At 32.3% G+C, this 72,089-nt stretch overlaps 3 protein-coding genes across 4 annotated transcripts; 2 read left to right on the forward strand and 1 right to left on the reverse strand.

Annotated features, from left to right (window-relative positions):
• Positions 1 to 530: 530 nt before the first annotated feature.
• On the reverse strand, positions 531 to 15,955 carry LOC134707001 (protein SLC31A2-like). Its single transcript, XM_063566427.1, has 5 exons — positions 15,798 to 15,955; positions 10,785 to 10,854; positions 6,800 to 6,998; positions 3,415 to 3,530; positions 531 to 2,782 (listed from the first exon to the last, which is right to left on the reverse strand). The coding sequence occupies exons 1-5, from the start codon at positions 15,813 to 15,815 to the stop codon at positions 2,637 to 2,639; spliced, it is 549 nt and encodes a 182-aa protein (XP_063422497.1). The 5' UTR covers positions 15,816 to 15,955; the 3' UTR covers positions 531 to 2,636.
• A 69-nt stretch (positions 15,956 to 16,024) lies between these two features.
• On the forward strand, positions 16,025 to 49,151 carry LOC134707000 (abnormal spindle-like microcephaly-associated protein homolog). Its single transcript, XM_063566425.1, has 23 exons — positions 16,025 to 16,735; positions 19,703 to 23,192; positions 23,693 to 23,779; positions 24,276 to 24,422; positions 24,972 to 25,208; positions 26,026 to 26,093; positions 26,637 to 26,778; positions 27,282 to 27,412; positions 29,834 to 30,009; positions 30,574 to 30,716; positions 31,546 to 31,631; positions 32,690 to 32,908; positions 33,359 to 33,548; positions 34,154 to 34,227; positions 34,520 to 34,720; positions 34,937 to 35,131; positions 35,638 to 40,248; positions 40,807 to 40,956; positions 42,891 to 43,082; positions 43,574 to 43,766; positions 44,481 to 44,635; positions 46,002 to 46,151; positions 46,707 to 49,151. Exons 1-23 carry the CDS (start codon positions 16,163 to 16,165, stop codon positions 46,974 to 46,976), a joined length of 11,880 nt encoding a protein of 3,959 aa, XP_063422495.1. The 5' UTR covers positions 16,025 to 16,162; the 3' UTR covers positions 46,977 to 49,151.
• Positions 49,152 to 67,141: 17,990 nt separating this feature from the next.
• LOC134705049 (loricrin-like) lies at positions 67,142 to 71,744 on the forward strand. 2 transcript variants are annotated; one of them, XM_063563821.1, is made up of 7 exons: positions 67,142 to 67,325; positions 68,210 to 68,428; positions 68,819 to 68,937; positions 69,275 to 69,366; positions 69,833 to 70,087; positions 70,142 to 70,849; positions 71,385 to 71,744. In XM_063563821.1, the coding sequence occupies exons 1-7, from the start codon at positions 67,185 to 67,187 to the stop codon at positions 71,507 to 71,509; spliced, it is 1,659 nt and encodes a 552-aa protein (XP_063419891.1). In that variant the 5' UTR covers positions 67,142 to 67,184; the 3' UTR covers positions 71,510 to 71,744. The 2 variants fall into 2 exon arrangements, with proteins under 2 accessions (XP_063419891.1, XP_063419890.1); XM_063563820.1 differs by having other exon boundaries at positions 69,833 to 70,849.
• Positions 71,745 to 72,089: the final 345 nt, after the last annotated feature.

A 72,089-nucleotide genomic window follows, 5' to 3' on the forward strand; every position in this document is an offset into this window, starting at 1 on the left:
ACGAGTTCATAGTAATGCTTTTGAATTTAAAAGGCGCTCTGGATAATTTTAAAGGTTGATGGAGATGGTTTTAATTTGTAAACAATTGGTTGGTTGTCTCAAATATCTGATAACATACTAGGTCTAGATGGATCATTCGATGATATGGCTACATTCTAGTACGCGTTTTTTCATCTTTGTGCAAATGAAAAATGAACTGTTTTCAAAGCAATTAACCTATTTGAAACACATTTCCATCTCGAGATTTCTATCTGGCAGTATGAACTTTCTCTTTATTTTTTGTTTAAAAGGACAATTCTATAAAATAGTTTTTTTAATGAGTTGATATGATTTATTAAAAGTAAATTATAGCTATCTTTTCATTTTGGCTTACTTTCTCAATGACATATGTTTAATTTCTCATTTTATTTATAGTGAATGCTAACTATTTGAATTCACGTTTTTTTTTTATATCTAAATTGCCATTCTTCCTATAAAAAATTAGCCAGCCATTGAACAGTTGCTCAGTTGCTGGAAATTAGAATCTAATCACCACATTGACAGCACCCTCTTCCTTTTCAATTTAATGGAGCATATATATTGTTGAAAATGTCATTTCTAAGATTAATCTAGAAAACAGGTTATTTACAATGTAGAATTGACCATGTTAGCTAACTGTCAGAGCAATATACACCACATATGGCTTAAACTCATATAGCTCATTAAGGCAAAGTCAACACTAAATTTTAATAAAAGATAAAGTGTTAGTTTATTTTTATAAAGAGCTTATCTTCAAACTTAGCAATAAATAAATTAAGTAAAATATACATCAACATTAATCTTATACACTTGAATGATACATAAAAAGCAATGCAAAGTTGTCAATACCACATCATTCTTATTTACAGTCATTTGCATTAAAATTATTATTTAAACATTTTGATTAAAAAAAGCAAATAAATTGTCTTTTACTTACCGTCATGACCGTGACATGTATCAAAATTCTAACCAGTGAAAGCTAATAGAAAGTGGCATAACTCTAAAATTGAACTATCAAAATCAACCTTTGACAACCTGCATTTAATTGTTAATGGTATTGTGTAAATGTTCTGATCATGCACACATTAATAAATTCAGAGACATAAAAATGATAATCTTCATATATGAGAGAGCATAACTGTTAATAACAGCTAAAGAAACAATCCTTGTTATTGTGGAAAACTTCCAACTAACCCAACACCAAAAAAAAAATTAATACAAAAAAAATGATTATAACTGAAATGTTTTGCGCTCGATTGGATTGTTACTGATACAAGTAATCAACCAATAAATGCATTTCAATATCTTATAATCTGATTCAAAGTTAAATATAGAGGGTTTGAATACTACTTTCATTTCTTTTTCTTTAAGAAAATGACCACAAAAAAACAAGTGTTAAAATATGGGAGTATTTCTTCATACATGGGTGGCACACAACTAAAATATGTGCATAAATAATGTTCACAATTATGAGTATTTGAATCATTTGTTTAAAAACTATTGAAGTTAATTACACAAAACAAATTACCTCACATGAAACTTAATGTAAAATTTCAGGAGGATTGTGATAGGCTGACAGGCAGAGAGTATTGTAAGTAATCTTGGTGTAATAATTGAGGGGTGTGTGGAACTTAACATGGGTGTAAAACTTTGTATACCCATAAATTCGCCAAGATAACAGTTAAACAGATTCCTTTATTCATTTTCAAACTGGGGCGTTAAATAGAACTTGTTCTTCCAATCCATATTTTAACACAAAGGGTATAAAGCATAAAAGGAGTAGGTCCGGTAAGGGCCGATTTTGGCCTCAAATTTCAGGTTCATCTGACGAAAGATTTTGACCCTTTTTAAAACATTTTAGTGTCTATTTCATTTGAATCAATTAGTTTATGTAAAACATTTTAACTGATTTAGTCATTAAAAACGATCCGATTCAAGCTTAAATAAGAAAAATCTACCAAATATGCCAAAAAATGTCACTTTTCAGATGTTTTTTGTTAAAAACGAAAGTGGCTGCATCTGTGCTCATCCTCAACCTTTATATATGTTATGTATTATCATAAAATACAACTTTCATTTCAATATTAAGGATAAAAACCAATGCGGCCACTTTCATTTTACACGAAAACTGTCTAAAATTTATCTAAAATGCTAGAATTGTGAAGATTTTAGTAATTTAGCATGACTTAATGGTGCTAGTACCCCATATATATGCATTGTATTGTCAAAAACAGCCCATTTTTATGTAACAGAAGCATTCTACTGTCCAATAAATAACTGAAAGTTTACATTTTAACAATTTTGTAAAACTGCTATATTTTGGGACCAAAAAGGGGTCTTACTGGACCTACCCCTTTGCCAAAACCTATATGCCTTTTTCACCCTTCATAGAGAGGCCTGATTATTTGTGCTTTCTATTGAATGCATTTTAATTCATCCTCTGGGGTTAATAGTTATGGCATGGTGAGGGGTTAATTGTATCAAGATATTTTACTAATCAGATTGCATGATTTTTATCTCATTAGAAATATAGCAGTATGTCCCCTCCTTTAGAATGGAGGGAAAATATATGATCAAGTGACTAGATTACAATAAAAGCAAAAAGATAGACAAGATCACTACATTATAACATCAGATTCTGGTGTCTCTGTTAAAGTGTTTATTTGTACTGAACTATTGCTCCTAACAGCTGGTGCTATTGTTGGATACTTTAAATGAAGTCTGTTCTTCATGGCACCAAACAGAAAATGTCCTAATCCAGCTCCTGAAAAAAAAATATATTTGTAATGTTGTATTTGAATGATAAAATGTTGGCTGTTTTTGTAACATTCCCCCCCCCCCTTGCAATAGTCTTATCATTTTTGGAGCTATTCTGCAGTTTTGTTCTTTAATGTATAGATGTATTAATGATTAGAAATCAAGTCAAATATTGGACTAGTTTATGATTGTTTAAAGAGACATTTGTGACAGACAACTTTCATATTTATATCTGAACATATTTTGTCCAGACAGCTTTGATACATTGTACTTCTATCCATACATTATATTTTCTAGTCAACTTTGAAACTTATATCCATATATATTATTGTCCATACAATTTTGACATTTTGTCCATACATTCTTTTGTTATTATAATACAACTTTAATACTTCTATCCACATATTTTATTGTCTATACAACTTTAATACTTCTATCCCTAATTTCTTTTGTCCATACAACTTTGATATTTCTATATCCATACCTTCTTTTGTCCATACAACTTTGATACTTCTACCCCTATATTATCTTGTCCATACAACATTGAAACTTCTATCATACATTATATTATAAAACAGCTACTTACTAGACAAAACAGATACAGCTTTTCATACATTATAGAACATGAAATGCACTTACCAGATAACACAGATACTCCAATCCATACATTATAGGACATAACAGCTAACATAATGAGAAATCCCAGGATAACATTAATAATATGTGTAATGAATGCTAAACAGTGGTACTTCAATCTGAAAATTAAAACAGAAGGGATCAATTTGTTAGAAACACCTTCAGTACAATGGTTTCATATTTTTTAATTAAGGGCTGCGCTTTAGCGCATGATACCCCCGTTGCTCTTTTAACTGTTACATTAATATATTCACCAAAGTTTCACCAAAGTTGCATAAAATCCTCCTTTTTTAAGTATAAAAATTCATTACTTAAGAACATGTAAAATCTAAAATTTATAAAAATGGAAAGGGAGCTTATGTCAATATATATAAACAATTTATCAAAGTTGCATAAAATTTTGTGAAAGTGTTAGTTATTGTCCCAAAATTGGAAAATCCCCCCTTTTTTAAGCATAAAAATTCATAACACGGAAATGTAAAATCTGAAATTTATAAAAATTGAAAGGGAGCTTACATCAACAGATATAAACAATTCACCAAAGTTTCATGGACATTGGTGAAAGTATTGTCCGAAGTGTTAAAAATCCCCCTTTTTTTATGAATAAAGCCCCATTAATCCAAAACTTAAAATCTGAAATTTGTAAAAATTGAAAGGGAGCTTACATCAATAGATATAAACAATTCACCAAAGTTTCATGGACATTGATGAAAGCCTTTTTGAGTTATTGTCCGAAGTGTTAAAAATCCCCCCTTTTTTATGAATAAAGCCCCAAAAATCCAAAACTTAAAATCTGAAATTTATAAAAATTGAAAGGGAGCTTACATCAATAGATATAAACAATTCACCAAAGTTTCATGGACATTGGTGAAAGCCTTTTTGAGTTATTGTCCAAAGTGTTGAAAATCCCCCCTTTTTTATGAATATAAAGCCCCATAAATCCAAAACTTAAAATCTGAAATTAAAAAAATCCGAAAGGGAGCTTACGTCAATAGATATAAACAATTCACTTAAGTTTCATGGAAATTGGTGAAAGTGTTGTAGTATTAATGTCCGAAGTGTGGACCACAGAGGGACGGACGTCTGAAAGACGGGTGTATAAAAATCATAATCAATAGGGGGAAAAAATGAAAAGGAGGTTTATGAGGCATACATTTGTATTCCAGTTGTCTATGACACAGTGCCACAACGCTAAAACGGCCTGGGGAGAACACTGTATGTGACATATTTCAGATGTCTATGTGATCTATCCAATATTTATAATATGTATAGTATCTAAAGTAAATTGAACTTAACAAAATTAGTTGGCAAATTTCATAAAGTGTATATGTATTTGGTGTTTTGATTTAAGGTTAATCTATATAAAAGCTGAGTTCAGAGACATAAAGCTACTTCTTTCTCCACAAACGTTATCTCTTATCATGAAGAAATGAAAATATGCTACTGTGATCATATAAGCTAAGTTCATGTTCTTTTATTATAGTATCATCCAAATTGGATACCCATAACAATCTCTCACAGTATAAAATAAGATAGAATAATTTTATTCATACACAATTTGCAAGTAAAAAATTTCTTAGAAGCTGAGACTACTATAACACATAGTGTGTTATAGTAGTCTCAGTTCGAAGTAATAAAAAAAAAATATTTCAACAGACTCATCTTATTATGTCTATATACCACTAGGAAGATCGACATTAGAAAACAATTTCCCAGAAAAAAAAACTCTTTTTGACCTTTATATAATTGTGTTCTCTAAGATCTTTAACCAATAATTTAAAGCAATTTTGTCACCTAATACCTCTTTGGAACATCAATTTCAAGAATAAATTATATACTTAAACTCTTCTGTCTGAAAAAATTGTATCATTCACTTGTAAACCTTGACAGTTTTCTCTACAAATTTCCAATTTGATGAGAAAATGCAAAAGTCAGTCAACATAACACAAAAACCAATATAACATATTAGATCTTCAGTGGAAGAAAGGATTTCTTATGGGATGCTACAATAAACGATTTGACCTGCCATTGAAATGAATAAAAGTAATCTTGTCAAAGATTTCATCAAAATTTCATAGAAATAATACATCTATTAAGAAAAAAAATATTAATGCTTATTAAAATATTGAACAGATGAATACAATTTTTGAATGATCAGTTTTACAATTGTTGCTCATGCACACACCAACTTTTTAGCAGTACATGTTAAATACTTTACTTTCTCAAAATAAAATTGAGAAAACGAATGAAATGAAAAGACAAAAATAACAAGAAAGTGTAAATCAATGACAATTTGATGTTGATTATTTTCTATTTTTTGGACATTTATCTTCATTTAAAAGGCTTAAACAAGAAATCACGACTAAATTAGAAATTTCTGGAGTTTATTGAATTTTATAATACCAGATGGAATAAACTACACAATAGATTAGGTTTAAATGTTTAATTTCCTAACAAAACTGGTGACAGTTGAACAGGTTTAGTTAAATTTTATTGAATACTGGAAACATAATCTTCTACGTCTTGACCTTTTTAACTGTTGCACAGTCATTTGGGTATAAAATCATAGTTAACTTCCTATTTTTGGACAATATTACATTAATTACATATCATACAAAAATAGCTAGATCTATGATGCAAAAATGGTTAATAGATATAGGAAGATGTGGTGTGAGTGCCAATGAGACAACTCTCCATCCAAATAACAATTTAAAAAGTAAACCATTATAGGTTAAAGTACGGCCTTCAACACAGAGCCTTGGCTCACACCAAACAACAAGCTATAAAGGGCCCCAAAATTTCTAGTGTAAAACCATTCAAACGGGAAAACCAACGGTCTAATCTATATAAACAAAACGAGAAATGAGAAACACGTATATATATTACATAAACAAACTACTGTACATCAGATTCGTTGAAAAAATAAAGTTTTTTTTTTACTTGTATGTGTTGACCAAAAAGTTCTTGGTTTATCCCCTTTAAGTACTTGTGATCACAAAGTTTTTTAGATACTGCAAAGCCATGAAATTTCATGGCTGACATAGATGATGCATGTTTGACAAAAAAGTCTGAAAATCTTAAACCTAATTAGACTGTATCTTAATGTAAAGTTCAAAATAACAAAAAGTTCTTTTCATAGTATAATTTGGTCAACCCACAAAAAAAATTCAAGATTTTAATTTGAGATAATGTCTTGATCATATTAAAGCTTCTGTCCAAGTTTCATAACACATTTTTTTAACCACAAAGGAAACCAAAATGAAGATAACGCTGAGGCCAATGGAATGAACATGTAGGATCAATATGCCTTGCTTCCACATACAAATGTTGCAGGTCAACCAAAATTTGATGTTGAAATACAAAATATTCTTATCTGTCTAATACCTACCTCCTTTTTCTGATGCTTTCTATAGAAGATGGAATGGAAAGTGAAGAAAAAAGAGGAGCTTTATCCTGACTGTGTCCATCTGTTTGACCATATGTAAGAGGATGTTGTCTAACTCGACTTTCTAGATACAGAAACAGTACTCTTAATCCTTCGAAACATAATGTCGCTAGCCCTACTATAATACAGACATAAAACAAATCTGAAAAAATACAAGAGTTATTTAATCATGTTTAATATTTAAAAGTAAATGAAAAAAAAATCTTTATGTATGAAGGGGAATGTGTCAAAGAGTCAAAGAGACATTACAACCTGACCAGAAGTCAGAAACAACTAAAGTCCACCAAAGGGTCTTCAACACGGAGAGAACATCACGTCACTGGAGGACGGCTTCAGCTTATATTATCTTGACCAATATGGAACTTTAACAACCAAATCTACATACAGTCAAAATTGCTTGATAGTGTTGAAACCTTCAATTTATACAGATGTTTGTGTTTTTGTAAGATGTATTTCTATTTGTATCTGCCTGATAAATTCAGCCTTATTCAACTGATTTTGATAGTTAGTTCTTATGTTGTACTGTTACACAACTGTCCAAGATAAGGGGAGAGTTAGCACCTATAAACTGGTGTTTAACCCTGCCACATTCTGTATGTGACTGTCCCAAGTCGGGAACCTGTAAATAAGCGGTTGTCGTTTTGTTGATGTGTTACATAATTGTTTTTCATTCATTATTTTTAACATAAATTAGTTTTTAGTGTACATGTTAAACAGTATTTATGACTGAAAAATTACAACAATAAAGCACCATAATGTTACATGAAATTTAAATATAAATATGTCTCTAAGACATAAATTAGGCCATTAGTTTTCTAGTTTGAATTGTTTTCCAGTTGCCATTTCAGGGTCTTTTATAGCTGACTATGCAGTATGGGCTTTGCCCATTGTTGAAGACTGAACAGTGACCAATAGTTGATAATTTCTGTGTCAATTGGTCTACTGTGGAGAGTTGTCTCATTGGCAATCGTACCACATCTTAATTTTATAATGTTTATATTGTCTTTGAACTTCCATTGACAGATTCAAAGATTTCTCTTCTTTTCGCATCTTTGTAATGCTGCCTTGTTTCAGCAGTAGAGAGAACAAGGTAGATAATCAATATCTAGAGAATTCATGGTTTTACAATGTGTAAGACTTATTCATGTCTAGTTGAGCATAAAATGTTTTGTTTGTGCATGGGTTCTAATAAGGGGTACTTTAAGTGGTCAAAAGAAGTATAGGGTTTACTATAGAACCATAAAGGAAAATTTTTAATGTCATGTTTAAAGGGTTATAACTTGAGAACAGTAAGAGAAAGAGACAAAGTTCCTGTAGGCTTGGGAGCAGACTTTGGCAAAGCTATGAGATCAAATATCCATACAAATTCAAGTTTTTCTCAATCCATGATGAGGGAGCTACCATTTGATTTTTATGGGGGGGGGGGCTAGGATGAAAAATTTTGTCCTGCTTTTTTTTTTAGCTGTAATCTCTGTCCTGCCTTTTTATCTTTTTATTTTTCACTCTGTTCGGTCCTGCCTTTTTTTTTTAGTTTAATCTGACTTTTTTTTTACCTAAATCGTCGTCCTGACTAATTTTTTTTGCAAGTGTCTCATCCTGCCTTTTTTTTTAACTCAAAACTCCTGTCCTGCCTATTTTTTTCAAATTTCATCCTAGCCCCCCCATAAAAATCAAATGGTAGCTCCCTAATCAGTATCCACGAAAATAAATAAATCCACATGCAATACTGAATGGTTTAACAGTCAACTGTAATCAGGTTTACACTTATTATAACTTACTGGAAGTGGTACATGTATCTCTGAAAGGATTTCTTCCCTACATAAAGTTTTCATAGATTATGTTGCAAAGCTGCCAAGAAAATATTCAACTTAAAGTTTTACACCCATATTCTATAATAAAAATTATGGAAGGTTGATTCATTATAAGTATCATCTGTTATTTTTTAGTTAGACAAACCAATAGATATAGGAAGATGTGGTGTGAGTGCCAATGAGACAACTCTCCATCCAAATAACAATTTAAAAAGTAAACCATTATAGGTTAAAGTACGGCCTTCAACACAGAGCCTTGGCTCACACCGAACAACAAGCTATAAAGGGCCCCAAAATTACTAGTGTAAAACCATTCAAACGGGAAAACCAACAGTCTAATCTATAAAAACAAAATGAGAAACGAGAAACACGTATATATTACATAAACAAACGACAACTACTGTACATCAGATTCCTGACTTAGGACAGGTGCAAACATTTGCAGCGGGATTAAACGTTTTAATGGATCCAAACCTTCTCCCTTTTTCCTGAAACAATAGCATAACATCACAACATAGAAAAACATACAATAAAATATCAATTGGCAGACTTAACTCAATCAAAAAACGTATGATTACAAGTTTGGTTCAAATAACTGGTTGTCTTTTAGGTGCAGAAGAAAACATTTTTCAACAGAAGCTAATTTACCTAAGTGAAGGAAATATATTGCACACTCAATTCATTACTGTAAGGTCGACTAACATTATTTAAAAACAAATGATGGTCCTTCAACAAACATGACAAACAAAATTTGAAAGTAAAAGGATTGGATGCATCAATATACAAATGTAAATGTGCAACAATTGGAGACAGTCGCACAGTACTTATTTAATACCAAATATTAAATATACATTTGTTTGCTTTTAAACAACAATATTCCTCAAAGTATATAGGAGACAAGATAAAATTAGTTACACAGTTGTGCTAGTGTCCTGATACAATATATACTGGGTCAGTAAATTCCATATTGGGTCTGTGCTTCTAACCCAATATGGGAGTTACTTATGCCATATATATTGTATTAGATACTATAAACACACTGTGTAAGTATTATATATATACCACGCTATTTACAAGTTAACATATTATTTAAACGACAAATCTGCAGGATGAGTTCGTTTAAACATGTTAATGAGTAAGGCGAGGTGTATGTTTTGAAACATCATTCAAAAGTGGCCTGGTGATTTTTTATCCAATAAAAAAACAGTGGGAGTGTCGTTTTAGCACGCTGCTTCGAACATGCACGAGAAAACCGATCCAGTTGGGAATATGGCACATAAGATATGACAAAAAGTTATCTTTCTAAATTGAGCGACTCAGGTTCCTCTACGGCACATACCATTTGATATTTTGGGGGGCTGTGAATTTTTAGAACAAATTACCGGTATTCTGGCTCTGATTTGACTTTAAAAAAAAGATTTAAAAAAAAGATTTCACCAAAAAAATTGTATTGCAACAAAATTTAATTGCATTTAAAAATAAAAATATTCTTGCTCAGGTATAAACATCCCCCCTCCCTGTAAGAGGTGTTGACATTATTAAGTCAGTGACAGAAAGGAGAAGTCCTATTTGTAAAACAAACGAAATCCTTGTCCTCGTGCATTTACTAAACTGTCAATCACATAGAGACGTAACAAAGTGGCGGAGTTTAAATCATGGTTTAACATTAGAAAATATCAGGTAAAACCACAGTCCAAGCTCCATCAATGGACAAGAAGTTGCAAGGACAAAGTATGTCATGATTCTTTTTAATGGAATAACATATAAATCTTTATATTAAACCATGGCTTTTAAAACTGAACTATTAGTAAAACAGATTATCATGTAAAAACTTCAAAGGAAAAATGCCATATTATGTTACAAATAATAAGACACTGATCACTACAAAAGTAATGATGCCAATTTATCTCTTTTACTTCAGGAAACTTCAGAAAAAACTGATGCAGCATAATGTTAAGATTATCTAAAAATAAACAAATAAATCTAAATCCCAACATTCCGAAATTCAAACAAAAAATCCCTGATTCCGAAAGGGTCAAATCCTGAAACCCCAAGCTTAAACCGCCAGATCCCAAAGTCCTGATTAAGGTTCTTATCCCCTCTTTAATACTACTTACCATTTTTGGTCTTCACTGATATACTTTTAAATAAGAAATGCTCAATGGAGAGTTTTGTAGAGAAATATTCCTACAAAAGAAAAGGACACTTGTACTTGTAATGTAATTGTAGCATTATTATAAATGTAATGCAAAAAACAGAAGCGGAATTCGAAGATTCTTAGATATTATCTAAAAAATAAATGAAAGTTTAATAAAAACGAAAACACAAGGGTTAAAACATATAACATTGTTTTCATTATTATTTGACAACAGAATTACTGGATTTTTTTTCATTTTTAATATCACTTCTCTTTCAATATTGTGAGAAAAAAGTATACTTCTTTTGATATAGTTCTGAACATTAGACCCAAAAAAAGGTATGTGTGTTTACTGTACCCTGTAGTAACTACCTTAAGGTTCATGTGGACCCTATGGCTAAAATGGCCGTATTTTCATCTCATAATTTTCTCTGAGTACAGGCAAACCTATGCATCTGGAAAAGTTTTAAGGCATAGCATGCCCGGTAGATAAATAGAATTCAAATGCATTGTTTGATGTAGAAAATTCATAACTTAACTGGATTTTGCTGTACACTTTTTTCGTCTCTGCAGAAGATGATAAAATTAACAAACAGTTGAGTTTACCTTGATATGGTCCACTCAGGTACACAGTTTAATTAACCAATTATTGTCAGGTATCTATTCTCCTTCTAATGCCCATGTCAATTAAAAATGCTCACTTTAATTTTTACCTGTGGGGAAGTTCTCAAACCTGTTTCCCAACTTAGTTTATTTTGGCACCTTCTGGAGGAATGAAAAAAAGTGCGCTGCAAAATCCTGGTAAGTTTTTATTTTTCTAAAACATAAAACATACATGAAATTCATTTATCTAGGGCATGCTATGCCTAATTTTTTTTTACAGATGTGCAGGTTTGTCTGTACTCAAGAGTAAATTTTTAGGTGAAAATACGTCCATTTTAGACATAGGGTCCACATGAACCTTAAAGTTTTGTTTGCCCTTTTTGATTTTAAAGTCACAATGTTGCTCCCATAGACTCAATGTAATAAAAAAAAATCCCTACCTACCTAAATGTACCCTGTTTTTTTCAGCAATTGACAGTAAACACATGTTCTAATTTGATTTTGTTTGGCCTTAAAGTAACTGGAATCACAGATTGAAAGATTTGTGTAAAAAGTTTCAAATAAAATTCCCTGGTATGGTGGCATACAAAAACAATGAAATATCACATTTGCATTTAGTTTAGAAGGATTATTGCAATAGTTCTTTTTTCAATTGATTTTTGAAGTAAATTCTTTGGAAACTTCAATTTTAGAAAATGCACTGGTTTTTTATTTTGTTTTTTTATGACTTAAATATGGAAGGAAAGACAAATCTTCCAATTAAATTTTGACTTAATAATTTCCAGAAAGAGGTATTGAAAATGTACCATTTCAACAACAACAAAAATTAAGACTAGTACATGAAGGTGTTCATTCTTCATTGGGAAAAATATTTTCCTTACAAATACCTTATAATTTCAAATAGCTGTATGATTGGAAATAAAAATTGGAATAACAGCATTTGAAAGAGTTTGGTAGTATATAGGCATATCAATACAAATGGTATTCAATTACTTTAACATGCATAAGATACTTATAAAATACTTTCATAATTCTTATCAATGGCCTTATTTTGATATCTTACTGTTTCACATTAATTTATAAATAGCAATATGTTATAAATTTATATATATACAAAAGACCTTTAAGCATGTGTATGTCCAAATTAATTAGCTGTACAACCACTCTTCTTAAATTTAGGGCAAATACATGTAACATGTCAAAAGTAGCAGAAGAATATCAAATCTGTATATTTCTTATAGTCATTGGAACATGTACAAAAATGTATAAAGGCACAAGGTACATGTATGTTCAACCTGACAGAATTGTGTTTACATGATTTAGTATCAGTGAGGATTATTTCAAACCATTTATATTGGTATTCAAACTTGCACAACTCTGTAGTTTATAGCCTTATATAGTTTATAAGATATCTCATATAGTTTATAAGATATCTTATATAGTTTATAAGATATCTTATATAGTTTATAAGATATCTTATAAAGTTTATAAGATATCTTATAAAGTTTATAAGATATCTCATATAATTTATCAGATATCTTAAATAATTGTCTTTATAAGATATCTCATAAACTATATAAGATATCTTATAAACTATATGAGATATCTTATAAACTATATAAGATATCTTATAAATTATATAAGATATCTTATATAAAAATTGTTTATAAGATATAAGATATACTTTATAAGATATCTTATAAAGTATATAAGATATCTTATATGATATATAAGATATCTCATAAAAATGAAATTATATAAGATGTCTTATATATTATAGGAGATATCTTATTTAGTTTATAAGATATCTCCTAAAGTTTATAAGATATCTTATAAAGTTTATAAGATATCTTATAAACTATATAAGATATCTTATATAAGATATATTATATAAAAATTGTTTATAAGATATCTCATATACTTTATAAGATATCTTATAAAGTATATAAGATATCTTATATAATATATAAGATATCTCATATAATATATAAGATATCTCATAAAAATGAAATTATATAAGATGTCTTATATATTATAGAAGATATCTTATTTAGTTTATAAGATATCTCCTAAATTATATAAGATATCTTATATAAAAGTTGTTTATAAGATATCTCATGTACTTTATAAGATATCTTATAAACTTTAGAAGATATCTTATAAATATATAAGATATCTTATAAAATATATAAGATATCTTATAAACCAGGGGCGGATCCAGGATTTTGGAAAGGGGGGGGCGAAGAATTTAAATTTCGCCGAGCGGAGCGAGGGGAAAAAATTTTGGGACCCTTTTTGGGCTAAAAAACATAAAATAAGTGCTTGGGGCATGTATATTTTATAGTTGCTGTAAAGTGTAAGGATTGGACATTTTCTATGCTGTATTCTCCCTATTAATTGTCTATCATAAAATGATAGTATTAATCCAAAGCTATGTACTGATATATTTGATGTAGGACTTGTCAGTAAAAAATAGACATGGAAATTCGACTCAATTTACAATACGACCGACACGAGTTAAAAAAGACAAACAAGCAGTTTTTATATCCAAATGTTTGATTGACATGTTTCACCCAACATAACATAGAGAACCGAAGTGAGGGGTTCCAAATCCACAAAAGATAACAAAAGTGTCTGAAATGACAACGAAGTTAGAATGACGGTCCACAAATGGAGACATAAAGGTCACACCCAGTAGGCAGCTTACAGTCTGGTATTGAAAAAGTATGCAATATATATCAGTCCCGTGAAACAGACATTCCAGTAAGACATGCAAACCCCGGCCACAAAAAAACTACGTCCGTTTTTATTGATCATGTTCATTTCATGCTTAATAATTTTGTTGGAAATTTTCGTTTTTAATAGCAAAAAAGTGGATAAGACTATTGTTTTCAATACAGATACGGCCAGAATTTTTGTTTTAGGCAAGAATCAGAGTCAATTTTTTCTCTCTCAAATATCTCAGAATGCCTCCTCAAATCAAATGGTTTCGTACCTGAGACTTGAAATTTTTATAGAGCTTATACTAAAATTGAGAATGGAAATTGGGAATGTGTCAAAGAGACAACAACCCGACCATAGAAAAAACAACAGCAGAAGGTCACGAACAGGTCTTCAATGTAGCGAGAAATTCCCACACCCGGAGGCGTCCTTCCGTGGCCACTTAACAAATATCTACTAGTTCAGTGATAATGAACGCTATTGTATTTCCAAATTGTACACAAGAAACTAAAAATAAAATAATACAAGAGTAACAGAGGCCAGAGGCTCCTGACTTGGAACAGGCGCAAAAATGCGGCGGGCTGACTGGGGATCATTATTCAACTTTTTTATTTATTGGGGCATTTGGGGTTAAACATGTTTTCGTAGGTAAATAATTTTGTGGAACTTTTTTTTCATGAAAGTGTAATAGTCTATATAGAGTATTTAATATTACTTTCTGTTTGGTAGAATAGTGAAATAGAAGTCAATACGTTCTTGCTCAATCCTATGTCGCTTTGATGATTTCCTGATTGTCATGACATCCTCAGCCTAAATTAAGCAATGTGTATCACTGTAATTTGAATTTCAAAATGACCGTGTGCCGTTTTTTCAACGCACTGGTCAACTCCACCATAGCAAATCACATGACTTTGACAATCAGTAAATACCAGCGAAAAATATATTGATAAGTAAAGAATTGTCGTATAAAAATTAAATACTCAGGAAATGGCAAAGTTCACGAAGTCTAGTCTGTCTGATTAATAATTTAAAAAAAAAAAAGTCAGCGCAAAGGGGGGGTGTACGCCCTCTACGCCACCCTCTGAATCCGCCACTGTAAACTATATAAGATGTCTTATAAACTTTAGGAGATATCTTATAAACTTTAGGAGATATCTTATAAACTTTAGGAGATATCTTATATAATATATGAGATATCTTATAAAAATGAAATTATATAAGATATCTTATATATTAAAGGAGATATCTTATATATTATATAAGATATCTTATATATTATAGGAGATATATCTTGAAATTCGAATAAATAGTAAAACAGCTTGCCATATATATGATGCTGATTAAATTTGTACTTTGATTTCAAAACCTTTACAAGCATCCAAGAAGTATGAATGAGGATGACTGCTTCACTATAGATGCTGTCAAGGATCAGTCCATACACAATATTAAACAGAACCCTACTGACTGTGTACTGGGACCTGATCCTGTTTTTGACCAATTGTCCCACAATGATTTTTTATGAGTAATTTTTTTATTAATTTGCGGATGACAGGACACCAAAAACAACCAACTGGCACTAAAAATAAAAGCTCACAGTCAGTTGCTGGTTTTTTGGCTAACATTTAACATTGAATGCAAGGATTTATAACTAATTTCAATGGCCACTCACTGGCATCATATGCATCATTTTGTCGTTTGAAATTATTTTCCTATCAGGAAAATCTTATTCTCTACTCATTGTCATTTTATATAACTTATTAGGACTGAAATTAAACATTCTTCCTTTGTTTTGTCAACATTGGCGTCTCCATTTTGAAGATCATGTGACTAGCGAAGGTAGTTTTGAAAGGGTAAATATGATTGGTTGATTTTAAGCAATTCACTTTTCATTGGTTAATTTTTTGAAAGATACGAAATTCAATTTTAGGAATGGAAGGAAATCGTACACAGGGCCATGGGACCATGTGCAAATATGCTAACATATAAATCAAACAATGACAATACCTTCTCCTAAGACATAAGTATAATATTTCCATGGCGGACGTTAATCAAATCGAGTGTTCACCCCAAATTCACGCAATTTGGGATTCTTTAGACCAGGTAAATGGAGAAAGAGTTGCAACATCAACTCCAAATAGTTCCACCGTTGCTGTTGGGACACGCCCACCTCGCAGAAAAAGTAGAAGATCTTGGTTTGACAAGCCTTCCTCAAAGTATGAAATCGCAGTTGAAAAGAAAAGACGATCTAAGGGTCGCAAAAGTGAAGTAGAAGATGAAATCTTGATGCTGACACATTTCACAAATCCTCCAAAAATCAGTTTTGGAACTCTCAAACCAGGACAAAATAAAAGCAGAACTTTAATGATTAAGAACCCACATGACTATGACCAAACTGTTAAGGTTGAAAAGTTTCCACACAAGAAACACTTTTCAGTTCAAACTGTTGAATTTACTATTCTTGCAAAGGAAACATTTCCATTTGAAATAACATGGGAACCAGAAGATGAAGGCAACTTCAGAGAAATGATTTTATTTGTGGTAGACAACTCATACAGACTTCAAGGATTTGTCTTTGGCACTGTGGAAGCACCAAAGAAGAAAGTCATAGTATGTATTTTTCAGTAACATATAACAATAAAAGAGGGGCGAAATATACCTGAGGCCAGTGAGGTGGGTCTCATTGGGGTCTAAGCGTGACGTGGGATTGCCGATTTTTTTGTAAGCGTGACACGTGAAAGTCAAATTACTTTGTCGTGAAAACGGAAAATGAGGTCTTGTAGGACCCGGGAAATAGCAAAAAAAATGAGAATTGCTTACATATACATGTATAGTGTAAGAGGGATACGGGAATCTGACTAAACAGTAAGCCGGATCATGATCAGAACCACCTTATTGAGACCCCCACTGAGGGATATTCAACTCGTTATCATAAATCAAAAATAAACTCTGATAACGCCATGGCTAAAAAAAATGACAAAGAGACAAACAATAGTACACAAAGCACAATCGGAAAACTAAAGACTAAGCAACATGAACTCCACCTAAAACTTGGGGTGATCTCATGCTCCGGAAGGGTAAGAAGTTCTGGCACACATGTCATGTTAGTACAAACCTAGTACAAACCCTGTAACAAACCTTATATATGGGTACATGTACAATGTAGGTCTTATTCGTGAAAACAAGGATTGTAGTTACAACATAAGGGACATATTATCCTCTGTTAGTCCAAGAGTACTCTGCTTGTCTGACAAAACAGCCTTTGGATGTTAGAGTAACGTAAATATATATCCCAAGCATAATAATTGTCAACAAAAACTAGGTACAGGTTAATGGCTATAGACAAATGACTTTAAAAATAGGCTTCCTCCACCAATAAAAACTGACTGTTACGAAATAACCCAAAAGTACTGCTGAAAAGTTGCATTAAAAATCAAAAAATCAAATCAATTCATACATTGTACATGTATTCAAACTTGAAAAAAAAACTTACCATGTGTAAAGATTGTTGCAAAAAGTTTTAAACCAAAACACACATGTAGAATCCCAAACACAACATAGAAAACTAAACACTGATCAATACAAAGTGAAACCCCACAAAAACAGAAGATGTCTTTTTGTGCTACATGTAAATAAGGGTAAGCAGACCCCTCTCTGCTATGGCACTTATTGTGTTGCTCATGCATGTACATGTACCTATTTATGATGAGTTTAATTTAGAAGATCAAATTCAAGGAAAAAGGACAGGGTTGTGGTTTCAACAAATGGAACATACATGTATCCATTATAAGTCTGTACCATAGTCACAAGTCTGGTGCCCCAGACTAGTAAAATTTTATTTGGACTAGCACATATTTTCAAAAATTTGTTTAGGTACATAATAAAAACGGCTTAATATTGGTCTTCAGACTAGTAGTTGGAAAATTTTTGTTGCAGACTGCATCATTCCAATCCATATTGAACAATCAAACAATTTGTGATAGCATCTGTCAAGTATCAGCTGCTCTATACAATTTTAAGCCTTTTTGTGAGAGTTCACAGTAGCGTCATTCTACATGTACATGTATATACAGCCTCATATATTTTATCATACTGAGTGCCAATGAAAACACAACACTTTTGTTTTTCAAAAAAATCTTATAATTTTTATTTTATTTATATTAAAACTTTGTATAGTTGGTTTAAAATTACTTTTAAGACCATTGACGACAACTTTATGGTTGAGTGATTTTTGGAACAAATGCGAAGTAAGGGTTATTTTGAACGGACATAATCCGAGTTCACCGCTTTTCAACATACGCATCTCTTTCACGATTTTGTCATTTAAAGCTTGGCTAATGTCATGAATTTTCCCGCCCTTATTGTAAGGAAACTGCAATAAACATCTGAGTAAATGCCAGGACTTTCTGACAACTAGCGACCTGCAGTTTTGAGCATGATCCAATGACGCCTTTCAAAGCATACAATTACGAGAAGACTGAAGTTGTAGCATCTACAATAATCCAAATCATCCAAAAATTCAACCAAAATGGATCATTTAATGTTAAGCGACATCCAGGGGTACAAAAAGCAAGAAACGTTCAGCCAGACCGATACGTTTGGTTTTAAACATATTCGATATTGACTCTGATGGGTGTACAAAGGTCACGAGAGTTCAATGGTGGTCACAGTAGATCCTTTGGAGCAATTTTAGTAAAGCACCATTTGCGCAGAAATTGTTAAAGAGCACCATAGTCTTTCCTCAGTGACATCTAAATGGACGTAAGGCGTAAATATTGAATTCTGTAAACCAAAAATCATTCAATGTTACCCAAACCCGTCAGTAATGGTTACATTGGCATTTGGCACCAATCTTGGCCAAAAGTCATGTGTTTCGCCCGATTTTGGTCCGATCGAGCAAATTTTGCATCAGATTGGACATGGTTTAGACGACGAAAAACACCACCAATATCATAAAGTCAGCTTGAGTTTGATATGCGGGACAAGTGGAACAACATTCCTCGAGATCACATTAAACGTCCGGGATGATCAATTCCACGGCGCTGTCGAGATTGCGCTGCACAACGGGGTTGTAACATGTTTTGTTAGGACTGTGAGTTGATGATTCGACATTGGATGTTTCGTTTACCTATAGCGTCTGAAAGATGACAATGAAACATTTTTGTTTGATATCGATCTTTTGTTAGAATTGTTAATTTTCAAGAACAATTTATTTCGAAAGATTATCATTTCTAATATAAATTTTATTTTGGAAAAACCAAGTGTTGCGTTTTCATTGGCACTCAGTATATATATGTTTGACTTTTGGTAATATTTTTTAAACATTCTGTTTTAATCTTAACTATCGAAATTGTCGAAAGATTGAAAAATCATATATGACAATGTGACAAAATTTTAAGTTGCAATAAGTGATCCTTTGATAAATTTTGTAATTAAAATGCAGACTGGGTGGGGAAAAAAATTTGTTGACAGGTAAGTTTTTCCAATATCATTATGCAGCTGATTACCTGATAATTAGAATACAATGGAATATGACATGTGAAATAACATGTATTATATGTATTTTGTTTCTTTCAGAAAAGAAAAGGTCTCCTTGGTTCAAAAGTACAGAAGCCATTTTCTATTCTTCATACACAGAGCTTAGCAAACATTAAGAAGTCATATAGTCCACAAAAAGGGGAAAAAAAGAGAAGTGAACAAGTTCAGCAAAAATCCAACATTGAAAATGAACCTCCAAGGGAGATAAATCTACCAGATGAAGCTGTTGAAATTGGTCAACAAGGTCAAGTAAAAGATGTTAAAAGTGAGAGGCGCAAAAGTCATCGGAGGTCAAGTACATATGTGAAAATGCCAGATTTAGGGGTGTCACCAATAGGATTACCACCCGGAACAGGGAAAAAAACTAATAGTAATGATATTTTACACAGTACTGTTCGATCTGATATCGAGAGTCAAAGTTCTCCACTAGATGGCTTAGGTGTTGAGGAACTGAGATTTAATAGCCTTACACCTCAAACTCCTGAAAACCAGAAGTTTGGTAACATTCATACTGAAACACAAGGTTTTATATCACCAAATAGCTTTTTGCAAGATTCTTTATGTCAAAATACAGACAATTCAGTTTGCAAACAACAAAAAGATAGTATCTCAGAAAATGGAGAAAATCAGAAAGCACATGACATGAAGAATGCAAATCAAAATCCAAAAACTTTTTTAAGTCCAGACACCTTTTTAAAAGATTTGAATAATACTTTAGATGGTGATAAAAAGGTCCAGTATACTGCCAACAATATTCCAAGTCCTGATGCAGTTTTGAATAAATCCATCCCTCATAACATATTAGTGAGACAGCTTGATTCAGTGAAGACAAAACTACAGAAGAATCAAGTATTGAAAGAGAGGAAAAGTGCAACCAATTGTATTTCAAGAAAATCTTTAAAAACTGCAAAACCTGAAAATGTAAGACGTGAAACTTTTACAAAATCGTCATCTGGCTTAGGTAGCCAACAGCAAAGAAATTTCAACAATACAAACAGTTGTCAGAGAGAATCATTTATGAAAACAGAAAAGAAATCCAACCCTTTTGTTAAAGTTCCAAGTACATGTACCTCTAGTCCACGACGAACAACATTTATAGTAAAAGGTGGGAAAAAAACTATAAACAGTAAAAGGAGAATTGCAAAACCAACAGCAAAAATAGACAAAATGTCAAAACAAAATGGTCACCTCCATATTGAAAAGGATATTATTACCACTGAAACAATAGTTCAGGATGAAGTAGAAACTGTCTCAACTACAAAAATCACAGAAGTTGTTGATACATATACATGTACTATAATTGATGGTAAACAAGTAATTCATTCACCTGAGAGATCAACTTCATTGAAGGAACATCACACAACTACAAAAACTGAAGTCTCAAAAACAGTAGATTCCAGTACAGTTGTAAAAAACAGAACATTACCTACGCCAGAACGATCATTATGTGGAAAACAGTTGTTTTCACCACATACTGGACACAGTGTCTATAGTAACAGTTCTATCAATGGTGATGTTTCAATAGGTTCTCCACGTCGTCTGCCAGACAGTCCCTTAGCAGCTGTAGTCAGTAAAAGATCCACTATGACTGTGACCAAGGAAAAACCCTCAGAGGCTCTCATAGAGCAGACAGAAAGAAGATTGTCAACATGTCTCTTTGGACAGGATGATGAAAAAGATGGGTTAGGAAATATGGATGAGGATTCTTTAGAAAAGAAAAGCATTAGAAAATATGAAATTTCTGACATTGAGGAAGGGAATGAAAACTTGTCATCCCCTTTATTGAGTAAAATATCTTTTAAACAAAATACCAATATTGATACACCATTGCCGGAAACAAGATTAGCTAAACAGAATCACAATCTTTCACTCGATACACCAATGAGGGAAGCAGGTTTTACTGAACAGAAGTACAAAGTTGAACTCGATACACCAATGCGGGAAACAGAATTGACTAATCAAGATTTCAATATTGAACTTGATACACCGATGCGGGAAGCAGGATTGACTAAACAGAAGTTTGATTTTGAACTAGATACACCAATGCGGGAAGCAGGATTGACTAACCAAAATTACAATGTTGAACTGGATACACCAATGCGAGAAGCAGGATTGATTAAAAAGGATCATGTTGAACTGGATACACCAATGAGGGAGGCAGCATTGACTAACCAGAATAAAATTTCTGAAATAGATACACCAATGCGTGAAGCAGGATTCACAAAGGAAGATAGCAAAAATTTTATTGATGATTTAGGAAGCTATCATACCCAGGACACACAACTGACAAATATACCATGTTCATCATATGGAAAAGGGATCAAAGATGATCATGATGATATGCGTTCCCCATTTAAACCTAAAGAATCTTCCGAGATGGAAACATCAATGAAAACTTTTGAGTCTTTTGACTTGAAACCAGAAAATGTTATTGAAGCTGTACCTATAAACAATTTTGATATTTGTGAAAAAAGCTCACTAGAGCAGTGTGGGGAAGATTTAGCTGAAAGTAAGAGGAAAATGGAAAAAACAGAGACCACTGTTAAGCGAAGATCATTTTGGGAAAAACCGTGTGATCTCAGTACCTTTGAGAATTTGGACACTCCAATGAGGGAAGTATATAACAATATGGATATAGAAGAGAGGAAAAAACATAGGCGGTCATTTTGGGAAAAAACAGATGAATCAAAGTTGACCCCTGTAACCTTAAAAGGTATAAATAATTCAGGAAATGTAAGTGATCATGATGAATTAACAAGTCCAATGCATGAAAATGTTCTTAAAAACACATCTTCCTTTGATCCAGATCTGGTGGATTCTGTTGAGAAGAATTGCAGTTTTCCTACAACGCCATACCATTTATTGCCAAAGACACCAAATCCTGATAATTCCAGACGATCAACTCATGTTGTGGAAAAGCCCAAAATTTTCAAATTGGATGAAGTTCAGAAGAAAAAATTGTTTGCTGATGAGTCAGATGTTAGCATAGATCAAGTCGAGATAAATATCTGTTGTGATGAAAATATTGTCACTAGCAGCACTATTGTTCCTTTGGAAAATCAGAATAAGGAACTCAAAGAAGAACAGAAAAGGGAAGATAAATATAATGAAAGTATGACAAAAGAAACGGCAATATTTCAAAACAAATTGTTAAACAACTTAGATAATCCTCAAGACATAAACAATTCCATGCAATTGAAAGACTCCTGTATCAATTCATCTGTAAATGAAAATGAGAAAAAAAATCCTAATGGCCTGTTCTTTATCTCTTGTTCTTCAACAAAAGCTGTTGATAAACAAGTAAAATCTACTGTGACAAAATCCATAACAAGGAAGCAGCCAAACAGACCTGTTACCACCACTGTTCAGAAGAAAGTAAGTCCAAAGAGACCACTGAGTCAAGCAAGAATGTCTGAGAATAAAAGACGTAAAACTAATGAGACTACTGAGCAAAATGATGAGATCAGAAACAACAAGAAGACAGACAAACCTAAGCAAAGTACTGTCAATAGACAACCATCACAAAAAGGTGGGTATAGATATCTAAATAATAACAGGAAAACAGGAAAGACAAGAGAAAATTAGGCATAACAATGTATTAAAATAGAAATCCATAGTATATGGTAATGTTTATCTTGGAACACAAAAACAAAACTAGTCAAAGCACTGTCAAACAATAAAGAAGCAGGATTAAGAAAATTATTGAAACATGTCTGTGGAGTCACCAAATAGATTATGTACAGTATGATAAAAAAAAAAATTGATGAAGATTTAAAACATTATGACATTAACACCAGCAAAAAAAGTAATTGCCATTTAATTAGATTTTTCCAGTACGCTTAAGTATTACATGACTAATCTTTACTGTTGATTCAAATGCTTTTCCATAATAATTTGTTTTACTTTGAATGTACATGTACATTTAATTTATATAATTGGTTGTGTAATTATAAATGCATATGCTTCATTATTTATTCAAATAGATTTTTAATTTACCGAACTCAAATATGAATTAATGCGTTTTTCTAGGAAGTTCAGCTGTCCAGGGTAGAGTCAAAGCTCCTGCTAAGGGTGTAGCTCAGTCAAAGTTACTATTACTGAAGAAAACTAAAACAGGTTTGTTGCAAGTAAACCATTACATGCATTAAAACTGAATATTTTGAATTCAGAATTTAATGTGAAGCTTACGAACTAGGCCCGTACGCTAAAATTCAGGCTCAGATATTTGTCCATCTAGTATCAGGAATGGTATTTGTATCACACCAACATGATCTGGTCTGATAGGCATGTATATTCAAGCCATGTGATCAGATCCATTTTTACCAAAATTTGAAATAGAGCAAATTTGCACTTTCTTAAAAAAATATCCTACATAGAACGCTTGGTCATGCAGTAAAGAGATCAGCAGTCCTTGATTTAATTTGCAGTTAGAGGTCTTATCTTTGAATGGCATAAAGTCTGTATATAATTGTTAATGCCTCATATTAAGTTTGATGCAAAAAGTTTGAGCTTGATCAAATATAAAATTTCAACATACAATTCAGACATTATTAGTACACATGGATGATGCTGAAGTTTTTATGTCTATTACTTTTTTGTTTCCATTTTGCAGCTTTGCCAAAACACCCAATGCCCTTTGCTGCTAAGAATATGTACTATGATGAAAGATGGATGCAAAAACAAGAAAGAGGTTTTGTTCATTGGCTGAACTTTGTACTGACTCCACCAGATGAATATCAACAGACTACAAAAGTCAGAGGTAATTTAAGAAATTACTCTTGTGAGGGAAAGCTACTACATCTTGTATAAATGTTTCATTTTACCATAATCTCGATACCAAAGTTCATTAACTTTGAATCCATTCATTGCATGAGGGAGTTGAATATTTCAAATCTTGCTTTTCAAGAGTGTCTTTTGAAACAAAACATTGATCATTGATTTAATCCTGACGCAATAAAATGTCAGAAGTTTTAGATAGATTATACTGGGGGTATACAATGACCTGGCACCTTACTAAGCATTTTCTGTGCATTTTACTTGAATAATTAGACATTCATGATATTCAATTGGAATTTTTATAGAATGACTTAAATCAGACTCTTTAGAAAGGGATTTCAAGTTTTGTCCTGATATGTTACATTTCAAGTAGAAAATGAGAAACTGAAATTCATGTGACCCACCACAAATGATTTGATGTTAATAACAGGATGCCAAACATTTTTACTCCTAACCCTAAATTGATATATATGCCATGTATCATATAGATTTTGATTTCATTAAGGACTTATATTATACATGTACTTTTCAGTGGATGCTGGAAGTTTGTGTGTAGACAACAATAGAAACAATGTCAAACTGGCTCCTACACGTGAAGTTCTGTCATTCAGAGCTTATTCTCAACACAGACGTTTGAACCAGCTTAGGAGAGCAGCATGTAAACTGTTCCAGTCACAGGAAGTGGTCCATGTGGTTCAAAAGGTCGAAGTTGAAGTGGAGAGTGATAGATTGTACATTAGGAAAGACCGCAAAGTTCATGCTGATCTTGGTGATTTTTTTTTAATTTATTTATAGAAAATCATATATATATTAACAACACATTACATAAAGCTGAATTTATTTCATATTCATGTAAATATTGTATGGTAAAGAAATTAAAAAAAAAATTGAAATATTGCTAACAACTGAATTTAAGCTTACAAGTAACATACATACATGCAAACAACAAAACAAACATGAATGGAGAGTCGCATTGCAACTCATACCACATCTTCTGTTATCTATGACATAAAAAAAATCATATATTGAATACAAATTCAAATATCTTTATTCCTAATCAAAGGACCCTTAAAGAGCATATAAATCAACACAAATCTTAATATTCATACAATATCCACACAAACAATACATGCAATCTGACATATATACTGATTGTTTAAATACTTAGATATTATACATGCTCATGGCTTTGGACAAACTTTTTAGGCTTTTGGTCAATTCTCACATAAAACTTAAAACAGTAAATGGACCATCAAAACAAAGCTGGATACTATGAAAATCATTTGAAATCGACTTTTCACATCAGTACCATGGATAAAATATCCAAAGGAATATTAAAAAGCAAGACATACAGACTTTAGATTGAGTCATATGAAATTGATTTGAAAGTCCTAATTCAGCTTATAAATATAGATTAAATCATTCTTGTAATACAATAAAATGGCTGTTGAAAACAATTCATGAAATGATTTTCAGTTTGAAGATTTGTGTTAAACAAGTATATATACTATTTATTCAAAAAATATTGCTTGCACTTACTTAATCATAATATATTTATATAATAAAAGATGTTTGATATATTTCAGGTTTAAAGCAAGCCATTTTAGATATGCTGTTATCATTCAATCCTCTGTGGTTAAGGATTGGTTTGGAGGTAATATATGAAAATTATTAAATGTTGTCTAATTGCCAGTGACGTCTTTACCTAAATCCAAATGTCATTGATGTTTGCAACTATACCTTACCAAACAGCCTTCAACAATGAGCCAAATCTTTTCTTCAAGTAAGCTATAAAAGGCCAACATTTCAGACTTTAAATAAATTTGAATAAAAAACACACAGCCTGATTAATGACCAAAACAATGAACAAAAAAATTAGGACAGACATCAAGCTACCACAACAACTGGCTTAATGGCTCAAGGGGAACACTCATGGTTTGAAAGGGTGACACAAACACATTAAAATAAAGGTGCATTATTTGTTTTACATAAAAAAAAAAATTAAAAAAAACTATTGCTGCATCAACATAATAATTAATTAAAGGCATACTACTCTTAGTAACTTTTTTTCTGGAAAAGCCCTGAAGCAGCAGATCATCTATTGACAATTGTATTTCATAATGGGAATAAGTTAAATGTATCATGTAAAATGTATAAGTGAGAATATGCATATGAAAATAAACATATCTGATTTCAGACAACATTTGGTGAAATGATAATGATACAAAACAATGGAGATGTGATTGGACTGTCACGCTTCATTATAACCAGGGTTTTAGGTAATCCTGATGTTGCCTGTGAATTCTCTCATCCATCAGTACCACATCTGTATAGTCGTGGTAAGATTCAATAATTAAACGATTTATATTTTAATTTTTAGAATGTTTTAGATTAAATGTGAAGTTATTGATCACAATGAGATGATTTTTACCATTTGTTAGACCAAATTTCTCCTACTATTAAGGAATGTATTGAACCTTGACAGAAAAACATCAAACCTAATAGTGTTGTGCACCTCCCTATTTATTTCAAGAACTAGTAGGTGTTCAAAAGATAAAGGTGAACTTCACTGTTTTACATTTTTAAATTCAAAATGTCAAACATTTATCACTGGATTGGAACAAAACATGAGGGCACTATTTTACACTCAAAATTGTTTGGCAACTCTTATTGTATTTCTTAATCAGATTGATTTTGTCTTTTTATCATTATCTCAACATAAAATCTAGTGTACATGAATAATGTATACGTAGATTTCATTATTTTCATAAAACATGTTTTCTTCAATGCTATTCTTTGTAACTTAGACAAGTGGAAATAAACTTCAATTTGTATTTTGTAGGATATGCTGAAGCCATTTCCAGACATTTGCTGAAGAAGTTTTTGATTTTGGTATTCTTCTTAGATCATGCAAAATCAAATAGACTAGTACCCCAAGATCCATGTCTCTTCTGTAAAGATGCTGAATATAAGGTAAAATACATTTAATAAAAGGTATTTTGCTACATAATTTTTTTTTTCAATTGAAACTTATGCAGAGAGTATAAGTGTTGTTTATTCAGATGGAATGGTTTCTTCCATGAATGAGGCAGTTGATTCCATTGTAAGGTCAAAGGTCATGCCTTATTTGGTCTGTCTGATATCAGGGATTAGGTTCTCAGGTTACAATTTCAGGCTGCCAGCTTCTCACTTTTGATTTGGCTGTTGAATACAAAGGACGTTTACTCTATAGGAATAAGTTTTCAATTTCATTTTACACTGATTTTCTGCTGTTTAAACTTGAGACTCTATTGTGAAGATTGTCTGGACTGGAAATCGGATTTATATAACTTTATTTTCTCCTGTCTTGGAGACACAAGGTATTTTATACAAACTTTCGATCATTTCCTAATAGTGATCACGATTAATCAGAAGAACTGTAGACAATTGACACAATTCTTTAAAAAACTCATCGTAAATTAGTGATCTCGTACACAATATTCATTGCAGTTTAAATTCGGTTTTCCTATCACTTCTTGTAATTCAACATTGGACTACTATTTCCAGAAATTTGAGAACTTGAATCAGTTTTATTTAACAGTTTTGGTGATTTAACGGCTATTAAAACTTTTAGTAATTAATATCAACATTGGACTACTATTTCCCGAAATTTGAGAACTTTAATCAGGTTATTCAACAGTGTCGTATTTTACGGATATCAAAACTTTAGTAAATTTTATAACATGGCTTCTTCGACCAGACGCAACCGTCGTTCACGTAACAGACCACATCCATATAACAACGAAGAAAATGCTACACAAAGCTCGCAATGGGATATGGAAAATCCAGAAAATTGGACAGGTGCAAGATTTCGGGACGAATTGCGGAAGTTAGGAATAAACATTCCAAAAAGTTGGTCTAAAGCATTACTTAAACAACTGTATCTAGACAACAAGGAGCGCCTATGCAATAAAGAAATACGAGAAGGTGCACCCGTCGCAGCGGATGACCATATTAGGCAACCAACTAGAGAAGTACTTCAAGACCCGCCCACAGATGAAGGAAGTTCCGCCCCATCAACAACGCGCATGGATAGTGTAACCGGAAACGACGTACGGGACTCCAATGTAAACAATATGGCCGCTTTGTTTACATCTACTATGGTCAACACGTTTACCCAGTGTATGGCAAGCATGCAACCATCCGTAACCCACATTAGACCATCACCGGATTCCTTCAACAAGACCTACGATCTGGCTAATTGGTACGAACAACGGAACGCCTCCGATGTCCCGCTAGTACCAGTTCCTGGTACAACCCAGAGAACCACCGCACAACACAACTTCAACTTTAGTCCGTCGACAAGTGCCTTGCCATTTTCTCACCATACCAGTGCCGAAATAGATTCAACAAGATATGGAGTGAGATCGGATTCTTTCACCAACGTTGATATTGTGTCGCCGAATATTCAAAGGAATATTATTGAGGGTAAGGATATAAATCTTACTACTTTACTAATATCAAATTACGAAAACCCTCAATCACACAATATCACTGCTGATGAAATAAAGGTGAATTTATCAAGCAAGCCTGACCCCCGTCTTAACAGGAACCTGAACATACAAGATTTTATTCAGGCCTTTGGGAAATATAAACGTATTATGTGTGGGTCATATCCCGAAAGACGAGAAGAGCTGGATGCTTATGAAGCAGATTTGATTCAGATCCATAAATTTTATGGTGATAAATTTTATACCTACCATAAGCTATTCTCCGCAAAGGCAGCTACACTCCTAAGAGAGAAACACATCAAGGTTGATTGGAGTAAAAGAGACCGTGACATTCTTTCACTAGTTAGTGGGGGTATTAGAGTAAATGCATGCAACTTATGTCATCAAGTTGATCATGCCACAGAATTTTGTTCATTGCAGATTTCTGATCATCAGGGTATACATGTAGATAGCAACTTAGGTAACAACAGGTCAGTCAGACCAAACATGCAAAATAAGCTTGATAAACAAGGTCGTAGTAGAGTATTTTACGACGGTAAAGAAGTATGTAACAATTATAATAATGTCAGGGGTTGTTTCAGAACAACATGCAACCTTCTTCACGCTTGCTCAACCTGTAGATCTACAGGTCACCCAGCACATACATGTACAGGTAATAGACAAAACCATCATGTACCTCAAAAATATTCACAAACCTACAAAAACAAAATGTAGTAAAACAAGATCAAAGCATATTTTATCCCAGTGCATTAAGTGTTACCCTTGTCTGTTGACCATCCATCCTAATGTTTTGACACTTATATACAATGCTTATCATGTTTTTAAAAGTTTAAAAATTTATATTAAAAATAGTGGGTGTTTGCATGATTTTTTTAACTTAGAACTGTTAACCATTATTTTGTAGACCTGCAAAACTATGCTGATAGAATTTTCCAGAGATTATTTGGCAGGAGAAGGGGATATCACCCGACATCTTGGATATCTTGGTTACCAAATCAAACACACCCAAACAGCAATGGATGAATTTGATTATGCTGTTTCAAACCTAGCAACAGATCTCAAAGATGGAATTAGATTAGCGTAAGTATTAATGATTAGTTAAAAAAAAATGATTTGTTATCATTCATGGTTCTTGCTTCTTTTATCCTGTGCACAATAGTCCATTTGCCAATTACCAATTTGATTCTGTTATAACATACTTTTTAAACAAATTACTTCCCTTTGTCAATCATGGACAAAATTGGCGTTTCAGAATGCAAAGCATGATGAATTGAAAGTGAGATATCGGAGGTTAAACTAATTTTTCATGAAAAATATTTTCTGATGTCAAAATATCAAGCTAAACAATAAATGAATGTAATTAAAAGATTTAAAAATCTTATAGATTACTCTCATTATGCACAGGTAAATTTGCTCTTTTTGCTAGTTCTCCTTTCTTTGTAAATGAAAATTAATGTCCCTCATAAGAGAGCCAACTAAAAAAGGGATCACTAATTACAGGGTCAAATACAGGAATTGGCAAATAGCATATTGTATCTGTCAAAAACCCTGAATTGATAAACCAAAAGTTGTATATTGGAATAAAAACATGATGTAAAACAATTATGATGAATTAGAATATAACAATTATATTTATCTTTATAGGCGTGTTATGGAGATACTAAGTGAAGATCCTAGTCTAACAAAGAGACTAAGAGCCCCAGCTATAAGTCGTCTACAAAAAATACACAACATGGATGTAGTGTTCCAAATCTTAGCCAAACAAGGAGTCAATGTGGACCTGAAAGGTTAGTTACTTTGATTTATTATATTCCTCCTCATTTCTTAAAGTAGGGGCAATATTTAATTCATATCGTATTCACCTTGTCTGTGTGTCTTTCTGTCCCTCCATATGTCCGACGAATATTTTGATCACACTTTTTTGACAGAATCTTCTATACAGATTAACTTCATGTTTGGTCAGGAGCTTGATAGTAATGACTAGTATCTTGTGAGTTACTTTTGGATTTGTCAGTTATTAACTTATTATATGCCAAAACTTTGAAGTTTGAAAATATTGATATAATCTTTCATTACCCTTTTCTCAGAACCTGCTGCGTTATAATGTGTGTGTGCTTTTTAATCAGTCTGACACCTACTTCCTTTGTTTCAATATTATTCAACATATGATCAGTGATGTCAATGAGGTGACTTGAGAGTGGTGATTTACCAATTTTATCAGGGGCAGCTATTGTTAGGAATTTTTTTGGGGGGTTTACAAGTAAGTTAAAACTAAATGCATTTCCTCTCATGTAAATATCTTTTTGCTTGAGGATATAGTTCTCTATAATTTCAAATTAAAGCATCCATTAAATTTGAATAATGAAGATTTTATTTAAATTACTTATTATACAAAATTGACTGTTCATGGTTGTCTCAAGAAATGCACAAATCAAGCTCAAATACTAATGTTTTATTGAAGTACTTTTAATTTCAACATTTAATTTTGTAAATTTCAGAAAATTTTGAAAATAATTTATTGTTGGATCAATTTGGCCCAAAAGTTATTGACTATTAAAATAATTTAGTATGTTATATTTTTTGTCATAATTTTATTTTGTTGTATCTAATTAATAGGTACAAAAGTGACATGTAGAGATGTAGTGGATGGCCACAGAGAAAAGACATTGAAATTGTTATGGTGTCTTATTGTACAGTATCAGGTAAAAGGAAATAACAGGATGTATTTCATCTTTCTTTGTAATATGTGCACAAAACAAGCAAGTTGTGTGTTGTTTTATTTTCATATACCAACTGTTGTCAAAGCTATATCCAACGTTAGCAAGTAGATTTAGACTAAAAAAGAAATTAAAAAAGAAATGTTTGAATGATAAGGAATAATTTTGGCACATATTGATCCAAAAGCATGTTACAGACTAAGGGAGATAATTCAATATTTGAACTGATTGTAAATCAAAGGAGTTAGTTCGGTAAGGACCATATTTGGCCCCAATTATAAAGTTCATAGTAACAAGACAATAAATGTTTTAAGTTGTCCTAGAGACATGTGTGAAAGTTAAACAGAACTGTTTTTGTCAAAGTTTAATTCTAACACGTTAATTTTTACATCCCAAAATGGTCCAAATGAGGGGTTTCGGTGAAATTTGACAAAATCAGCTGGATTTCAATCACATTGAGGACCAGGAAACATAGAGTGCACAAACTAAATATTCAAATAAGACATGTCAAATGTCTCTACAAACATTACTTTAAAAGATCTTTGTTGTCGACGTATGCGCTCTATGTTTCCTGTCCAATAATCTAAGGAAATTTACCCATTTTCATTGATTTTTTCGTGAAAAATCATTATTAGTACAACTTGTGACGTCATAATGAAACGTAGAGACGTAAATTTTTCAAGAAAATGGCTAATTTCCTATCTAGTCACTTAATTAGCTATAATTCATTGTGATATTGATCAATTAATTCGAATTTGAAATTTATGCTTAAAAAGGGGGCCATTTAGGACCTTATGGAACATACTCCTTTACTTCTTTTAGTTAAATCAACAATACAAAATGTTCTATAAGAATTGGTTACAACAACTCTGTCTAACATATGTCGTATGGTTTCAACTTTATTTTCAAGCATTTGTGCAATTGTTTGAACAAGTACCAGGAATATGTCATATAGCCTTGACCATATTTTCATGCTCTAGTGTCAACTGTCATACATTAGAATATTCTGACATTTTTTAAATTTCAAATAAAATATAATTTAGGTTAGCTTATTGTTGAATAAGGAGCAGCTTAAAGAAGAGATCAGGATTCTGGAAAGGAGTCTGATGGTAAGAAATCAGCTGGCTGCCTTACAGAGATATGAAGAATTCCTCAGTCAGAAGAAAAGAGATTCTATAGACCCAGATCTCTTCTCACAGAATGAATTAGTTATGTTGCTGCTGAAGTGGTGCAGAGTTGTCAGTGCATACTATGGAATTCAGGTACAGTTTAAAATATTTAACTTTCAGAACATTGATATAATTTATGGACTGTTTGTTGGTTATTCTTGTCTGGAGTATTTTTATTTTATCAAATAAAACCTGTGTAAATATAAGCTAAAATGTTAAGCAAACATTTACTGACTACACTTTCAATAAGACTATCAGTCATATAAAATGTCAGTTACCTATCTGCTACTTCAATGCTTGTGTTTTGGAAAAAAAGAAATGATTTTTAATGATTGTAATAAGTATTTCTACTTAGAAAAATAAAAAAATAAAATCAGTTTTTAAAATTTAATACAAACTGCTTTAAATGATGTATCAAAATTAGAACTATTCAAAATTTAATTATTAAATAAAAGAATGGTATGATTCTGGTATTATTTGTCATGAACTTCTTCATACATTTATTACTGAGTGTGTGACTTAATGCATTCCAATATTAATCAGGTTGAAAACTTCACTGTATCCTTTGGAGATGGGCGTGTCTTATGTCACCTGATACACCACTACCATCCATCACTCTTGCCAAGGGAGATAATCAAACATCAAACAATGATGACTCTGACTGAAGACACTGACCAGGCCAATGACCAGAACAATAGTCTGTCTGATAGCTTTGGTCAACCACCATTCACAGGTATGGCACCACATATTTTAGTATGAATATAGCCTATGATAAGATACACCAATGTTGTCAATTCTTATATTCATAATAGAAAGGTTTTATTATACAATTTGGGGTCAGTAGATATACCAATGATTGAAAAAGATATTTGAGTTTTATCTACTTTATACATTAGATGTGTATGAAAAGAGGTATTTAATTTAATGTCTGGCCATCAACATCCATTAGAAAAATATTGTCAGATAAAAACCTGTCATTATTTTAAAAATTCAAAGCCATACTGTTTCATAGAATAACCAGTTTTATTTTCTCATATTTAATTTCCAACGCATTAATCTTTTGCTTCTTAAGTTTTTTTACTTTGATTTCACACTGATGATAATAGACATATTTACACTTGTATGCAAATTTGTCCACCATTACATAAAATCACACAGGTTCCCGTAAACTTTGACATAACAATTCAAAACATTTGACGTCACTATAAAAAAGTGATTGTTGCTTGACGTCAGAAGGTTATTCGGAGGCGATCTAAGGTCATTTGGAGACAAAATTCAGCTTAATACCAAACGTGTAAATACGTTTATACATTATATACCTATGTTCTGTATCTACAGTTAAAGAAGATGATGCATTGTTTGAACAGATGTTATCAAATGAAAAAGACAATTTCAAAACTTTGTATGAAAAGGTAAGTCAGTGCAATATTTACTATTCTGTCTCACATGTCAAAGAGCAAGACTTATGTAACTTTTCTGAAATAACTATGATTCTGTTTTGTCACAAATAAGACGAACTTTGGTAATTTTCTACATGATTTGTTGATAATGATTTCTTTATTGTATACAGTTATTGCTTCCTTTTGTCATTTCTGCTGTTATTTTCAATGAGCAAAATTATCTCAAAGTGTGTGTGAAAAGAGATTTATTTGAAGATTTTGTTATTCATTATCAGTAATATTGGTATGTATAATTTTGTTTAAGGTATCAGAATTAGGAGGTATTCCTCTAATGTTACGATCGGCAGACATGTCTAACACCATACCAGATGAGAAAGTTGTTGTGACATATGTAACCTACTTATGTGCCAGATTGTTAGATATACGCCATGAGTCTAGAGCTGCCAGAGTTATTCAGTTAGCATGGAGACGTCATCACTTACAGAAAGTCAAGAAAGAATTTGTGGTAAGATAGGATTTAATTGTTATAACACAAGTGTGTCTTGAAATTAATTATGTAACAGCTCTTCACAGATTTTTTTTACATATATGTCTCAATATTTTCATTAAATTAGTTAAGGAAACAATTTTTTGTTTTGACCTAATCTCAATTATGATAATAAATATTGTTCAGATCCATGAGGCCAATATAAAACTATAGTCACATTGACTTTATTTACAGATTAAGCAGAAAGCAGCAATAGTTATACAGAGAGAAGTGAGGTGTTTCATCCACAAGAAAAGACAAGCCAGACAGGAAACAGCATCTGTTAAAATACAAACAGCATGGAGAGGATATAGGGCCAAGAAACTGCTCAGTCACCTAAAATGGAAGAGAGATAATGAAAATAAAATAAAAGCTGCAACAGTTATTCAGGTTCATATCAAAATAGTTTGCATCTATAGCGTTTGAGGGAAATTAAGTGTTGATATAAAACCTATAATGGTATTGACATTTACAGATAGTATGAACAGAAAGCCAAATTTTTTGGAACATGTAATTTGAGTTTTGAAGACTTGACATAAATCGTTTAAAGATGTGAATGAAATACCACTTTAAATAAAGAGATTACAAACCAAATCAAAAATGTAGGTTATATTATAATGAGAAAATATGTCTGCCCTATGTCATTAACCATACTTGTAGATATATGAATCAGTTTTTGATTTTGTAATTTTCTGCAATTGGAGCAATGCTTTGTTTGAATATTGTGATTGCTATTGTTGTCTTGTTAAAGCTGTCCAAGTAATACAATGGTATGTTATAATAAGAATAATGAAAAATGGTATGGAAAATACAAACTATACTTATTTATAATTGATAGATTTTGGTAATGTAAAAAAAGTCTTACTGTTTACATTTATATTTGTTTCCATTTTTAGAGATACATGTTAGCACAGCGAGATAGATCACAGTTCAAGCTTAAAGTCAAAGCTGCAATAACTATCCAGTCTACTGTTAGATCGTATTTACAACAACAGACATACCATCAAATCATCAAATCAATCAGAACTATCCAATCAAAATATAGAGCGTACAAACTGAAGCAGAAATGTAGGTCAGAATATGTTGAGAAAAAGATGGCTGCAATCACCATTCAATCTGCTATCAGGATGATATCTGCTAGGAAAAACTTTAAAAGAGAAAAAGCTGCTTTGAAGATCCAAACCACATGGAGAATGTACACTTGCAAAAAACTTTTAAAGAAGCAGTTGTCTTCTGTAGTGAAAATACAAACCTTTTACAGGATGGTCTGTCAAATAAGAAAATTTAAACAGGTTAAAAAATCAGCTGTCACACTACAGAGATACTTCTCAGCATATTTACTAATGAGAAAAGACAGAGAGACTTATCAAAAACAACTCCAAAGTTGTCTCAAAGTCCAAAGATGGTGGAAAGCACTGATTGAATTGAAAAAAGCAAAACAGAATGAAGCTGCCATCAACATACAGGCAGCTTTTAGAGGTTTTGTCCAGAAAAAGCTCTATGTGAACACTAGAAGACATGTTATTAGACTCCAAGCATTGGTTAGAAGATGTTTAGCCATCAATCAATACAAAAAACAAAAGCAAGCAGTATTTAAAATCCAGGAATGGTACAGGAGACATTTATTGTTGGTTAAATGTCAAAAGGAATTTAGACAGCAGAAACAGTCTGTTGTTTATCTACAATCTTGTATCAGAAGATGGCAATGCATGAAAGAATATCAAAATATGAAAACATCAGTCATCAAAATCCAATCTTCTGTGAGAACCTTCTTAGCTGTGACTAGTTATAATAAAAAGAAGAATGCTGTAGCAGTCATACAGAAGCATTACCATGCATGGTCAGTTATGAAAATAGAAAAGAGAAAATATGACGAGATAAAACAAGCTTGTGTTGTAATTCAGTCATACTGGAGGGGTAGAAAAGTTAGACAGACATTTGTTAAAATGAACAAGGCAGCCATTGTTATACAGGCTAAGTTCAGAGGTCAAATAGCAAGGAATTATTACCTTTGTTTGAAAGAATTTGTCATTGTATGTCAGAGGAGGTTGAGAACTAAGTTACAGGAAAGAATGGAAAGAGAAGAGAGAATCAGAAAAACAAAGGCTGCCACTGTCATACAGACCATATTTAGAGGCTTTATAGAAAAACAGAGGTACAGAAGATCCATGTGCAGTATTGTAAAACTTCAGACAAACATAAGAGGGTTCCTGCAGAGAAGACGATTTCTTAAACTAAAACAATCTACCTTGTTATTGCAAAGACATTACCGTTCATTTAAAGAAAGTAAAAATGTTCGGATAATGTATTTAGTAAAGAAAGGAGCAGCCATTACAATTCAAGGCTATTTTAGAGGATTTATGGTGAGAAAGATGGTAAAGAAGTTAAATCTTTCAGCTACAAAGGTACAATCTGTATACAGAGGTTTCAGACAGAAACAAGGTTATCTATCTATGAGGAAATCTGCTAAAACATGCCAAGCTTTATATAGAGCAAAAATAACAGGAATGAAAGAAAGATATAAATACCTCATGATCAAGATATCAGCTCTAGTGATTCAAAGACATTACAGATCATACAAAATAAGAAAAGTGGAACAAGAAAGACATCAAGCTGCATTGAAAATTCAGACAAGCTACAGATCTCACACAGGAAGAATGCAATATTTAAAGTTGAAACAGAATGTAATAAAGTGTCAGCATTCATATCGAAATAAAATGATGGCAAGATTTTGTAGGAGGCAATATTTATGCACCAGATCTGCCATAGTAACAATCCAGGCAAATATTAGAGGTTGGAAGGTCAGGAGAGAGTTGTTCAGACAACACAAAGCTGCAACAGTGATCCAATCAGCATACAGGAGATATGTTCTCCATAACAAATTCACTCAGTTGAAAGAGGCCACACTTACTGTTCAAAGAATATACAGAGCTCATGTATTGGGATCATATACCAGAACTGAGTTTCTTATAAAGAAAGGGGCTGTCATGACACTACAGGCAGCATATCAAGGATGGAAGGTTAGAAAAGGGATTGTACTGCAACACCAGAATGCAAGAATAATTCAGAGTGCCTTCAGAGGATACATACAGCATAACAATTACCAAAGATTGAAAAAAGCAGCAGTCATTTGTCAGAAAGTATACAGGGCACATGCGCTAGGCTCGTATGCAAGAAAAGAATTCGTTAATTTGAAGAATGCAATCATTACTATTCAAGCAAGACACAGAGGTCTGAAGGTCAGAAATGAAATGAAAATGAAAAATGAAGCTGCTATAAAAATTCAGTCGGTGTATAGAGGATATGTTCAATATAGACAATTTACATCCTTGAAAGAGGCTGTCCTCTCTTGTCAGACAATATACAGGAATAGTATCATGGGAGGGAGAATGAGAAAAACTTTTCTACTTACAAAATGTGCTACAATAACATTACAAGCTTTTATCAGAGGATGGAAAGTCAGACAGGAAATGAGAATGAAAAATGAAGCTGCTATAAAAATTCAGTCGGTGTATAGAGGATATGTTCAATATAGACAATTTACATCCTTGAAAGAGGCTGTCCTCTCTTGTCAGACAATATACAGGAATAGTATCATAGGAGGGAGAATGAGAAAAACTTTTCTACTTACAAAATGTGCTACAATAACATTACAAGCTTTTATCAGAGGATGGAAAGTCAGACAGGAAATGAGAATGAAAAATGAAGCTGCTATAAAAATTCAGTCAGTGTATAGAGGATATGTTCAATATAGACAATTTACATCCTTGAAAGAGGCTGTCCTCTCTTGTCAGAAAATATACAGGAATCATAGCATAGGAGATAAACATAGAAAAGCTTTTCTGCTTAACAAATGTGCTATAATTACATTACAAGCTTTTATCAGAGGATGGAAGGTCAGAAAGAATGCTAAGAGACAGTTTCACGCAGCAGTAGTCATTCAGTCTGCTTTTAGGAGACATATTGAACATAAAAAGTTCACAAAATTGAAGAAAGCAACTGTTACATGTCAAAAGAGATATAGAGCTAGCATTCTATCTAAACAAATTAGACGACAATTTTTAATACAAAAAGGAGCAGCTTTGGTTATTGAGGATTGGTACTGTGCTTATTTAGAAAGATGTAAAGAAAAGCAAAGACACAAAGGAGCTACTGTGATTCAAAAGGTTTACAGAGGGTATAGAGTAAGACAAAAGTACAGAAAAGTAAAGGATGCAGTGGTGACACTTCAGAGACATTACAAAAATTACAGAACTACCAGACAAATGAGGAATCAGTATTTATCCATGCAGGTAGCTGCTGTTATTATTCAGAAGTACTGTAGGGGTTATCAGGTCAGGAAAAGGTATGATGAGGACATTAAACATGTGATTAGAATTCAGAGTGTTGTGAAAAGTTGTCTGCAACGAAAAAGATTCATTAAATTGAAGTCTGCAGCTTTGATTTGTCAGACAAGATTTCGAGCAGTCATGTATGGCCATCAGCAACGATTGGCTTTCTTGAAGTTAAGGTCAGCTGCAATTTTAATACAGTCACATGTGAGAAGATGGCGAGCACAGCAGACTTTTAAAACACAATTATCTCATATTGTGACAATTCAGAAATCTTTCAGAGGATATTTAGCTCGCAAAAACTTTAAGTCATTGAAGAAAGCAGTGTGTATAATTCAGAATAGATGGCGTATTGTGATGGAAATGCATAGAGTTCAGAGAGATTATTTAATAAAGGAGGGTGCTGCTATCACAATTCAGTCTTGTTGGAAAGCATATTTGGCCAAAAAGGAATACAAAAGATTGCTTTGTTTAACTATTAGTTTACAAGCTCTTGTGCGTAGCAGACAACAAAGACAGAAGTACATGGATCTCAAATCGTCTGCTATTACAATTCAAAGATATTTCAGAGCCTGCATGACTGGCAAAGAAGTTAGAATGGGTTATATCAAAACAAAAGAGACAGTTGTCAAATTGCAAGCATTGGTCAGGGGAAATCAAGCAAGAATGGTGCTCAAGAGAATGAAAGCCTGTATCACAATTCAGTCCCACTACAGACGATATAAATGTGTCAAGAAATACCAAAGAATAAGAAGAGCTGTGATAACAATTCAGTCTCAATACAGAGGTATGCAGGAAAGGAAACAGTTTCAGAAGAAAGTGGAAGCTGTAGTCAAAATACAGAAATGTGTTAAGAGGAGATCCTTTGCAAACCGTGTAAGAAACTACTTAGAAGAAAGAAGGCATAGTGCTATACTGATACAAGCCTGTTATAGAGGCTACCAGGACAGGAAAACTGTACACAGGCTGAAAGCTGTTGTAAAGATACAGGCTTTGGTTAGAATGAAGCTTCAGAGACTAAGATATAAAAATCACATTACAAATGTAGTTGTTGTTCAGAGCTGTGTTAGGAGATATTTAGTTCAAAAGGAGACAGGAAAATTAAGGAAAGAAATAAGGGCTGTCACTTGTATACAAAAAGCTTATAGGAAATTCAAAGAAAGACAACACATAAAGGTAAGTTGATAATATGATAAGATTATAGCCAATTTTAACCAATGATCAAAATGATAAAAATTAAAATGAAGTAAGATTTAAAACATGATTAAACTGTAGTTCTTTGATTGGCTCCATCAAAAACTGAAACCAGACAAATGTTCAATTGCATGTCGGTATGTTGTTGCTTACAAGATAGTTATTCTAAAATCATTGATAATACAATTAATGTTTATTGAAATAACAGCACAGATAAATACTTGATATTTTTATACAGAATTGGAGGTAATACTTTGGTAGCAAAATTATATTTGCCACACATTCTGATGAGTTTATAGGTACCAGTGCTGAATTTCTATAAATTGACATACACCAAAAATTTAATCGCATAAATCCATGCCAACATTTCTGTCAATAGACAATTGAATGCTGGTATATTTTGTAGTATGAGACAATATTGTATAGATTCATAATTAAACTGAATAAGCAATGTTGGTTTTATATCTGGTACTTTTAACTGCATAGTTTTACTTAAGTTAATGAAATAGAGAAAAAAATTGTATAAAATTCTTTTTATAGTTACAGAAAAAAGCAAGACAAGCATATGTGAGGAAATTTACCAAAATGTTATGGGTGAACTTAGCTGCCATTACAGTGCAAAGATTTTACAGAAAGTGCAAACTGATGCAGCAAGCTAAAGAAAAACTTGGCAAGATTCTTATCATTCAGGTAATGTCTTTATGATGATTACCAAAATTATCTAGCAAGATGGAGAATTTATTCAATAACTGATTTATCCAGTCATTTATTATATTTTACTCCTTAATGATAAAGAAGTAGGTCCAGTAAGACCCCTTTTTGGCCCAAAAATATAGCAGTTTTACAAAATTGTTAAAATGTAAACTTTTAGTTATTCATTGTACAGTAGAATGCTTCTGCTACACACATTTGGGCTGATTTTGACAATACAATGCACATTTATCAGGTACTAGCACCATGAAGTCATGCTAAATTACTGAAATCTTCACAATTCTAGCATTTTTGTTAAATTTCAGACAGTTTTCGTGTAAAACGAAAGTGGCCGCATTCGTGTTCATCCTTAATATTCAAATGTAAGTTGTATTTTATGATAATACATAACATATATAAAGGTTAAGGATGAACACGGATGCGGCCACTTTCATTTTTGACAAAAACCATCTGAAAAATGACATTTTTTGGCATATTTGGTAGATTTTTGTCGAGCCTTTGACTTTAGTCGAAAAAGCGAGACTAAGCGATCCTACTTTCTGTCGTCGTTGTCGGCGGCATCCACAAATATTCACTCTGTGGTTAAAGTTTTTGAAAATTTAATAACTTTCTTAAACTATACTGGATTTCTACCAAACTTGGACAGAAGCTTGTTTATGATCATATGATAGTATCCAGAAGTAAATTTTGTAAAAATAAAATTCCATTTTTTCCGTATTTTACTTATAAATGGACTTAGTTTTTTCTGTGGGGAAACATTACATTCACTCTGTGGTTAAAGTTTTTAGAATTTTAATAACTTTCTTAAACTATCCTTGGTTTGTACCAAACTTAGACAAAAGCTAGTTTATGATCATAAGATTATATCCAGAAGTAAATTTTGTAAAAATAAAATTCCATTTTTTCTATATTTTACTTATAATTGGACTTAGTTTTTCTGCGGGGAAACATTACATTCACTCTGTGGTTTTAATAACTTTCTTAAACTATCCTGGGTTTGTACCAAACTTGGACAGAAGCTTGTTTATGATCATAAGATAGTATCCAGAAGTAGATTTTGTAAAAATAAAATTCCATTTTTTTCCGTATTTTACTTATAATTGGACTTAGTTTTTCTGCGGGGAAACATTACATTCACTCTGTGGTTAAAGTTTTTAAAATTTTAATAACTTTCTTTTACTTTCCTGAGTTTGTACCAAACTTGGACAGAAGCTTATTTATGATCATAAGATAGTTTCCAGAAGTAAATTTTGTAAAAAGATAACTCCATTTTTTCTGTATTTTACTTTTAAATGGACTTTGATTTTCTTCCAGTTAACATTACATACAGTCTGCCGTTAAAGTTTTAAAAACATTTATTAGATTCAATAACAATCCTAGATTTTTACCAAACTTGGACACAAGCTTCTTACAATCAAAAGATAGTATCAAGAGGAATATTTTTATTGATTTTTTTCCTCATTTTTGTTGAGCCTGCGATTTTCAGCAATAGTAGGCGAGACACTGGGTTCCGTGGAACCCTTACAAATTTTTCATATTTCAGCTTGAATCCGTGAGTTTTTATGACTTAATCAGTTAAAATCTTTCACATCAACTAATTGATTCAAATAAAATAGACACTTAAGTGTTTAAAAAGTGGTCAAAATCCTTCGTCAGATAAACATTAAATTTGAGGCCAAAATCGGTCCTTACCGGACCTTCTCCTTTTGCTCTCTAAATCATATATATAAATTGTTCAGGAAAATAATTACTATTAGCCATACATTACATCTAAATTTTCAGTGGTGGTTTTGGTTATGGGGGAACCATTTAAACTTATGTCTCTTTATAGGAACAATTGTTTGTATATTTATTGCATTAGCATTATAACAGCACTGTCTATAACATAACAATTATAATTGTATGTATTTCAGAGATGGATAAAGGGAAGACTTTGTAGACTGAGGTATTTGAAGCTCCAGAGGTCTATAGCTGTCTTACAGAGGAAAGCCAGGCTTCATCTGAAGACAAGACAGGAGGCTGCAGTAAAGATACAGGCAGCTGTCAGGAGATGGCTTCAAATCAGAAAACAGAAACTTAAAATTAAAGCCATTGTCAAGTTACAGGTGCTTTTATTAACACAAATATTAGAAGTGTCACAGTAGTTTGTAAAACATTGATTTAACATTAGAAAATCCTAAGGTGTTTAAACAAATTACTGGTAGTTTTTCACTAGTTGTACTCTAACTTCAACTTTAAAAGCCAAATCCTTTTGATTCTAAATAAGTGAATTTCAAGAAACACTGAAACAATGTATGAGCATTTTTTTTTTATTGTTTATCCTTTACAGTAGTTCTGTTATATTTATATAACACTAACTGAAAGATTTTTTTGGAATGTTTGGATAGATCTTTAGAATAAACCATATTTATTTGCAAAATCTTTTATTAGAAGGAAATAAAGATTAAATATTAGAGGTGGTCAGACAAGGAGGAATTGACAACATTTATTAAAAAATTTAGACAGATATTTTACTTTGACTTGTCACATTTTTACAGAGATCAGTTTTGCTATATGGAATATTCATCAATTTTTTATTTTTTATATTTTTTAATAGTCAATTTGGAGAGGTGAACAAGTAAGAAGGAGAAGTATTGGACAGAAGATAGAAAAGATAAGGAAGAGAGTGGAAAAAGCCAATAGATCAGCCACTGAAGAAAACAAACTTGGAAACAGAATGGCATCAGCTCTAGATTACCTACTAAGATACAAGCAGCTGTCTCATATCCTAGAAGTACTTATACATTTAGGTAATAATATCTATTATTTCTATCATTTTACTAGGATATGAGTAGTTAATTGGAGAGTATGTTTGTGAGAGTTGTTTTTATGCACAGGCCATAGGCAGTGGGGGTATTGCCCTGCATTAAGTGTTACACTTGACTGTACCATTTTCATTTCCTCTTTCAAATTTTATGAAACTCACACAATGCCAAAACTTATACAGGGTCAAAATGCAGGCAGTGTGTCACTTACTGTTCTAATCTGTTCTGAATTGTGTCCTTTTAAAACTTGAAATTTGGAATTTTTCTATTTCCTCTTTCAAACTAACTTTTTTTCATGAAAGTTTTATGAAACTCATATGCAATGCTAAAAATTACAACACACAGATAAAGTTTAATTTGGGACGTGAGACATCTATGTTTTTAGAGTTATGCCCCTTCTTAACTTGGAAAATTACAAAGCTTGAGCGAAGGCAATCGAGTCCTAAGACACATTCTTCTTTTCTTTTAAATAGAAGATACTAGAACTCTTACAATAGATCTAAACAAGGCTAAGGCTGCAATTGTTTTCATTCTTTTTTGACAGTTTATCTTGCTATTGAATGGATATCAGTTCTCCTTAACTTCATTAATGTCTAAAAAAAAGTGTGGCTAAAGACTATAAAATTTGTTGGCTGACAAGGAATGTTCTATTGAATAAAATTTGAATAAGATTTGAATTAGTTTTTTTGTATTTTTCAGATGTGGCCACACGTTTATCAGCAGCGTGTTGTGAGAAGTTTGTATCAGTCAATGCTGTACATGTGATCTATAGACTAATGAGAGGATGTAATAGAAGTCAGCCTCACATGGAACTTATCAAATACTCTGTTAGCATACTGCTCAACTTAGCAAAGGTACATTATCTTTATCCGATTCTGCATACGTAAAACATAGATTTTACTGGTCACAAATAGAGTTTACCTAGCAAATCTTAGTGAAGCTAGAAAAATGGGTGATTGCCACAGTAACAAATAAATCTTTTGAAATGTTTTTAGGGAATGAAAAGAAAATTGGGTACCATATTTTTCTGGCTGCATATAAATATTATACATATTATAATACAGTACATTATATGATAAAACTTAATTGTGGGAAGAATCTATTAATCAAAATGATACAATAAAAAAATAAAAGTTATTACCATAAGAGAATATTATTTGAATTTTCTTGATTTAAAGGAAAGTCTTGCAAATAAATAGCATTCTGTATCAGCATTTGCTTATTTCAGCAAATATTTTGACAAATCATTTGCAATCCAAATTGGCCTAGCCCTCCCATATTTACAACTTTAAACAATTTAGTAACAGTATTAAATGTTGGACTGTTAATTTTATGTTGTTTTTTCTGAAAAATATTTGTACCTTAGTAGTTTTGTCGAAAAAGCAAGTCATAGCAATCCTACATTCCGTCGTCAGGTTCAAAGTTTTTGAATTATTTTAAAATAACTTTCTCAAACTATCCTTGATTTCTACCAAACTTGGACAGAAGCTTGTTTATGATCATAAAATGGTATCCAGATAGAAATTTTGTAAAAAAAAAATCCTGTTTATCCATATTTTACTAATAAATGGACTTAGTTTTTCTGCCCATTAACATTACATTCACTCTGCGGTTAAAGTTTTTAATATTTGAATATTGTTCTTAAATTATCCTGGATTTCTAACAAACTTGGACAAAACTTGTTAATGATCAGGAGATGGTATCCAGAAGGAAATTTTGTAACAAAAATCCTTTTTTTATTTTCATATTTTACTTATAAATGGATTTAGTTTTTCTGCCAGTTAACATTACATTCTCTCTGTGGATTAAGTTTTAAAAAAATTAACAACTTTCATAAAACTATCCTGGATTTCTACCTAACTTGGGACAGACGTTTGTTTATGATCAAAAGCTAGTATCTAGAAAGAAATTTTGTAAAAAATATTTCCAGTTTTCCGTATGTTACTTATATATGGACTTAGTCTTTCTTCCAGTAAACATAACATACAGTCTGCAGTTAAAGTTCTATTTTTTTTTTATTAGATTCATAAATTAGGCAAGACACTGGGCTCCGTGGAATCCTTACAAAATTTTTATGATTGATCCTGGTGTACTGTTAAAAACTCATTGGACTTTGAGATAAGCCATTGTTACTTTCTCATTCTGTGAGGATGTTTGAAACAAAAGGGATTGCTTATGTCTTTTATCTTATGTTACAATTTACCAATGTTTACTTGACAGTATGAGAAGACAGTGTATGAAGTTTACAATGTGGATGGCTCTGTGGATACATTGATAGAACTGATGCAGATCTACAGGGAGAAAGGAGCCATCTTTAATTCTACCTGTATGTTGCTTGGAATTCTGGGAATGTTGGATAAGTGTAGAATGGTAAGGTTATTTTTGTATTACTGTAAATTCAGAAATTATTGTGTGCATTTATTACTGCAATTTCATTATTTAATACTAAAATGCAATTTTAATTTTTGCGATATTCTTAAAAATCCTGTTTACCATATAAAAGATTTCAAAATGCGAGTTTAATTATTGAGATTATAACCCCATCACATTTTTCGCAATAATTTCTGAATTTACAGTAGTTTCCAGGTTTTGATGGAAAGAAGATGAACTTGTATAAAAACTGAACTTGAAATAAATGTTATATAAATGGATTATTTATGCCTTTTGCCAGTTAGCATCAAACATACCTTTTTCCTATCATAAGGGTCATTTGAGACTAATCAGAAAAATATGATAGCAAAATTATGTTTTCAACTACAACTAAAATTTAGATATCCAAGTATTTGAACTAACTTGATTTCAGAAAAAAATTGCCACCTAAAAATAAATCATAACACTAGTTCATGTATTAATATTAGAATTGAAAATTTGCCATGTAAACGTTAATTCTCAACTTCTTTAATTTCTGTCAATTCCTTTTTTTAGGAAATACACCAAGACAAGAAGTTAGCTGAGAAAATCAGGAGCATTCACTTACTGACAGCACGAAAACACAAGATTGATGAGGGTAGACAATTACGACAAGCTAGACTATTGGCAGCTAAAAGTTTTAATTGCTCGTTACCTATACATCATAAAAAACAACACAAGATAAAACCAGACTGGGTGTTGAGGAAAGATAAGATGAAAGAATTACAAGACCCCTTGTCTGCTGTTAACTTTGTCATGGATTCTTTTCAATTGAAATCAAAATGATGTGTTTTGTTCATCATAATTATAACGTTTTAGTCAAAATGTAAATATTCTGTCTTTCCTAAATCTCTCTGTCATCTTCTGCTTTGTCAGCACTTTGTTGTGTATTATTACCATTTGTTGTACATGTATAATCAACCAATCGTCATACATTTATTGCATATTGAAATGTATAACTTTTATAGCAATGACTGATATTTGTGACCATCTTATAGCTTGCTGATTTTAGTTTTTGTTAAGTATTTTAGTTTAGTTTTTTAACTGCCACAATCTTCATGTTTTGAAAGATCATCTGCTGAGTAATTTGCTAGTTGTTTCTGTATAATGAAGATGTCTGTGGCTGACCTTATAATTAAGGAATACATTATTTGACCTTTTTCATTTAAAATATGAGTAGCAGCCTCCTTGCATATTCATTTTTGTAGGAATTAATTTACTAAAAAGTTTTGTTCATTGTTGAAGGATGTACAGTCTCTTGTAATTGCTCTGGTCTTTATTTGATAGTTTTCTCATTGCCATCATATATGTACATTTGTACCACATCTTCTTATTATTTAACTAAGTTGGTTGTTTTGATCATTATTTTATTTAATATGTAAATTTCTTATTTTTAATGCAAATTTTTTATCAGATTAATCATGCAAAGAAATTGTTTTTAGTTAATTGTAAACCTGCCTAAGAGTCTTTAACAGAGGTGAAAAAGGGATAGAAAAAGAAGTTGTTTAAATCTGAAACTTTTGTCACGTGAGATGTCATAAACATGTTCAAATTTACATATGTGATCTAAACTGACCATTTTACGCATTTTTTTTGTCAAAATGTATATGAGGAAGAAACTTTACCAAAAAGATATTTTAAATTTATACTCATTAGTTTCTGTGTAAAATATATTTTGTAGCAAAATATCTTTTTGGATAAAGCTCATGCTTATATTTAAATTTTAATGACATGATCTCAAATGAGACAAATTGGTATTTTTTTTATATGTGGTAGTAATAAATGACAGTTGTTTGAAGCCTTAGTGATAGTATGCAGAACGGAATTCAAAAATATGAAGAACAATTTTGGTCTAATTAATGTCTTATGAAGGGACCAGAAAGTGGCTTTATCATGCTCTGAATTGAATACACAATGACAAAAATTACATTCATTTCTTAATCTTTAGCCGGAAATACACATCATATGGAATACAATAGATGATTGGAGATGAATTTGATACTCTAGACAAAGGGAGATAATTCAAAATAGTTATCAATAAATTTACTATCTCTATGAAGTTAAATTATCTTGATTTAGTAAGCTTTAAAAATGAAAGCCTAACCTTTTCTGAGAGTAGGCAAGTAATAAAGATTAAATTTACATGCTTTATAGTGTGGTAGGCCTATTCAAGCTTTTTATGACAATTTGAAACGAACGAATTTTATTGAACTGTGTTAGTTGTCACAGATTAGCACTTAAAAACCCCATCAATTTAAACTCAATTAGTAATTTATCAGTGATGTATTATACATATATTATCTTACTTTTATTATGTGAATTTTTACAAATGTATACATGGTTATTTTAATATTCACACCTGAAAGCATGGTATGAAGAATTAATTAATGTATCAACAAATAGTATTTATATAGGGGACTATCTTCTGCAGACAATACAGTAAAACAGGCAATTTACAGAAGGATTTTAGTAGTAAATGTTGGTTACATCACATGTGTTTTATTTATTTACTAACCTGAATTCATTTTACTATCCCTTGACCATAGAATTTGTTTTCATATATTGTGTTTTGGGTTTGCATCAACATCAAGTTTTACAATAATAAAACTAGTTATTCCAAAATGGAAAATATATATTTTCAGATGCTGTATATTTTTTTAATAAATTAACTTTTTACAATTTTATGCCATTCGTACCTTTCAAACAATTGACTCAATCTAGACAGATTAACAAACTCATTTGCTCATCTTATTTATTTTTCATCAAAATGAAGGAAATTAAACAATTTCCTCAAGGGGTGCATCGCTGCATTTATACTATGAACATAAGTTGTCATTATTTTTATCATGTCTGTATGCTACAAAAATACATTATTGTTATGGAGGATAATCATATTATTACTTTAAAGTTACATAGATATGTACATTTTGTACCAGTATTAATAAAATATACAGAAAAAGATTGCAATGTTTTTTGTCTTGACTGTGACAAATATTGTGAAGGCGAGAAATATGTATGACTTGTCATGTGGTATCAGTCAAACTTTATGTTAAGATTCTGATTAATCTAAAAATCTGGTGATGTGGTTTGCATGTCAATGAGGTGAATTTCAGTATAAAAACTTGTAATTAATCTTTTATATCAAACATACTGTTGCATCAGTATCTGTACTCTCAATTTCATTCAGTATATGAGAACAAGTCCCTCAGTGATGCAATTGGATTCACAAGTTTAAGTATCATCCCAAGCCTATGACAGTTGTTGTCTGTTACCTTTTCCTGATGTTAAGAATTACATTGGTTGAAATAATTATGGCACATTCTTTTGATATTTGGTATGATAATTATTATCATTATCACCATTCCACGCACAATACTCACGGTCATGACCTCATCTCTCAATCATAATCTGAATTAATGAATAAATTAAAAGCTGTTCATATCCCCATCTCTTAAACCATATTTATATTCTTAATTGTCATAAGAACTTACAATGCAACTTATGTTTTGTTACCATGATGGTCATGGTATATCCCCCATGCCATTGAAATCTGTTCACATCCCTTCCCTCAGTAAACCATCTTTATTTTTCTGATACAATGAGCAATTAAAGGTCAACTTTAGTTGGTTTGTAGAAGGATTGTAAGGTTTACATTCCCTCTACCAAATATCTTCTGTTTTGATGATTTGCCATTGATAATGTTGGGTTTATTTAGCCTTTTAGGATTCCAAATTTCCAGTTCATATATTAAATATATATCATTGTTTTCCAGCAGGAGTTCAAATTTTATCCTCTTCCTTCTGTTTGAAATACATTGCAGAACTTACCTTTTTGATTTATTGTAAACTAGTTATTGCCCTTAAATTGCATGAAATATTTGCCACTGCACATTGGACACTTGAAGTAGAAATCAATCATTTTTGTCGAGCCTTCGACTTAAGGTACACGATACCGAATGGCATATCTCCCGATTTCCAAACTTTTTGGCACACGTGTTCTTTGAACCGAGTTACATCGGAATATGAAAAAAAAGATGGGGGTCACCATTTTTGTTTTCTTGGTATTTTCATAAGAAAACGTCAACTTTGGCGACAAATTTACTTAGGTATATAGGGGAAATGCCTATTTTTCGGCTAGCCTTTTTTGATTTTCCAATAGATGGCTATGTTCTTATATACGGAGAAAAACAAAAAACATAATATCCAGGATTGAATTCTGAATTCATACACGTATAGAAACTTATATGTCACCATCCTTGTTTTTGAGATAAATGGCTTCAAAGTTGATTGATACCCTTAGTATTTGGAATAAAACGTGTGACGTTATTAATTACAGAATGTAACGTTATTCCTACTCAGAGAAATGGAAAACAAAATATGTGTCGGAATCTGAATGTTTTTTTTTATTTTCATTTACCCTCTCGGGTGTCGTAAATTTCCTAGTAATGCAATATGAAATATTTCGTCGTGCACATGGACATTTCACTCAAATGAATTAACATTAATTATGTCTAATTTTCACACAAAACGAGCATATTGTAATTCAGTGGTTGTTGTTTGATTATGCGATACATTTTAGTTTTTCGTTCACTGTTTAATATAAATAAGACCGTTGGTTTTCTCATTTGAATTGTTTTATATTGTCATTTCGGGGCCTTTTATAGCTGACTATGCGGTATAGGCTTTTTCTCATTATCAAAGGTCGTATGGTGACCTAAAGTTGTTAATTTCTGTGTCATTTAGGTCTCTTGCGGAGTGTTGTCTCATTGGCAGTCATACCACAGCTATACTATACTTGAAACTTGCTTGAACTGGTTGGTTCCATGTGAATCTTATGATAATAGTTCATGAATAAATCACCGGAAATAGGTACACGTTAAATTCACGCAATTTTTTTTAATAAGATTATTCAAATAATATTTTTATTCCAAAATTTAATTAAAATCATGAACAATACCTTCATATTTTTGTAAAGTTCACGTGGACATGAAAAATTTCACGTGTGATTCATTTGAATACACTGAGTTATTAACTCCATTCTTTAAGACACTGATGGTGGTGTCATCGCTTCATCCATGCAGACATAGAGTACTTTAAAAATTTGATCCAGTTAACAGTTTTATGATTGCTCGGTTTTTGATGGTTGTTTAACGTTCAGTGGAAAATAGTTCATGCATGTTCGGGATGATACAATACAACAGTTGTTTATAAAAGACACATTTGATGCACCAGTCAAAAAAGGTTGAACATTCTGTTAATTGTGAAAATTATGAGTGAAAATAATGATCCTGATAAAATACACATTCTAAAAAATAAAATAACAAAACTCAAAGGATATTTAAGAACTCACATTCTTGATTTGCTACATACATAATAGCGTACTCTGCGTGGTGTAAATGTGTCAGTTGGTTGCTAAGCAAGTCGGACAAACATTGCAAACTGTACGCAACCTTTCACAAAAGTCAACAGGGTGTCATTTGTGGAAAATTATTTACAAAACAAATCTTGAGATCAGATATATGCATTCTTTACAAGTAAAATAAACTGCGAAACATAAAGGTTCCAGCTTGAAATTTCACATGTAGGAGATGTAAGCCGGAGTCTGTACTCTGCGTGCCTTTTATATTTTATCGAAATGCCTAATCTAGCAACCTGTCATGAACAAAAAATAAAGTAAATCCAGACGATATGTGCAGCTTTAATATAATTTTTAACACCATGTTCATAATTTAAACCTGAAGCAAAAAGACTGTAGTGCTCAATATATATGCCGTATACACCCTTCTGCGGGATTGACGGTTGAACGGACACAAGTGACACAATATGATGATACGTGCCTATTAGGATTCTGGTGACAAACATATTTTTGAATATTCAATTTATATAATGGAATAGTTATTTGGAGATCTAAAATGAAGTAGCAATGTAAGCAAACTAACATTTCCGTCATTTTGTCTTTGGTGGAAAGTTGATAATTGGCAATTGTACCGCACCACCTTATTTATGGTTTGAATTTTCTAAAGTTTTAAGACTTAAACAAATATGTACTAAGAGACTGAAATGTTACTGTGATAATTATACTACAAATACTTATCAAAACTTTCCAATCAAGGGGACCAACGTTTACTAAAACTACAAATTAGAAATAAAAAGATATTAGCTTCAGTCACATTTTGCTTGATTTCTTTGGTTTTGATGTCGTTAAGTAGATATAGGAAGATGTGGTGTGAGTGCCAATTAGACAAATCTCCATCGAAATAACAATATAAAAAAGTAAACAACTATAGGTCAATGTGCGGCCTTCAACACGGAGCCTTGGCTCAATGTTGCTTTCTTATAAATTGCATATCCTATATCTCCATTTATCATTATAGCAGCCAACTGTTGTGCAAATAAAATGTTTCATATAATTGTTTGCTTTATTTATACTTGTACTTTTACTGGTCTCATGTTACCCCACTTCCATAATGAGCAAGTGGTAACGTAGATATTTATTTTTGCGTAAATGTTCGTAAACTGTCGATTTCTTAGAAAAAATTAGAGGCAATGATTTGAATTTTAACAACTAAAGTTTTAAGTGACGGTTGTAAATTGTAGGATTGATTGCTGTTTGCTTTACGTCCAGTGGCAAATAGAGCATGCATGCATGTTAAGGGCGGGAACAAGTTAACAATACATACAATTGGTAGGTTATGTAATTGAGGCGTTCCGGGATTATGGTCGAGTAAATTTGGAATGACACTGGAAAATGAAGGTATTTTGGATAGGGACAAAAATTTTTATCTTGCAACAGGCTACCTACGGACCCCTCAAAGAGTTTTTGCAAAGGTTTTTGATTTTCAAAGAGCATAGCACTCTCTTAATTCGAGGCATCGGATTAAATGTCCCCTTCTGACCGGATGTGGCTGCAAACTTGATACACCGCACAGTCAAATGGTCGTCTCATATTGGAAGCATTTTACTGCCGGTCGGAAGAAGACCAAGTGACCATTTCTATTCTCTAGTCAACCCTTGGGTGTAATTCGTAAAATAAAATAAAAATATATGAAATTATGTAAATTGTCAGAAATATAAAATGTATTTGTACTCAATACGAAACAAGTCTCTTTCTGTCGTTTGAACAAGGATTTGTATAGTGAGACAAGGATTTGTATAGTGAGACTATACAAATCCTTGGTTTGAATAAAAAGTTAGTCAATTGTAACGGAACCAGTCTGACTAGAGCCAGTCCTGACTATCAACTTGCGTTTATGGACGCAAGTGGATACATGGGGCTGTCTTTAATCAGACTTTATAACTGGACCTGATTGTTTTTAATTTTATTTTTGCCGAATCAAGTTCTCATGTATTTCTCAGTCTACGTTAACTTTCTCAGGTCTCATTCCGAATGTGCTGTCTGTCCCGTGTGGATTTGGTCTATATGATTACAAAGCTAGCACTGTATTTTATAAATGTTTTAGAAACTATATCGGTTTCACTCTCTACAGATCAATGCATTTCAGAGACTGTTTATACTTGGAACACGGGGAAAGTTTTCGGCAAAATAACAAAGTTAAACCACTTCTTTACATTCCATACTAACAAACTATTTTCTGTATGGGTTTCAAAGTCTGATTGTACAATGTATTGTTCTTTGTCGCCTAATTCTATTCGAATTCTCATCCAGATTATAACCTTTTTTCATTTTGCCCGCGAGCGGTGTTTTTGACGACCATTTTTACACGAATTAGTAGTTGTACAATTCCTGTGTTTTTACGCACCATCCTAAGTTTCTATAGGATAGATTTCTACGTTTAAAATAAAATTTCATGGGGATACGGCGTGTATCATGAATAAGTATTTATTGCAACAATAAACCAAGAATAAAATAAAGTGACAAAACTCAATCTTTTATGCATAAGAACATATATAATAGATAAATCGTGCAGATGCTAAAAATATTCAAGAAACAGAATATTTAAAAGGAAAGTAACACATTTTTAAAGGTTAACAATGGGCAGAAGACTGATTGCCGGAAAACGGTAAAGCAATCTATGTCAAATAAGTTAACCGTTACGTATTGCATCAAAACTCTCGGCACTCTACATCTAGAAAAAGTTTCCGTTTAAAATGTCACATAGTTACCAAAAGATTTTTTTTTTATTTTTAAATCACTTTGTAATTGCAGAACCTGCTGCATTGGTGTATACATATGGGAACGTTATTCGATAACGTCAAGAACGATAACTCGTGGCGTAACGTCATTCGGTATCGTGTTACCTTAAGTCGAAAAAAGCGAGACTAAGCGATCCTACATTCCGTCGTAGGCGGCGGTGTCCACAAATATTCACTCTGTTGATTAAAGTTTTTGAAATTTTAATAACTTTCTTAAACTATACTGGATTTCTACCAAACTTGGACAGAAGCTTGTTTATGATCATAAGATAATATCCAGAAGTAAATTTTGTAAAAATAAAATTCCATTTTTTCTGTATTTTACTTATAAATGGACTTAGTTTTTTCTGCGTGGAAACATTACATTCACTCTGTGGTTAAAGTTTTTAAAGTTTTAATAACTTTCTTAAACTATACTTGGTTTGTACCAAATTTGAACAGAAGCTTGTTTATGATCATAAGATAGTATCCAGAAGTAAATTTTGTAAAAAAATAAATCCATTTTTTCCGTATTTTACTTTTAAATGGACTTAATTTTTCTGCGGGGCAACATTACATTCAATCTGTGGTTAAAGTTTTTAAAGTTTTAATAACTTTCTTAAACTATCCTGGGTGCGTACCAAACTTGGACAGAAGCTTATTTATGATTATAAGATAGTATCCAGAGGTAAATTTTGTAAAAAGATAACTCCGTTTTTTCTGTATTTTACTTTTAAATGGACTTAGATTTTCATCCAGTTAACATAACATACAGTCTGCAGTTACAGTTTTCAAAACATTTATTAGATTCATTAACTATCCTAAATTCTTACCAAACTTGGACAGAAGCTTCTTACAATCAAAAGATAGTATTTTTATTGATTTGTTTCCTCATTTTTGTTGAGCCTGCGATTCACAGCAAAAGTAGGCGAGACACTGGGTTCCGCGGAACCCTTACAATTTTTTTTTTTATTACATAACTCAGTTTCGTGGTGCTTAGTTGTGCAGGATGTATAAATACGCTGCCACATCAGTTCTAAAAGGAGATGTTATATCCTCGTATATGATGTATGCCCTACGCTCTGTTACAGCTGTGACGGTCAATCGCAAGACCAACTTTCCAACCTGCTCTGATTTTCTAGTGGTAGGCAACAGCTTGAACCCCGTCTTTTCTAGTTGTATCAACTGTTAATATGTACATGTGGGATAGAATTATCATAGAATATCTACTTTACGTTAAACAAGGACAAATCAATCTATTCTAAGTGAATATTAACTAATGATTGTGTCAACTATACCGAGAAAACGAAACCAATAAAAGACGTGACGAATATACACAAGAGACATCAAACATTATAAAGATTGAAATAGTTTAAGGAAAAGATCAAGGTCAGACATCGATTTGTCCTACATATATTTAATGATAGAATGAAAGGAAATGTCAAAAGAAATTAACATTTGCATTAATTAACAGGTGCAAAGGTAAAATGAACTGACAAAACTTCAATAATGAAAGTACACATCGAAAAGGGAGCAGTATTTCCTGTTTGAATATGTATAAAACATCTCTTGAACATAAATTATATTTTTATCAATAATTGAATAATGAATTACGTTATATGTAAAAGTGTGTTATCAATTTGATCAAGTTTGTCTAACCCGATCTGCCCTGTCTGTCATCTTGAATATCTACATAATTGTCAAAATCAGTTATTGAAAAGTCTATATACTTTGAATATTAGTAATTTACACAGTAAACCCCAATCACACACATTTCTCCTTATAAATATTATCGTTCGTATCATTACTATTGTTTTGGCAATCCAAATGCAAATGCAGAACAAGGGGTGCAAAAGTACAAGGCATCACTAATCTGGGTTCCTAGCACCTGGTTTTACTACATTCTCCTAAAATATGATAAGCAGTGTCGTTTCACTACCGTTGTGATTTTAAATCATTTTGTTTGAGTTATGCTTTTTCAAAACAAGTTTAAAAACCGACTATTCTACTGTAATATTGCTCTTCTGATATTATTTCAAAATACGGTTCAAAATGAGTTCTGATCAAAATTTTCGCTGGAGTAATTCCAGTTAACAGAATGCATGTTGTGTGTTAGCGCATTGCCGCATTTCCTAATTGATTTCAATTTGATCAAGTTTTCAAAAGTTCACAATCCTCTAGTGTTGGTTGCTGGTTGTAAACGATAATATCATGTTAATTAGTTTTTATATTTATGGTAATTTTGTGTTGCTTTCGCCGATTTTTGCTATGATCAGTTGCATAATTTATTCATGACTTTTGTAGACTTAAGACGGATTAAAGCTGGGCATAGAGAATCAAAACTTGTTTTTAGTTAAACAATGTCTTTTTTTTTCTGGTTGCTATCTCATTTCGGGCGTTTATGCGTTGATGGTTGATGTTCTTTTTTTTAACAATTTTCAACCTCCTTTTCTCATCCCTTTAATCGCATTTCATATTTTCCATTTCTCAGTAAAGGAGTATAGGAAAAGACAGCCAAAATAAACAAAAGGGATACACAAACTCACAAGTCGAAAACAAACTGATAATGCCATGGCAAAAATTGAAAAAAGAACATAAAGGCAAACAGCAGTATACACAATACAACATAGAAAACAATAGATTTAGCAAAATGAATACAACGATAAATCGGTGGTGATCTCATGAACTCTTGACGTTTAACAGATACTGCTAAAAATATAGCTTCCGTCGTTTTGCTCTTGTAAGAACAAACGCGATGGGAAAAGAATAACTAACCGTCAGATTTGTATATCCCAAATAAAACACCTTCATTAATTGACAGATAAGTAAACAATCATTACATAGAGGACAAATAAATAAACAAGTATACAATCTATTATAATGTATAACATACTTCATGTAAATCAGTGTCCAATAAACTACGTCAAATTTGACAGAATTGGAATACGCTTAACGCCTGATATGGTTTACATATCGATCATTTACATGTGACAATTCAAATTTTGCTTTGTGATCAATCTAAAAAAATAAGAAGACAAATTTAAAATTGAAATGAATTATTTATAAGTATGGTCTGTCTAAAAATCAGGAAATTGTTGTATTTGACGGTAATTAGAATTTCAAAAGGTTATGTGAAAATTACCGTTTGATAATTCCCGGTTAATGAAAAAAAATTAATATAAACAGGAAAATTGTTATCAATAATTATAAAAACTGAAAAACCACAGATATTTTCAATACTATTACCTTTAATGTTTTTTTCTTCAAATGGCGATTATGCTTTACATAAAACGAAAAATATCTACAGTTCGTTGACATATGATAGCATTCAAATGTTGCTCTGACATCTAGTGCCCTTTTCAAGGACTAATTGGGACTTAAGAGAGTAAAGGGCCGCTAGATGTCAGATCGCCAAGGTTGCAACTATATATACATAATACGCTAAATTGTCCTGTTCATATGGTTCTTGTTTAGCTTTTTTAGATTCAGAATGCAATTGATTGTTTCTTGTTTGTTTCAGACCCAGAGGCAAATATTTGTATGTAATAAGAACAAATTATAAATATATCCAAACATGAATGTATTGTAAAGTGGGCCGACCCCGTCAGATTGAAGGGCTGAAAATTCATAATTGAGGACATTTTGCAGAGGAGCGGAATTTGTCCTTTCAAAAGCACAGCTATGGAATCCCAGAAGACTTGTCTATGGGCATATGGTACTTTAACATGCAGAAACCTTGGCATCAGAGTTGTCCCCATTACAACTGGTCGAGTCTGTTCATTCATATATTAATACAAACAAATGGACACTCATCATGGCCAGGGTTTTCATTCGGGGTCTGAGAAAAGTCCAGAATGACCATATGCATATATATCCAAGTCGACCGGAAAGGAAGCCATCGATTTGACTATATAAACCTCAAGTTTACATTAAAAAAAACATCCTTCATTTAATCAGTTGATAATTGGCTTTCCTCATTGTTGAATGTCGTACGGTGACATATATTTGTTAATTTCTGGGTCATATGGTCTCTTGTGAAGAGTTTTCTCGTTGCAACCATACCGCATCTTCCTTTTTATATTCATGCATGTGTTACATGTAGCAACACCTATTGTTACAAGAAAGACGTGCATAATGACACATTATAAAACTCTAATTGTTTTGTCTCTAAAAACATGTAAGATTTCAGCTACATCGGTGCAAATTGGGTACTCAGTGCAATTTAGAAACTGTAAACTGGGAACTGTAAACTGTAGCTTTTGGATTATTAGTCTGTTAACAGCACACTCTTTTACATATAAATTATCAAGGTAACTTATAATATATGCATTAGAATAAAAATTAGTATTCTATTCCTGCTATAGAAATGATAACTTATTACCAATCGTGAGGGTAGTTCGAATCATATTCAATATTTCATTGATGTTTTGTCTGTTTTAAATTTATTAGGAAATCTTCCACATTACAATCAGGTCACATGCATATCAAATGTAAAATATTGAATTCAGTAGTATACATGAACTGTCTTGTCCTTTTCGATACGTCTATAGTACAATAAAAAATGAATCATTTATCCTACAAACGATACGATATACTACATTTTATTAACTTACAGGGTGAAAACCTCAAAATTAATAAAAGCCTTCTGTAATTTAGACAATAAATTGTCTTAATAAAGATTTAAACATAATGTTACACACAATGATATTCGGTGTTTGTATCATGTTGTGCGAAAAAAAAGTCTCCTATGACATCCTTAACAAACATGCGTTTGGGGTTTGATGAAGACTGGTCGTCGTAATTATTTTTGAGAAAAATTACGTTTGCCAACATCTACCAAAATTGTAGTCTTGTGTTACCTTTCGGAATGTACAGTTCGTTCTATAAATGTCAAAAATACACCATGATGTCGCAAGAACCTAAACATATATATTCATTAACCTGACATGCTGTGAATTTTAGTTAAGATTGGAAGACTTTTAGAAGCTTTGACATGTGTGAACTGAATTTGGCAAAACCCTCATTTTTTTGCTTCATAAACATTTCTAAAATTTTGCTTTTTTCGTTGACGAATACTAAGTACAATAAATTTCAGAGAAGCAAAACTTTGAAACTTACATTTTCAGTATCTCTAGCTTATGCTAAATTTTGCCATGTCTTGTTCAAACTTCTCACTCGCTATCGCTCCCACGCGACATATCATAAAGGATGGGAGCGCTGAGAGCTTCGTTTTTTATATATACTATAATTTCTACAAAATGTACCTTGTATTGACTTATAGTTGAAATTCAACCTGGTCACATAGAATAATAGCATTATGCTTCGTTCACTCACACGTACATTTGATTCGAATTGAATTCGAATCGAATGCAAATCGAATTCACAAACTTTTCTGTTTTAATTCGAATTGGCTAAAAGTTAACGTCTTTAGGACAGTAAAGCGAATTTGACGCGCATTGCAATTCGAATTAGAATTGACGTTAGGCCGTAAAAGGTTTCGAATGCGACTCAGCATTATATTGTATGTGCAGCAAATTACATATTTCATACAGAACGTAATCACGTAATTCGAATTCGATTCGCATTAACTAATTCGTATTAATTCGCATTCGAAAACTTTTACGTCCTAACGTCAATTCTCATTCGAATTGCAATTGCGCGTCAAATTCGCAAAAGTAACTGTCCGAATGACGTTATCTTTTTATTCGTATTAGCAAAAACGTATTTCTAATGCGAATTGGATGATACGAATTAGCCAATTCAAATCAATTCGAATTCAAAAAAGAAAAAGTGTGTCAACGCGATTACCGAATTCGATTCGCATTCGATTCGAATTAAATGTACGTGTGAACGAGGCACATTGTCATTGTTTTGTTTGTTTTCTACAGTACTTTAAAGTTATAATGAAGTTGTCTTGTAACTTAGAGGAGATTATTTCTGAAGAAAAAAAATATCACCCAGGATCGGAGATTGCCGAAACATATGTTTTCCATTAGATCTCAACCAAATGGAGATCCATTATAAATACATCCCATATATCATTCCATTCAAGTTTGGTTGAAACTGGTTTAGAAGATGATACACGAGTTTTTGATTGTTCTTTATGCTATTTCTGTATAGAATTTACTTCTAAGAATTTTTAAGAAATCTGAGTTCACCTGTAATCAGTTTAAACAATTTTTTGGCACACTGTACGTTGACAAAACGGAATTGGGCACCTGAACTTGGCCCAAGTAGCTCAACTGTAGAGATCTAATCATCTTTGAGTACAGCCCCAAGCAATATGCTTAAAGTTGAGATGACATTCTGCACACAACACGCGTTTTTTTTCATACTAGGAAGTAAGCTGTAGCTAATTGATAGTGATATCAGTCAGTAGCAAGAATTTAAAAAAAACAACATGTCTATTAACTTTGATGGTCTTTAATAATTGTACGTGACTAACAACATATGAAACAAAAATAACAAAACAGACAGGCAGAACTAACGCGTGTGCTGAATATTGAAGTAGCAATCACCTTGAAAAAACGCTTGCATTTTGCATTTCACAAAGCTTAAACTCTACCCACTCTTACATACAATGACACCAGGAGCAATAAGACATATAGTATACGTATATAATAAGCCTAAACCTACACACACACGCTCACGCACCCAATTTTGCTGCTTTTGATCGATAGATATATATGTTTTATAACAATTATACAAGTCAGACTACACATATGATTACCCTACATCAGACAATTATAAAAAAGAAGGGAAATTATCAAATTTGTAATCGATCAAAAACAAAAAATAATTCATCAATGCTTAGCAGATGTGTGAAACGTGAAAGAAATTAGAATTGAGGCCTAAAAAGAAAAGTCCCTGCTTTTTTTAAAAGTTAATAACTTACTCCTTCTTAAAGAATATGAAGTACAGAAAAACACTTAATTTGGTCTTAAACAACATATATATGAAATTATGACGTGAATATTGATATTACATTTTGATTTTCTTCTAGCAAATTTTGTGCAGATTTAGAATTATTCACAAACTTGTAATACTTTATAACACAAACCGAACTGAAAGCAACTCATGAGCAGTAACAAAACAAGAACAAACAAAGATGACACAAGAAAATAGCCTGTTAGTTAAAGATTGTCAGGAAATCATTTTCATTAAAAGGAGAGAGAAAAAAAGAGACAGACAACTGCGCGTAATTTTATTTCACAGAATGCTGAAAATTAAGCATCACAAACTAAAAAAAAAATCTTGATAAGTTGTCATTTCCTGATATTATTTAATCCTAAATATCATATAACTCATTAGCCGTTCATGTATAGAGGATTACAATAGAAATATGGACTTGTAAGAAAGACCCATATAATGCCAATGTACAATGTAAGGTGAAAGTCCGAGTCAGAATGTTCCTGCCATTTTTTTGTTATCTTATAAAGGAGATCCCTAGCCTAATATAACTCATATATTATATATAATATTTATAATCTTAAGTTAATTAGCTTAAGAGTGCCAAGTTTTTATAATTTTATGTGCTGAGTTATATTTTATTATTTTACAAACATAAAATGGCATAACTTAATTCAATAAATTGTGTAAACAATAATATGTATCTACTTTCTTGAAATAAGGTCATATTTTAATGGTTAGGTCTGTCATGTATTTAGATTTTCTAGTTAAAACTCGAATTACTATAAATAATTTTGACATATTATATACAGTTCAGTGCAAAGCTATAAACCCTGCAGTGAAAAAAGTTAAAAGTTGAAATAAGATTGAACTTACAAAGATGGGTGATCTATGACCTACACCTGTTCGAGTTCTGACTTTTTATTTGACATTAAAATATAACTGTTTGCACGTTAACCTTTAATTTTTATCATTTCATTTTTTTCTCACTCTCAAATATACCAGTTTGAAGAAGAATGCAACAGAAACATTAATATTGTAAGCCATGGAGGTACATAATTTCTGAAAACAAATTTGCACTCATATTTTTAAAGAACATTTGATTAAATTGTAAAACTTCTGATTGGTAAGATAATATGGCAGTATAGTGTAGAGAGTTGAAAGGGTCATTAAAGCTCGAAATTATCTACAATATCAAAAGAATTTGTTTACGCTGACTCCGAAAATAATTAGTTCCAATACCTGACTAGTACTAGTATTTTGATATGCTTTATAACAGATCTAAGGATAACAATAATAAATATCAATCTCACAATTCTGATAGAAACTTTTCCTTGAATATATGAGTGACTGATAATTTCATTTATCTTTTCTAAGATGATTCCCAAGTATCACCCATTATGGCAATACAAACACTATTTTATTGTCATATCTTCAATTGTATCTTATTTTTTTCTCCGTTGTCTCTTATTTTAAAACAGAAGCTCTTACTCGTGTTACTTGCATCATTTAAGTTGAAGCTTTAATCGAGATACATGTATATGGTGCCCAAATTAACCAAGTTTTTTTTGTTCTAGATTTACGAAAGGTGAAGTGATGCATCATATGCTTACTGAATTGTTTGTTTATAAATTGAGATGCAGTCCACTGTCACTGAGTCACTTATTTAACAGTTTTATGGGGATACTTTATCATTAAGGTAATCTGTATAGTTTGATTTAAATACGCCATAAAACATCTCTTTGAATCATAGTGTAGTTGACCTGGTTCTATAAAATTTATGTATAGATATATAATTTATTTAGCTTTATTTAGCATGTTGATGGATTATCAACGTTATCTAAATATATGAAATGACGTAATCATACAAAACACATATACAAAATCAACAAAAAACTATAGATGACCCATTTTTTTTTTGGTGCAAACCCCAATATATTTAAAATATAAACCTTTCCGCCAGATATCCTTACACTGGTTAGTACATTATAAATCTGAATCCGTTACAGCGAAAGTGAGAAAAGCAATCGAGTTGAGATGGCCAATATAATCTGTTGATCGCTAATTTACCTAGGACGACGTTCTAATGGCACGCGCGCCCTTAGGTTCTAGCGATAATTTTTCATATTACTCTACTGGATTAAGAATTTAAGGAAATTATCGCTATTTTACGGAATTTTCCTTGCGAAAAGATCTTGCTGACAGATAATTTTCTTTCTCAGCGGAGTTGAATGATATGAAAATTAACGCTGGAAACTAAGAACGCACGTGTCCGTTGTCATGAAATTAACAACGTCGTTACATAGGTAAAATAGCGAAGAACAGATTATCATTGGTCATCTCAACTCGATTGCTTTTCTCACTTTCGCCGTCACGGCTAAAGCCAGAAAATCAATCTCGTTGAGATGATCAATCTATAATTATCAGTCAGAAAGATCTAAGGAAAACGTAAAATATCGATAACAACTAATAGTACATCACAAGTAACCTTTATTCTTATGGACTTACCGATCGGACAAGGATGTCCTTCCTCGCTCTTTCTTTTTTATGTCTTTTAAACTTTATTGATATTAATGTGTTATTTTACTTTAGAAATAAATGTCTTGATGTTTAATAGTCTATCTATCACAAGACAATTTGGTATACCACAGATGTACAAACACGCTATTAACGACTTCCAATTAATTCACAGGACAAAAACAATGACAAACATGTACAGTTTTTTATATCTTCATCTTCACTGAAAACAAAAGTACAAAATTCCCATAAAATTGTCTGCAAATAAGGGTTTAAAGTATATAAGTACAAACCTTTGTTATGATACCTTGAACAAAAAACTATCCTAAGACATGGTCACAAAGTTAGCTTTTAATCTTTAGACTTCTTACAATCAAATAAATAAATAGTAGTTGCAACACAAATAAAAATCTATTAAATTATATCAGCAACCACCGGTCACATTTGCTTTTAATATTTAGACATCTTACATTCAAAGGACTGAAAAGCAGTTTCAACATAATAATTGCCATAGTTTCATCGCAAATGATGATATGCTGCTCGATAGTTAAAAAAAATATCATCATCACTTTTTTATATGATACAATTTTGAACGGAGCGAAAGGGCTATAGGAAGTCACCTCTTATGACCGAAAGTTGTTGTTTTTGTTAAATTTTTATTTTTTTTCATTATCGCACCCCTACATTTTCGGAGGTTGAACCTTCTCCAAAGCTTATAACAAGTCTTAGAGCCCAACTGAATCACGACTCTGGGTGCGGGATTTCTCGCTGTGGTGACGACACATTGGTGGCCTTCGGGTGGTGTCTGCTATTTGGATGGGTTGTTGTCTCTTTGACATATTCCCCATGACCATTCTCAATTTTATTAGACCAACAACTGTAGATTCTAATATCGTCCAACTATGGTGCAGTTCGGAACACTCTGGTCGTAAAACATAAACCACATTAATGTCATTTTAAAGTCAACAACCTATTTTACATTCTAGTCATTGTATATGTCAATACGTTCATTCTTAAATTATTGGAGATAAACAGCATTGTAAAAAAAGGTAGAAACATGCAAAAAATATGATTATTTGAACATTAATGTCAACATTACCAATTACTCCACAAAATGTGTTGTTGCGGATGTTTTTGTTAATAATTGTTTTTGTCATCAATTAGCACGTTGTTATGTTTATACAACAATACAAAGATGTTTCAAATTGTTTATTCTTAATACATTTTTATATTTAAAGTAAAATTGAGAATGGAAATGGGGAATGTGTCAAAGAGACAACAACCCGACCAAATAAAGTGTTTACATTTTTTTAATTTCACAATACTGGCCCGACATGAATCTTTTTTTGTCATCTATATAACAATCAAACTGTATCACATGTATAACAATAGTCTTAGGAGTCTTTCGGTTTTATAATTAAGATTTCAATGCTCCATATATTTATTATCTCAATTTTATAAATTTATTAATATCATTATACAATTGTTGTTAGTCCTTATCATTTCTTGAGGTACTTATTCATTTTTTCCCCGGATGTTGAGTAATCAGTTTGTATGACTGATGCACTTACCTTTAATACATGTATTATCTAATTGAAAAGAGGGATGTGGTGTATTAAAATTCGTGATGCAAAATTTCCCAAGCGCACCTGGCATCATTTAAAGCGAATGAACAGCGCTGTTACTTAATATGAAAGAGGGGCGAAATATACCAGAGGGAAAGTCAAACTCGTAGATCAAAAATAAACTAACAACGCCATGGCCAACAAAGACAAAGACAAATAGACAAATGAAAAACTAAGCAACACGAACCCCATAAAAAATTGTCGGTGATCCCAGGTGCTCCGGAAGGGTAAGCAGATCACAGAGACGTCTTCAACATTGAACAGAATCTCACAGTTCTATGCACATTCAAGATGACCTTTCACTTCGCCACTAAACAGAATCGCGACAATGCTTCATTTGTTATATATAAAGATGAGACAAGAATTGAAAACCACCCTTTCCAACAAAATGTCACTAAAGCAGTATTCAACCATTACTTGCTGTTTCCCTACCGATTTCATAGCTTTCTGTAATGAATCCCATTTCGTCCTGTCTTCCTAAATCTAAGCAAGCAGACACAAGTACATGTAATAGGGCTCTAATGAGTTTCCGCGTAAAAAAATCCAAATTGAAGGTCTTTGCTGTTGTTAAGTAGCAAATTGACAGTTGTCGTTCTAGAAGGCCACAGTTGACAACTGGTAATTTACTTGACAATTTTTGAAACATTTCCCTATGTTCACGAATTCACCCATCTCCTGATAGTTTTTGTTTGTATATTCCGTTTTAGCAGTTGTGTTAACATGTAATCAAGGAAACATGCCTCGATGTTTATATTTTTTTCATTGTGACCTGCTTCCTCATATTTATAAATGGGTTACCAGTGTCAGTACAAACTAGGTCACTTTGCTTTGAGGTTAATTTTTTGAATCAATTAAGGTTTAATGTTTTACAATAATATTCTTTACGATGCGTTACTTTTTTCACATTTGTTTACTTTCAAAGTTTTTCGATCTAATGTGCTCGTGTATTTCTAGATAATGAATAGATAAATAAAAAAAAATAATAACAATTTCCTACATAAAGTATAACATATTTAAAAAAAACACAGTTTTCGTAATCCTATTATTCAAATTCTACTACTACAGTACTACTACTTCTACAGCTTTCATCAACAACATGCACTTCTACTATTACTATTAATGCTGCTGTTGCTACTACAATTTCTACCATTAGTAATAATACCACTACTACTGCGTCTGCTACGACAAATTTATACGTTTGCTACTTGTGCTACTGTTGTTAATTCTATAGTTATACTATTAGTGGTGATGTTGCTACGTCTACTACTATCATACTCTTACTAATATTGTTGTTGTTTCTGTACAACTACTACCACTACTACTACAAGTGTATGTTGCTGCTATTTGTTCTATTTTATGTTTTCACTACCATACATGCAGTTTTAGAAATCCTATCGAGTTGTATTCACAGTATGATTCTGTAAATCTAGCCTAGAAAAAAGTTGATCAAACAGCTTTATTTCTGACATATATGAATGACACCATGTATAATCTCACAACCTATAAAAGATTCATCGGTCATACTGAATCATTTTATAATTTCTTTGAAACAACGTACTTTACTTTCTGGCCAAACGTAATTTTATTACAATTGCGTTCATTCTAGAAGAAAAGAAGGTAAATAGAAAATATATAAACACATAAATAATGTGATCATATTTCCTTTGATGACACCTTAAACAATCATTACCTGACTAATTGTTCCGACCAATCACCTACGCGTGTCCCAGAAACTACGTATATAAACCCTCTCGACTGGCGTTGAAAACAGTCATTTGTGCTTAAGATTGTCTCCAGTTTAACTTCTCAAAATGGCATTTAGTTTTGTGATAGTGTTTTTTCTCCTTGGTACTGTGGAAGCTTATATAAACATGGCAATGTATAGACAACAGATCTTAGATCACCATAATCAAGTTCGTCGGATGGAGCCTTCTTCTAACATGCAAAAGCTGGTAAGACATTTTAATAGGCTGAGTTTATGATATATTAAAAGTATGGATTGTTCATTTCAATCAGTTAAAATTGAATTATAAATTCATTAGAATTGAGTTGATGATTTTATCTTCAAAATATATGTATGGGGACTAATCTTGTAGTTCTATATTGGTACTATACATACAGAGAAACCTGTTCAAATGCTACAGCAAGATATAATTTCAAATATTTGATTTTCAACTCTAGAATTCTACGTTTTTCTATCTTAAATTTTGTAGAGCGGAATGTAAATTGTCATTTTGCTTGAAAGTAAATGGAATTTTTTTTGTTTTGTTTTTTACCGATTTTCAATTATTTAATAAAGAAGATATGCCAACTTTGGTTAAAAAAAAAATGGTTTTGCGTTTGCAATTAGAAATACAGATAAAAAACTAAATACTAAGATATGAATCCGAGATCCTTCAGATTCAATACCATACAGTCAAAACTTTTGGAAAACTGGAATAGTTATTTCGAGGAAATTCAGCAACCTTTTTCTATAAAATTCAGTCATGAAGTCAATGTTTTACTTGTTCTTCCCTTTCCACCATTTTGCATGTAGTTAAAAATGTCTGTCACTCTGCAAGGTTTTAAGGACCGTTTTGAATATAAAGTTCCTTTGCTAAATAGTTCGTCTCACATACGCTCGGATAAAACTGAGCTCACATAAAGAACAATATATCATGTTTATAATTAACCGTCGTCAATTATTTATGAAAGTCATGCACAATTTATCAAGTTCAAAATCAATGTTATATCGTACATACTTGTGAAACGAGTTTTAGGAAAATTGCATTCTTGCATTCTTAATAATGATGATTAAATAGTAAGTGTTTATTTCTATTTTCATTCTGTTATATAGACATGGAACACACAGCTTGAGAACGAAGCTACAATGTGGGCAAGCCAATGTATGTTTGACCATCAACAACTTGGTCGTGGGGAGAATTTGGCAATGCACACTGCTCCATGGGACTATCCAAGACTTATTTCAGTTGGAATTCAAATGTGGGCTGATGAAAAGAGACAATATACATATGGTAGTTCTGGATTTTCACAGGCGACGGGCCATTATACACAGGTACGCACCTCTATAACATTTTTCAAATGACATTCTATCATAAAGATTTCTATTCATCTCGTCTTCTGGACAAGATAATAACAGCAACTTAAAAAAAATCAAAAACATCTACAAAACTGAAGGAACAATTTCATTTTGCCTGATATAATTAGCCTGATCAGCTGCATGGATACACAGATAATTGACTTGTTCCAGAGCGGTACATATCCAAATAGATAAATTTATCGGAACTCTAGGACTTTATTTGCATATCAGCATTTCAAACCACAAAGCGCCTGTAGTCTGCTTAACTCGTCGTATGCTATATCAAATTATATAACCATTTCTATGTTATTTGATTCATTGGCATTATATCATTTTCATACTTTATGTAACTTATAATTATTATAGATGGTGTGGGCTGATACTACTCAGGTCGGCTGTGGAATGACCAGATGTCCGAGTTTGTCCATGGGAGGAGGTACTCCTATGCAGAATGCCTGGTTCTTAGTTTGCTTTTATAATCCAGCGTAAGTATATTGACCTTGTTTCTTTTTAATTACTTTTTATCTTAGAAAATAAACACTAGATAACATAATAGACAATGCTTATGATACGCTAATTTTTAATCTTATATCAAATCTATATTTAGTTTGAAAATAAAAGTTCCAAATTTCAATGCATGTCATACCGGTTTATGGACTATTGTTTAAATGGGAACATATGCATATAGGTTTTGTAAGACCAAATTTAGTTAATAGATTTGAGTTGATACATATGACAATTGTCTAGGAAAATATATGTAAATGCATAATCTGAAAAAATGTTTCGCATACTCTTATAATTATATATGTAATTTCATTTCAGTGGTAATTATATTGGACAATTGCCATTCAAACAAGGTCAATCGTGTTCCATGTGTGGTAGAGGACAGTATTGTGACCAAGGTCTTTGTTCCAGTAAGTATATTTATGTTTTTAATTTGCAAAGCTTGTAGAAGTACTAGTAAAAGAAAAAAAAAAGGGGGGGGGGAAATATACACAATTATATTTCGGAGTTAAATCAAAGTGTTATGTTAATATTGTGTAGGATGTTCTTCATCTATTTGCATATATCAATATACTTATAGGGATGACGGGTAATGTTTGCCTGTTATTCCTCGACATATAATTTTAAAGCTTTCCTTTAGTTCCTTGTATTATTCAATATACATATATATATATACGAGTCTAAATTGAAAACTACGTTCAAACCTATGACTGCGTTGGATAAAAACCGCAATTTTTATACGTGTGCATGTCAAACAAATTTCGTTGTAGAAGGGTCTAAAAACAGCACAAACAACATTTCCCAATATATTCTACTGTTTTCTGACAACAGTTATTTTTTACTGCCACGATATCTTAAAGTAATCTTATTTCCCAGGTACTCCAGGATCTCCATCTACAGGACCTTACCCTCAAGGAGGCGGTGCTCCTGGTGGTGCTGGTGGTCATGGTGCTGGTGGCCATGGTGCTGGTGGTCAAGGAGCTGGTGGTCAAGGAGCTGGTGGCCATGGTGCTGGTGGTCAAGGAGCTGGTGGTCACGGTGCTGGAGGTCACGGTGCTGGTGGTCACGGTGCTGGTGGTCAGGGTGCTGGTGGTCAAGGTGCACCAAGCGGTCATGGAGCTGGAGGTCACGGTGGTCAAGGTGCTAGTGGTCACGGTGCGGGAGGTCACGGTGCTGGAGGTCAAGGTGGTCAAGGTGCTGGTGGTCACGGTGCTGGAGGTCAAGGTGGTCAAGGTGCTGGTGGTCACGGTGCTGGAGGTCACGGTCAAGGTGCACCAAGCGGTCATGGTGCTGGTGGTCACGGTGCTGGAGGTCAGGGTGGTCAAGGTGCACCAAGTGGTCATGGTTCTGGTGGTCACGGCGGTGGCCATGGTGGTCAAGGTGCTGGTGGTCATGGTGCTGGTGGTCATGGTGCTGGTGGTCAAGGTGCTGGTGGTCAAGGAGCACAATCTCCTGTTATTAGCGGCGGACCTGGTATGCCAAAAATAGAATTTGTTAATGGATTCCCTGTTATAACACTCGGTGGAAACCCCGCTGCTTCTCCTGCTGGTGGACAATCTCCTGGTGGTGGACAGTCACCCGCTGGTGGACAATCTCCTGCTGGTGGACATGCTCCTGGTGGTGGACATGCTCCTGGTGGTGGACAATCTCCTGCTGGCGGACAATCTCCTGGCGGAATGGGAGGCTCACTCGTCAGTAAAACACCAGGTGGTACAATAAACATAATGGATTTCCTAGGTGGCCTTTCACCAAAACCTAACGCAGGACCAGCGTGTAGAGACAGACAGCCTTGGTGTGCAACATGGGCTGAGTTATGTCTGGATCCAACACATTCTAGAAAAATGAACTCACAGTGTGCTCAAACATGTGGAAAATGTCCACCCACTGCTGGAGGTTTGTATATTTTCTCTCCAATAATCTATTGCTAAGTACATCTAATATAAATCTGCATTTAAACAAAAAACACTTATTACACATTATGGGGAGTCTTTCATTTCTGTATTCTTAAATTTTCGGCTATTTTTACTTCAATATGGTATCAAATGTTTAAAATGTTCATCCGAGCATTAACCATAACCAACCGGGTTTTTTCTGTTATCGCTAGCAAGCTTCTTTAATAGTACATTGTTAAAATAACGATAAGTATGAATGAAAGTTATCTTAAAAAGCACATATATACATATAGGCAACAGCAGCATACCGCTGTTCAAAAGTCATTCAAATCGATTGAGAGAAAACAAATCGGGTTACAAACTAAAACAGAGGGAAACACATCAACTACAAGAGAAAAACAACGAAACAACAGAACACTGAAGTGCAACAAAAACAAACGACAATGCAACATACATAGAACCGAACTATTAGACAACTGCCATATTCCTGACTTTTTAATATACATTTATATTTATATATCTTATTTTTCTTCTAGGAGGGCCACCATGCATCGATGCTGTTGAAGGTTGTATGTTTTGGAAACAAATAGGAATGTGTCAAGTACCATTTTACCAAACGTATATCAAGGAGACTTGTGCTTTAACATGTAACATGTGCTGAATTAAACTGAAAGAATTCCAAAACGTTTACAGTATCTCTACAAATGTCCCATGAAAGACTAGAATGCATCCAAGTAGTGCAACGTGTTGGTGTTGAGACGGGACGTGTTTTGCTGGCAAAATTGATCTCATGTTAATGAATTCCTCGAGTGGCAGAGGAAAATGACTATGTTGTGATTTGTGTTATATTTTTGTACAATAGATGATATGTTTCCAATAAATTATTTTATATTTGTTATTTATGAGTTTATAATTTGCATGGCAATTTTGTGTTCAAACATACGGCAAAATCAAAAGCTCAAGCACATCAAAAGAATGGAAAACAACTATCATATTCCTGACTGGCTATTTTTCGAAAACTAAGAATTTTCTTATCCCAAGAATATATTACCTTAGTCGTATTTGGCACAACTTTTTGGAATTTTGGGTCCTCAATGCTCTTCAACTTTGTACTTGTTTTGCGTATTAAATTATAATCCTGGTACCTTTGATAACTATTGCTACAATCATCTTGTATCGGGATATATGCACTTAATCTATCGTGCGTCTAGTAAGACATTCTGTCTGTACTACACTCACTG

The sequence above is a fragment of the Mytilus trossulus genome, chromosome 2 (assembly GCF_036588685.1).
Source record: "Mytilus trossulus isolate FHL-02 chromosome 2, PNRI_Mtr1.1.1.hap1, whole genome shotgun sequence".
Lineage (NCBI taxonomy): Eukaryota > Metazoa > Mollusca > Bivalvia > Mytilida > Mytilidae > Mytilus > Mytilus trossulus.

Excerpts from the sequence above, each read along its gene's own strand:
- LOC134707000 (XM_063566425.1), top strand. The coding sequence starts at position 16,163 with ATGGCGGACGTTAATCAAATCGAGTGTTCACCCCAAATTCACGCAATT. Across the intron at positions 30,010-30,573 it reads AAAGATGGAATTAGATTAGC|GCGTGTTATGGAGATACTAA; the intron begins GTAAGTATTAAT and ends TTATCTTTATAG. Across the intron at positions 44,636-46,001 it reads TACTGCTCAACTTAGCAAAG|TATGAGAAGACAGTGTATGA; the intron begins GTACATTATCTT and ends TTTACTTGACAG.
- LOC134705049 (XM_063563820.1), top strand. The coding sequence starts at position 67,185 with ATGGCATTTAGTTTTGTGATAGTGTTTTTTCTCCTTGGTACTGTGGAA. Across the intron at positions 68,429-68,818 it reads CGACGGGCCATTATACACAG|ATGGTGTGGGCTGATACTAC; the intron begins GTACGCACCTCT and ends TAATTATTATAG. Across the intron at positions 69,367-69,832 it reads TGACCAAGGTCTTTGTTCCA|GTACTCCAGGATCTCCATCT; the intron begins GTAAGTATATTT and ends CTTATTTCCCAG.
- LOC134707001 (XM_063566427.1), bottom strand. Across the intron at positions 3,531-6,799 it reads GAAAGCATCAGAAAAAGGAG|ATTGAAGTACCACTGTTTAG; the intron begins GTAGGTATTAGA and ends TTTAATTTTCAG. Across the intron at positions 2,783-3,414 it reads TGGAGTATCTGTGTTATCTG|GAGCTGGATTAGGACATTTT; the intron begins GTAAGTGCATTT and ends TTTTTTTTTCAG.